The following is a 70,946-nucleotide window of genomic DNA, read 5'->3' as shown; positions in this document are numbered from 1 at the left end:
CTCTGTTTCCCAGAGCTTGCTCAAACTCATGTCCATTGAGTTGGTGATGCTATCTAACCATTTCATTCTCTGTTGCCTCCTCCTCCTCCTGCCCTCGATCTTTCCCAGCATCAGGGTATCTTCCCATGAGTTGACTCTTTACATCAGGTGCCCAAAGTATTGGAGCTTTGGCTTCAACATCAGTCCTTCCAATGAATATTCAGGCTTGATTTCCTCTAGAATGGACTGGTTTGATGTCCTTGCAGTCCAGGGGGCTCTCAAGAGTCTTCTACAGCATTCCAATTTGAAAGCATCAATTCTTCAGAGCTCAACCTTCTCTATGGTCCAACCTGGCACATCCCTACATGACTACTGGAAAAACCATAGGTTTGACTACACAGACCTTTGTTGGCAAAGTAATGTCTCTGCTTTTTAACATACTGTCTAGGTCTGTTAATAGCTTTTCTTTTAAGGAACAAGCGTCTTTTAATTTCGTGGCTGCAGTAACCATCCGTGGTGATTTTGGAGTGATTTTAGCCTCCCACGTGGTATTAAGGTGTACCTAAAAGGAGCTATTGGCCACTACACATATCTCCTTTTTCTGCTAATGTTACCAGAGGAGACCTTGAGGTCATAAGGTTGCACCTCCCATCTGCCAGCAGATACTGCTTTGAGAATAGTTGGTAGCATCCCAAGCATGACATAACTCGGGAAATTCAAGTTCTCAGCAATATGGGCATGAGTCTAAAATCACATCCACTATGGCTCCGCAGTTGTACCTTGGATGTTTGAACCACAGCTATTCCATTTTTGACTTTCAAATGTACTCCCCTCCTCGATGGCCAAGGCAGATGTACAATGCATGTCTGAAAGACCATAAACAGGCTGCTCTGGTCAGTAAAGTTCAAGTTAGATCATGTATCAGCCAGAATGACTTTCCATACCTCAAAATACATGCAGATTTCTCCATCATTTCCCTATATCTTTTTTTTTTTTTTTTTTGGCCATGCCACATGGCTTGTGGGACTTTAGTTCTCCCACTAGGGATTAAATCTGGACCCTGGCAAAGAAAGGGTCAAGTCCTAACCACTGGACTACCAGGAAATTCCCTGTCATCTCCATTTTTAATTGCAAATTCTTCAATAGACCAAAACATGTCCCTTGATGTTGGGGTGACTTAGCTGCTTGCCCAGCTAAGGGTCTAGATCGTGTCCCCTGGTGCTAGGCCTCCTTTATATTGATATTTGCCTAGATATTCACATTGGGGAAAACTGATCAGATATTGTGAACAGGCTCAGAGCTATGCTAATGGGGAAACATTTGTATGTCATACATTTTGTCACTTATTCCCAACTGTAACACAAGCATGTGCTTTTAGCAAGAGAGTTAAAGCAGGACATATTTTCCACATATCGGAGAAGGCAATGGCACCCCACTCCAGTACTCTTGCCTAGAAAATCCCATAGACGGAGGAGCCTGGTGGGCTGTAGTCCATGGGGTCGCAAAGAATAGGACAGGACTGAGCGACTTCACTCTCACTTTTCATTTTCATGCATTGGAGAAGGAAATGGCAGCCCACTCCAATGTTCTTGCCTGGAGAATGCCAGGGACAGGGGAGCCTGGTGGGCTATCATCTATGGGGTCACACAGAGTCGAACACGACTGAAGTGACTTAGAAGCAGCAGTTCTCCACATATACACCAAATAAAGACTGATTTGCTTGTAAAGTAAGCCTGGTCAATTGATTGCTAGACCCCTCCAAAGTGGTTTCAGTGGAACACCTCAGGAGTCTCAGATAATTCCCCAAAGGCCTCTTAAGGCCAGGAAATCCATGCCAAAGGCCTGCCGTCAGATTCTGTCTTAGTGGAATTCTTGCTCCCCAAAAATCAAGATTCCTGCACATGCTAGGAAACGATCTCTCCAATTCCCCTGATAAACCTGCTCAGAACCCAGGAGTCTCCAGTTTCTGGAGGGGCCAGCAGAGAGAAAAGAAAAATATCTTCATTTTACTCACAAAGGTATAATTTACCAAATTGTTGTAAGTCATGGGTAACTTGAGGGGAAGGGCTTTCCTATATCTGGAGAACATAGATCAAAATCAGTGACACACCAGACAAAACCCATAAACATTATAACCATATTCAACAGTTTACTCAGCAACCAATTCTTTCGTCAACATTTTATTGAAGCCATTAGGTTTTCCATTAGGAATTTAAATTTCTTACCCAGTTCAATGGTATAGTCTGCAATTTATTAGAGACCTGTACTTGACAAAAAGTCCTTCCTATGAAACTTCTTAAAGATGAAGTATTTTTGCAAAGCATCAGACTAACTGTCTATTAAAGACTTAAAAGGGCTTCCCAGGTGGTAAAGAAACCACCTGCCAACGCAGGAGACTAACAGACATGGATTCCATCCGTGGGTTGGGAAGAAACCCTGGAGAAGGGAATGGCAACCCTCTGCAGTAATTCTTGCCTGGAGAATCCCATGGACAGAGGAGCCTGGCAGGCTACAGTCCATAGGTTTGCAGAGTCGGATACGACTAAAGCAACTTAGCATGCACGCACGCACAAAGACTTCAAAAGGCAAATTAAAGATCACAATGTTGACAAAGAAGCTTAATCAAGAACCTGTGATTTAACCAGAATTATGGCTGACAGATTATACCATGACATATCCGTATTTCAGAAACTTTATGTAATTTCTAGAATATCTATAGTAGAATTTATCCATGGCATATAATCTGAGATTTATCATTCATTTGACAATGTTTCCCTATGTAATTCACCATGCCAAATAATACAAGTTAAATATTCCTCTCTGAGATGCCTCAGGGGTCCTCTAAAGCATCCCAAAGTCAGCTGGAAGTTAAAAGAAATATAATTAAACTTTGATATTTGGAACAGTTGTCCAAAAGTTTCAAAATACTTGGTCAAATAAGATCATCAGTTCAGTTCAGTCGCTCAGTCGTGTCTGACTCTTTGGGACCCCGTGAATTGCAACACACCAGGCCTCCCTGTCCATCACCAACTCCTGGAGTTCACTCAAACTCACATCCGTCGAATCGGTGATGCCATCCAGCCATCTCACCCTCTGTCGTCCCCTTATCCTCCTGCCCCCAATCCCTCCCAGCATCAGAGTCTTTTCCAATGAGTCAACTCTTCGAATGAGGTGGCCAAAGTATTGGAGTTTCAGTTTTAGCATCATTCCTTCCAAAGAACACCCAGGACTGATCTTTAGAATGGATTGGTTGGATCTCCTTGCAGTCCAAGGGACTCTCAAGAGTCTTCTCCAACACCACAGTTCAAAAGCATCAATTCTTCAGCGCTCATAGGTCACTGTAAGACAATATTTATTTCTTATCCAAAGTGAGAAGAGATCTCAAAAGCAAATACAGATTACTTAAAGGTAAGGAAGTTCATATAATCTGTTATCAAATGTAGCATTCTAAGTAAACTTGTTCTTTTAGCAGAGAGGAACCAAATCTAGCCTTGTGCTACCTAGTTTTAATAACAAAATCCATTTACCTAAATTTAATCTAATCTCAGCCTGAGCATATATAAAACTCCTTTTTTAACGAAAACATAAATAACTGTTTGTCATACCAGCATTTTCTGCTTGGAAACTTATGCTTTAGTTTTTCTTTCCTCAAAATGCAAAGGTAGGTAAACTTAGATTTGCCTAGCAACCAATGTTCCAATATTTTATCCTATTTGATTTTTTTTTTGGCTGTGCCATGCAACATGAAGGATCATAGTTTTTTGAGCAGAGATCAAACTTGTGCTCCCTGCCCTGGAAGAGCAGAGTCCTAACCACTGGACTGTCAGGGAATTCCCTTATTCTATTTGAAATGACCCAGATAGTCACTGAATTCCTGCCATTTAACTTAGTTCAGTTTCAAGTTACCAAAATCTGGACAGGCTATTTTAAGTAGATATAAAGTTTTATCATATCAAGTTATTTTTCCTTGCTGACTAATTTGCAACACAAATAAAGTCTGAGTTGATCTCTAATATACAAGACTGCTGGGAGAAATATCAATACCCTCAGATATGCAAATGACGCCACCCTTATGACAGAAAGCAAAGAGGAACTAAAGAGCCTCTTGATGAAGGTGAAAGAGGAGAGTGAAAAAACTGGCTTAAAACTCATCATTCAAAAAACTAAGATCATGGCATCCAGTCCCATCACTTCACGGCAAATAGATGAGGAAACAATGGAAACAGTGACAGACTCTATTTTCTTGAGCTTTAAAATCATTGCAGATGGTGACTGCAGCTATGAAATTAAAAGACGCTTGCTCCTTGGAAGAAAATCTATGACCACCCTAGATAGCATATTAAAAAGCAGAGACATTACTTTGCTGACAAAAGTCCGTCTAGTCGAAACTATGGTTTTTCCAGTAGTCACATATGGATGTGAGAATTGAACTATAAAGAAAGCTGAGTGCCAAAGAATTGATGCTTTTGAACTGTGGTGTTGGAGAAGACTCTTGAAAGTCCCTTGGACAGTAAGGAAATCCAACCAGTCAATCCTAAAGGAAATCAGTCCTGAATATTCATTGGAAGGACTGATGCTGAAGCTGAAACTCCAATACTTTGGCCACCTGATGGGAAGAGCTGACTCATTTGAAAAGACCCTGATACTGGGAAAGATTGAAGGGAGGAGGAAAAGGCAGCGACAGAGGATGAGATGGTTGGATGGCATCACCTACTCGATGGACATGAGTCTGAGTAAGCTCCGGGAGTTGGTGATGGACAGGGAGGCCTGACGTGTTGCAGACCATGGGGTCACAAAGAGTCAGACACGACTGAGCGACTGAACTGATACCTAGGTACAGCAGAAGTATGACACTTAACAAACCAACAAGCTTAAGCTACCTCCGAAAGCAGATATCAATTCAGTACTGAATAGTTCCAGAATCATGAGGGCCTGAAATTCATTTTGGCCCATTTTGTAAATATTAGGAAGCCTTTAATTTGTATGTGCGTACTTTTAAGTCAATCAAATAGAGCTCATTGACAAGTTAACTCAGCAATATTGCAACTGAAAGTGGTCCAGTTTGAAGAAAGGACCTCAAGGGGCTGCACTCAGGAAACAAATGTGAGTTTCCCATAGCCAGCACACTTGCAGATAAGACAAATGCAGGTCAGATCAGGTCAGTCGCTCAGTCGTGTCCGACTCTTTGCGACCCCATGAATCGCAGCACGCCAGGCCTCCCTGTCCATCACCAACTCCCGGAGTTCACTGAGACACACGTCCATCGAGTCAGCGATGCCATCCAGCCATCTCATCCTCTGTCATCCCCTTCTCTTCCTGCCCCCAATCCCTCCCAGCATCAGAGTCTTTTCCAATGAGTCAACTCTTCGCATGAGGTGGCCAAAGTACTGGAGTTTCAGCTTTAGCATCATTCCTTCCAAAGAAATCCCAGGGCTGATCTCCTTCAGAATGGACTGGTTGGATCTCCTTGCAGTCCAAGGGACTCTCAAGAGTCTTCTCCAACACCACAGTTCAAAAGCATCAATTCTTCGGTGCTCAGCCTTCTTCACAGTCCAACCCTCACATCCATACATGACCACTGTAAAAACCATAGCCTTGACTAGATGAACCTTTTTTGGCAAAGTAATGTCTCTGCTTTTCAATATGCTATCTAGGTTGGTCATAACTTTCCTTCCAAGGAGTAAGCGTCTTTTAATTTTATGGCTGCAGTCACCATCTGTAGTGATTCTAGAGCCCAGAAAAATAAAGTCTGACACTGTTTCCACTGTTTCCCCATCTATTTCCCATGAAGTGGTGGGATCGGATGCCATGATCTTTGTTTTCTGAATGTTGAGCTTTAAGCCAACGTTTTCACTCTCCACTTTCACTTTCATCAAGAGGTTTTTTAGTTCCTCTTCACTTTCTGCCATAATGGTGGTGTCATCTGCATATCTGAGGTTATTGATATTTCTCCTGGCAATCTTGATTCCAGCTTGTGTTTCTTCCAGTCCAGCGTTTCTCATGATGTTCTCTGCATATAAGTTAAATAAGCACGGTGACAATATACAGCCTTGACGAACTCCTTTTCCTATTTGGAACCAGTCTGTTGTTCCATGTCCAGTTCTAACTGTTGCTTCCTGACCTGCATACAAATTTCTCAAGAGGCAGATCAGGTGGTCTGGTATTCCCATCTCTTTCAGAATTTTCCACTGTTTATTGTGATCCACACAGTCAAAGGCTTTGGCATAGTCAATAAAGCAGAAATAGATGTTTTTCTGGAACTCTCTTGCTTTTTCCATGATCCAGCAGATGTTGGCAATTTGATCTCTGGTTCCTCTGCCTTTTCTAAAACCAGCTTGAAATTGAAGAAAGTAGGGAAAACCACTAGACCATTCAGGTATGACCTAAATCAAATCCCTGATGATTATACAGTGGAAGTGAGAAATAGATTTAAGGGCCTAGATCTGATAGATAGAGTGCCTGATGAACTATGGAATGAGGTTCGTGACATTGTACAGGAGACAGGGATCAAGACCATCCCGGTGGAAAAGAAATGCAAAAAAGCAAAATGGCTGTCTGGGGAGGCCTTACAAATAGCTGTGAAAAGAAGAGAAGCGAAAAGCAAAGGAGAAAAGGAAAGATCTAAGCATCTGAATGCAGAGTTCCAAAGAACAGCAAGAAGAGATAAGAAAGCCTTCTTCAGAGATCAATGCAAAGAAATAGAGGAAAACAACAGAGTGGGAAAGACTAGAGATCTCTTCAAGAAAATTAGAGATACCAAGGGAACATTTCATGCAAAGATGGGCTTGATAAACGACAGAAATGGTATGGACCTAACAGAAGCAGAAGATATTAAGAAGAGATGGCAAGAATACACAGAAGAACTGTACAAAAAAGTCTTCACGACCCAGATAATCACAATGGTGTGATCACTGACCTAGAGCCAGACATCCTGGAATGTGAAGTCAAGTGGGCCTTAGAAAGCATCACTATGAACAAAGCTAGTGGAGGTGATGGAATTCCAGTTGAACTATTCCAAATCCTGAAAGATGATGCTGTGAAAGTGCTGCCCTCAATATGCCAGCAAATTTGGAAAACTCAGCAGTGGCCACAGGACTGGAAAAGGTCAGTTTTCATTCCAATCCCAAAGAAAGGCAATTCCAAAGAATGCTCAAACTACTGCACAATTGCACTCATCTCACACACTAGTAAAGTAATGCTCAAAATTCTCCAAGCCGTGCTTCAGCAATATGTGAACCGTGAACTTCCTGATGTTCAAGACAAATGCAGACCTACCCACAAAGAACAGAGTCTAATTCCTGCAGGACAAAAAAGAAAAAGGTGAAGTCTAACAACTTTGTCAACTTTTTCAGACAAGTATCCTTCCTTTTAAACAACAAATGAGACGCAAATGGAAAGATAGGGAATCATGACCGCATGTGTCATGGCCATTCACCTGGCAAACGCAAAACCAAAAATAACAGTTGAAATAAGTTAAATTTACTTAGCTAACTTCAAGATTTCTCCTAGAAATATTTCTAGTTTCTCAGGGTCAGAATTCTGAAAAAAGTATTCCGTCAAGCCAGCTTTCTCTAACTGTGTATGCGAAAAGAACCAGTTTTGGAATTTCGAAGGAGTTTCATCTTAACTAATTTTCCTCCAGAGTCTAAAGAATATAGCAACCAGGCAGTATTTCAACAAATTTTCCCGGGGACTCCCCTGGTGGTCCAGTGGTTGGGACATCACCTTCCAGAGCAGAGGGTATGAGTTCAATCCCTGGTTGGGGAGCTGAGATCCCACAGGCCTCACTGCTGAAAAACCAAAACATAAAATGGAAGCAATATTGTAACAAATTCAGTAAAGACCTTAAAAAAAAAAATGATCCACATTAAACACACACACACACACACACCTTCTTTCTCTCTCCATTAAAAAAAAAAAAACAACCTTTCTCTCTCTAGGATCATACTAAAGATCTAGTTTTGCAAAATACACACTAGAAGAACTATCAGATGGAAAGAGGTCTGATTATCACGGCAGGTGTCATCAAATATCAACCAAGCAAATGCACAAAAAGTGTCTCGAAGGATTACATTTCCTTAGCACCAAAAAGGGAGCTTTGCAAAGGGAACCATTGCAAAGGGAAAATCCCAACCAGTGCTCCACCACATGTGAAAACTGACACAGATAGGGAAGGTGTCATTACACGCGAGCTCAAGCTCCATTTTTCACCAAAGATGTCTCAGCTAGCCAATACAAGTACTGATCCACACACATACAACATACAGCTAACTAGCATAGTCCCACAGACAGAAGCACAAACCTGTGGGGTCACAAGCTCACCCCAGGGACTTCCCTGATGGTCCCATGGTTAAGAATCCACCTTTCAATGCAGGGGATGTGGATTTGATCCTTGGTTAGGGAACCAGGATCCCACATGGTGCGGGGCACCTAAGCCTGCAACTACTGAGCCCAAGAGCTGGTGGAGAGATCCTTCATGCTCCAAGGAAGACCCTGCATGCTGCAACTAAGACCCAACACAGTCAAATAAATAAACATTTAAAAAAAATTTATTTAAAAAAGCTTACCCCCAAATGATACACTCAAAAACACAGATACTACAGGCTGCACTGACAGACAATCAGGAAGTATAGTCTGCAATTCGACTTTCATTCGAAGACAGAGACCTCCACGCCGAGTGGCCCAGCTTTCAGAAGAGAACGGGCCCAAAGTGGGCTACTGCCCACAAGGGAAGCAAGTGGAGAGAATTCCCAGCCCAAGCAAGCTAGAGTGACTCACCCCGAGTGACACCGGATGTGGCCACAGCTCTGGACGTTTCTCTGCTCCACACAGCCTCGTGCTGTGGGTGAGAAGAAAGGCTCACTGCTGCTTCAGGGCCTAGGCCGGGCCAGCGGACGGCCATGGCGAGGGCCCTGGAGCTCAGCAGGATGCAGCCTGCAGCCCGTGCCCAGGCCCCTGGCTCACCAGCCAGCCTGAGGACGGCGCGCCTGGAGGGCCCTGGGGAGAAGGTCACCGTCCACCTTTTACTGCACTCTATGCCCAGAGGACCACCTTGAGGCTGACCACCGACCGAGCAGGACCCCTAACCGCCATGCTAATGGTCACGAACTAATGTTCACTTGTGCTAACAGTCGTCCGCTAAGTTTCGCGCTAACGGTCTCTCACTAACGGCTCGCTTGTTTCTTGTCCCTTTATCTAGCCCTTGGAGAAGTTTAACAAAATCCACTAGTTCTCAAGTGTTTTTTTTCCCCCACTAACTACATGTGCCTAGCACTTGGCTTAATCTACCTGGCAAGTCAAGAAGTGGAAGATGCGTCGGGCTCCTCACCAAGGACCTTGTGCTCAGTTTGGGGCAATGGAATGCTGAATGTTAGAAGTTTGCTTTCTTTCTGTCAATGACTGGGAGCTTGAATAAGGAGAACAGCCAGGGAGATGAGGGCAAGGGCAAGACCCCCAATTTGGAGGAAGACGAGTCTGACTGCAGACGGGGGCTCCTGCCCTCCCTGAGCTCCCTGAGACTGTGGGTGAGTCAATTTCTTTCACTGGGCATCAATTTCCCAGTCTGTAAACAAGGAATAGTGATGTCTACCCCAGTTAAGTTGTGGTAAGAGCGAGAGAAGACGATATGCATAAAGCGCTTATCTTGATCAATGTTACAAATCCCTCCAAAGTGAGGAAATCAACAAGGTCCCCCCTCCTTTTATTTGTTTATTTGACTGCGCTGTGAAGTTTGTGGAATCTCAGTTCCCCGACCAGGGACTGAACCGTGAAAGCATGGAGTCCTAACCACTGGACTGCTGAGGAATTCCACCCCTTCCTTTTAAAATTTGTTTTTAATTATTGTAAAAAGGCACATATCATCTTAACCATTTTTAATCCTACAGTTCAATAGGGATAAGTATATTCACATTGCCGTGTGTGCAAGTTTGAGAACTTTTTAACCTTGCAAAACTGAAACTCCAAACCTATTAAACAACAATTCCTCATTTCCCCCTTTGCCTTGTGCCTGGTAATCACCCTTCTACTTTCTGTTTCTGTAAACTTGACCACTTTAAATGCCTCCCATAAGTGGAATAACGGACTTTTTGTCCTTTTGTGTCTGGTTCGTTTTATTTCTCATAATGTCTTTGAGTGTCATCTTTGTGGCATGTGACAGGAGTTCCTACCTTTTGAAAGCTGAGTAATATTCCGTGGTAAGTATATACCACGTTTTGTTTATCCATTTATTCTCAAGGGACATTGGGTTGCTTCCACCCCTTGGTGGGATTGTGGACAACACTACAATGAACAAGCGTGTGCAAATATCTCTTTGAGACCCTGCATTCAATTCTTTTGGATGTGTATACACCCAAAGTGGGATTGCTGGATCATAAGGTAATTTTATTTTTTGAGGACGTTACATACTCCTTTCCATAGCAGATGTATTATTTCAAAATCCCAACAATGGTATACAATGCTTCCAATTTCTCCACATCCTTGCCAACACCTGTTGTTATATATATATATATATATATATTTTTTTTTTTTTTTTTTAAGTAGCCATCCTAATGGGTCTGAAGTAAACAGGGTCTCTCTTTGCAAAATTATCATTTCTTCTCATCAGTCCAGCAATTCTGCAAATGAGTCTGATTGCAGGATTGACCCAGCGCTTGGTGAAAGGAGTGTGGTTTCTCTTGGAGAAGCAAGCCAGGTGGGGCAGGAATGCCAGAACTTTCAACCTACCGAGAGCTGTCCACCATAGCCTGTGACTGGGGTGGTGGGGTTGGGGTGTGTGTGCACACACACGCTGCAAAGGCTGGCTGAGTCTACTACTGTGTTTGTTTTGGCTCCAAAGATGCCATCAAGGAAACAAGTGACCCTCCCGGGGGGCCATCCCTTTGTGCGGCCCTTGTCATCCTTCTCAGTGACCTCTCACCACTGTTAATCTTGCTCTTGACATGTCTCCCGAGATTCCCTTTAGTGGAGAAATTCTTGTTGAGAAGTTCAAAGCCAGGGCTTTCTGGCTCTATCTGATGAGCTTCGGGGGCAGGGCCTTGAGTTACTTACAGAGACAAGTAGAGAGGTAGCTTACGTAGGGAGCTGCACAGATCAAAGAGGTGCCCACACTTGGGAAGCTTCATCAGAAGCCCAGGTGATGCCCAGGAGAGGGAGATGACCAAGAGGAGATTCCAGCCACGGTTCCCTGCAGAGAGAGAACCTCAGTCTATGAGGGGCGCAGCTAAGCAAGGATGCTGTTCCTCCCCCAAGAGACAGTGAGTGCACTGGCTAGACCGTGGCTTGTGAAGTCAGAGGAGCCTGGGGTTCAAACTCAACCTGGCTCCACCACATTCTGTGTGGTCTTGAGCAAGTTATGAAGCCTCTCTGAGCCTCAGATTCATCTGTAAAATGGGAAAAGAAAGGATCTCAGTGAGTTACTATGAGATCAGTATTATTTGTCACAGTAGCTACTGTTTATGAAGCCCCCCACCCCAACACCACCCTTTGTGCCAGGGGCTTTGTCAAGCACCTTCTAAGCATGTAGTGTGATACAGAGGTCAAGGGTGAAGGCTCTTGGGAACTGATAGAGCTTGGTTAAAAGCCCAGACCTGCTACTTGCTAACTGCGGGAACCCAGGCAAGACTGTTAACCTCCCAGGGCCTCACCCTGCTTATCTTTAAAATGGGGATGATAAATAGGAATGACAACGCCTGTCTCCCCAGGTATCACACAGTGCCTTTATTCAACAACATGCCTTTGTCAGTTCCATCCTCCCCGTGCAAATGGGAGGGGTGGGATGGGGTGTCCTGAGGCTTTGAAACCATCCTGGTGTTTACTCCAGCCCAGAGAAGAGACTCGGTGGAACTCGTGATTGGAAAGATCTGCAGGAGATTGCATGTTCTGGAATGAAGATGCCATCAGACTGTGACACTGGAAGAATGCTGACCTGATGTCCGGGGGCCAGGAGCAAGGACAGTTGTCTTGTTTAAAGGGGCGGGTCTCCCAACGGACCCACAGCTGACTGCTCAGTCCCTCATTCCCCCTGGTAGAGCGTCCCGGCCACCTTTGTCCTCGCCTGCCTACCGGCTGAGAGCTGGCCCTGGCTGTGGGCTGCAGAGCTTCCTCCACCCAGCACCCCCTCGCCGTCTAGCGCGTGCACACCGCCTGCCTGTGGTCAGATTCCTGAGTTTTCATGCCCACTGCTTCCCAACCCCAGGTGCAAACCAGTCCCTGTCCCTGGGGACTTTTGACTGAGCCTCACACGGGGGAAGGGGGCTGAGATGGTCTCTTGCCCTTACAGACAGAGCAGGAGAGGATAAGAGCTCGGGTGGGTGGGGGCCCTGGCTGAGCCCGAGGGGGCGCGGGACCGTCCCTGGGAACGCTGCTGACCTGAGCAGCTGGGCCTCAGGGCGCCGGCCTGGGCCAACTCTTCTGCCCGCTTTCCCCGCCTCATCGAGGGGGAGGCTCCGCGAACCCGCCGCCCAGTGTCTCCTCCTCCTCCTCCGGGCCTGTCACCATTTCCACACACAGCAGGGTCTGTGGGGGCGGAGGCTTTTTCCAGACATGTATTTAAGTGAGGAGAGAAAACAAGGCGAGTCGCCCAGGATTTGCCAAGTCAGTAGGCAGGAACACAACTCGAGAGGCCAAAAATAAGACGGCGGCGAGGGTCACCCTGCTCTTCTGAGCCGGGCTCTGGTGACGGCCCATGCTGAGCATTCCACAATCACACTTCTGTCTGAGGGTGCCCCTTCATCCCGGGGCATCGGCCTCCTGGTCAGAAGGTGGCAGAGCCCTGACTGTGGGCAGTGAGCAATGGTGACTCAGGAAAATTCGAAAGGACACAGGGAACACCCCCAAAGTCATCTGGGGACAGGCCCTGGTTCCCCCTGCCGGTCAGGGAGCCAGGAGTTCTGGTCTCCCATTGTAAAGGAGGAATTTCTGAAGTTCTCTCTGGAACTTTGGCAGAATTCTGTGGGATCTTTCAGAGGAAGCATTACGCTTTGGGTGTTTTTCTGGAGGGGAAATTACTAAGATTTCTTTCACCTTTATAGCTATTTGTGAATTAGCTCCTTTTCCCTTTTAGCTCCAGATTATATTTGTCTCTTTATTCTGATGCAGCATCTGTTACCTTGTATGACGAACAGTACTCCTGAAAGCAAGTAATGACAGTAATAATAGCTAACATTTATTCAGCCCTTATGGCACACCAGGTACTGGTCTCTCTGTGTGATTTTTGTGGTTCATCAAATCTGAGGCTCCATCAGTCTTCAGATATGCCATGTATGATGTACCACTAAAGAATACTGCCAATTAATCCACGACATGCCATTGATTTTAAGATTCACTTGACGCTCAGAAATGTTAAAACGGGAACGTTAGAATCAATGAAATGCAGTAACCGATTCTCAGTTGTCATCCTTGCCTTACAGCCTTACCAAGGAACAGAGAAGTTGGGTAAACCTGCCTGATGCCACAGAGCGACTATGTGGTGGAAATGGGATATGAACCCAGGTTCAGGCTTCAAAACCTGGGCTCCTAACTGCCACGCTGTATTGTGGCTGAGAAGTGGTTTCTGTCTATCCACCCGCGGGACAGAAGGCGGGACACATAAGACAAGAGGGAGAGCTGGACCCCACCCTCTGCTCCCTCTTCCTCATTGCCCCCAGGGCCAGTGTTGATGCCCCGTCTAAAAACTGCTCCTCCTCTCACTCCCAGCAGCTGGCACCCTGGTTCTGTCCTTCCTTGCCTCCCTCTTGCCCCTGCTTGGACTGCTGCAGTAGCCTCTTAGCTGTCACCCTCCTCCGATCTTTCCCCCACACCTCCACACACACAGACACACACACTGAGACAGTCATCTTCTTAAAATGTGAATCTGGTCTTGTCGCTGTTCCAAAACCTTGAAGAGATCCAAATCCTAGCAAGTGATTTCTCACTCGTTTAGCTGTTTCAGCACCTACTCTGTGCCCAGCTCAGAGGATGGAAAGGTGAGCAACCCCCAGCGTGGTCCGCAGCCATGGTCTCACGGAGAAGCGAGACTCCTCAGTGGGCAGGTATGACTCAGTGTGAAAATGCTTCCAGGGGTGGGAGTGAAATGCTGGGCTGGTGGGAGGAGCACCTGCTCTGGGGGCTCAGCGACCCCTTCGTGGAGGTTGAGTGGGAGTTCACCAGGCAAAGAACAGCGAGGATTCCCAAGCAGAGGGAACAGCAGGTACAGCGGGCCAGAGCTGACAGAGAAGTTGGAGCAGAGTATCAGTGGGGTGTGTCCCAGGTGAGTCTAGAGGGTTAGGCTTGGAGTGGCTGGGCAAGGCTGTCTCTAACTGCCGACACCTTTCCTCTTCAGCCTCTGCTCCCTTCGCCTCCTCTCCCCACGGTGTCTCTCTGCAGTAGGTACTTGATTCTCAGACAGGCATCTTCCTCTTCCCCCATCCTCCACAGGCAGTGACATTCTCATCAGCAAACTTGTCCTTCCAGACCCTCCCTGGTGAAAATAACCCTGACCCTTGACTTAGCTCTCTGGCCTCTTGAGCCAGGCAAAAGCCTGGAAAACTTGTCTTGGGCTCAAAATAGGGGGGGAAGGGGGGATTTTGGAGAATTTTTAACAGAATTCAGCTGAGTAAAAGCCAAAGTTCTTACAAAGGCCTGTGAGACCCTGCACAGACTGGGTGACCTGCCCCCGCAGCCTTGACCCCCATCTTCCACTGTCTTCTCTTTGCCAGCTCTGTTTCGGCTACCCCCGTCTCCTTGCCGGTCCTCAAACACGGCCCCCACCCTGCATCCCTGCCCCACGTCCTTTGCACTTGCTGTTTCTAGTACACCTCTCCCCTTCCTTATTTGTACATCTTCATCAGATTTTGTTCAGATATCACCTCTCAGAGCGGTACATCCTAATACACTATTTAAAATTGCAACTCGTATCATACTCTTCCCTCCTTTTTCTCCGCAGCACTCACCATCTTCAAGAGCTTGTATGATTCACTTATTTGTTTACTGTCTGTCTTTTCCCCTGAGAGCTGAGCTCCAGGAGGGCAAGGATTTGGATCTGCCTGGTTCACTCGGTGTCCTCAGCACTAGCAGTAGCGCCTGGCATACAGTAGGTGTGCAAATAAGTAAATATTTGTTGGTTGAACAAATGAATTCTGAGTAGTGACTATGTGCCAGGGAGGCTTGGCTCCGGCTGCTGTGGAGGCTGGACTGCCGCAGGAATGGGGTCTGGGTTTCTACAAGGGTGCCGGCCAGGCTGGTTCTGGCGGGCAGTGGGACAGGTCCCTGACAGCAGGTGAGTCCTGGGTGAATCACGGCTAATGAGATGGTGAGGGCCACGCCAAGCTGCTTCCCACACGGGCGGCCGACAGGTCACTACCTGTTGCCAGGAAACTCCTCAGTAAGGATTGAACAAGACCCTGGGCTGGGGCGGGAGGAAGTGCCTGCTCAGCCCCGCCCCCCCCCTCGAGACCCCACCCATTCCTGAGGACTGAGTCGGCTCACCTGGGCTCTCCCCCGCCCCCCCCCCAGGCCTTGGCGAGACACTGGTTTCTCAACTTTGGCTTTGAGATTTCCTTCCTAAATGGAGTTTCGCTCACTGCATCCCACGCCCCTCCCGGGTAGGGCCTGTTTGTCAGCTAAGTCTGTCTGGGTCATCCAGTCTGCAGAGGGAAGGCGGCAGGGCCTGGAAAACCCCAGGACCCTCCCTGGGCAGCCCTAGGGAGAGTCATTTGGCCAGAGTTTATTGAGTAGGGGCATAGGATCACTGGGGCTTTTAAAACCCGACTGAATAGTGTGGCGTGGTCTCCCTGACCAAATTCCACCAGGGTGCCTGCCTGAACCCAGGTGAGATGACTCCCTGTCTCAGGTCGGGGCATTGAGTTCCATGAGCTCAGAGTGGGGCAAAGCCTTCTAGCCTGTGGGTGGCCCGCAAGGCCAGCATGAGATCCTGGGTACACAGAGCAAGGAATGCAGGTGGGTAGCCAGGCCTCTGCCCCAAAGCCCAGAAGATGCTCTCCATGTGGCGGATCTCTGGGGAAGATGCTGGCCAGGCCGTATCCCAGTGTCACTGAATCTGGTTCCCTCCCACGTTTCCTCTTCAGTCGGGGCACTTGGTCTCCCTGCGGGCCCTCTGCCCAGAACCCAGACAGCCCCTAGCTGCGTGGCCTCACCCCAGCCCTCTGTCTGGGTCTGAAATCCCCACCCTTATTTATTCATATCACAGTAACTTGTCTATCACGTTCAATGAATATATTTGTTGGCCAGTCATCAGATGTCCAAGGGGCACTGCCCAGCTGCCAGGCACAGTGCTCTGCCGATGGATGCAGAGATGGTGAGGCCTGGCCCTGTCTCAAGGGTGCACAGTCTTAGTAAATACACCAGCATGGCTCTCAGACACCCACATACCTATGCAGGGCTCCACAGGCACTCAGAACAGGGAGTGGCTGCTGGGGTGAGCGGTATTGGGCAGAGCCTCAGAGAGGAGCTGCAGCTTGAGCAGGACTGTCCTTGGGCTTTGCTGACCTACATTTGTCATTTAATCCTCACCACAGCCCTGTGATGCTGGCAGCACAGGTATCATCATACCCATTTTATGGATGACAAAACCAAGGTTCAAAGAGGTGAGGGGACTTGCCCAAGGCCTGTGTGATTAAGAGTGGCAGGGGCTCATCTCGAGTCCCAGTTTTCCAGTCTCCATGCAGCCGTCTCCTGTGCCCCACCTCAAGTTCTCCACATAAACACTACTTGGGTGCTTGGTATGGACCGGCTGCTGTCCACAAGCTGGCGACTTAGAAGTGGCAAGGTACGATCAAGGGGAGAAACCACACGCGTACCCAGCTGCTGAAATCTTTCGGTCAGTTGTCCATTCAGGATTTCTCTGGTGGTCTAGTGCTTAAGATTCCACGCTTCCATTGCAGAGACCACAGGTTCAATCCCTGGTTGGGGGAGTTTCCCATGCCTTCTCACTTAAAAAAAAAAAAGTTGTCTGTTCAACAGGTTCACAGAAAACCAGACAGAACAAAATGGGCAAAGAGGACCGTCCTCACAGAGGCCTCTCTTCGGCAGGAAGGCAGACGGTCAGGTGAGTGAGCAATGCCCTGAGGAGCGTCACACAGGGTGAGGGAACCAACACAGTGGCCAGGGAGGGGCTTTCCAGAATAGGGCATATTTGCCTGTGGTTGTCTCTGAAATGACGTTTGAGCAGAGGAGGCCTGTGGATGGCTGAGGAAGTGTGGCTAGCTGAGGCAGAGGGAACGGCAGTGCAAAGGCCCTGTGGCAGGACTATGCCGGGTTGTTCTGAGGAGCATTGAGCGGCTGAGCAGGTAAGGGAGGGGGTAGTGGGAAGCAAGGTCAGAGAGCTAATGGCAGTAGGGGAGGCACGGATCCTAAAGACCTTGGAGGTCACAGTGAGGTCTTTGCTTTTAACCCTGAGTGAGATGGGAGCCATTGGAGGGTTTTGAGCTGAAGAGTGGCCCAACTTGACTTAGGTTTGAAAAGGATCTCTCTGGCTGCTACGGAGACAGACTAACGTGGCAAGGGACGGATGGGGACAGGGAGACAATGAAGGGCTACCGAGACCATCCTGGTGGAGATGGGTCAGGTTGGTGGTGGTGAAGTGGGAAGAAGTGGTCATTTGTTTTTAGGTCAAGCTGTGCGGCATGTGGGATCTAGTTCCCTGACCAGTGATTGAACCTGGACCCCATGCACTCGGAGCACAGAGTCTTAACTACCGGACCGCCAAGGAAGTCCCAGAAGTGGTCATTTCTGATGTTCTGACACTAGTCCCACACTGGCTCCAGGACAGGAGGGCATCTCTGCCCCGGCCAGGTCCCATCAGAGGTGCCACACCCTCCACCGGAAGCATGGCATGGGGCATGGCACTGCCCAAGCAGCTGTGGAGGCTGGACAGTGCCAGGCCCTTCTTCCATCCCACCGTGTGGCCGCATAGGCCTCCTCATTTCATTTCAAACATTGTGAATTTGGCCCAGCAGCTATCATTCCCCTCCCACCCTGAGCCGGGCCACCAACCTACACAATGTTTCTGGGAAGCACGTGGTTCATATGTATTAAGAGTCTTAAAATTTTCATGCCTTTCGCCCCAGCGAGTCCCTTTCTGGGAGGTTCCCCTGGAGAAGTCACCTGACACTTCTGGTCAGGTGGTCACGGTTTCTACATCAAGAGCGGCACCTGTGCACTTGTGCCGCCCTTAAATTCATGTTTCCTAAGGATGTTCATGTCAAAGGGCAACACTCACGCTACAATATCAAGCGGATAGAATATTGTGCAGGAGACACCTGTACAAGGAAGGAAGTAGACGATGATTACCTCTGAGTGACTGGAACTTCCACTGAAGAAGAAACTTTGCTTTCTCCATTACACTTTTCTGCTTTGTATGGATGTTCTAAGATGGACATGCTTTGCCTTCATGATAATTGGATTTGAAAGCAGTATTAAAAAAAGAAACAGAAAGGAAATGCGAGTTCCCAGAAGCTGAGGAAGCACAGCAGAGGCCAGGCCCGGAGCAGAGAACTGACCCATCCCTTTCGGGGAAAGGCAGCAGCCACGTGGAGTGGAGCAAGCCTGGTGCCCCGCCAACCGGACAGCCGGCCGCTGGGCTCACTTCCTCCAGTGCGACTGCCCAGGGGCAGAGCTGAGAACGGTGGTGGGAGTGAGCACAGCCGGGTCCACTCCCCTTCCTACTGCCCAGGTCACGGGGGTCTGTCCCCTCTCCTTGGCCCTGCAGCGCCTGGAGTTTGCCCCTCCGTCACCTCTGCTTCCATCACATCTCACCAGAAGCCTGCTGCATTTGTAACCTTGTGTCTCCCCTAAGTATGTACCCAGGGGTTCTCAAAATGTGGTCCCCATACCAGCAGCATCAGCACCCACTCAGGAACTTGTTAGAAATACAGATTCACAGGCCCCACCCCAGACCCTCTGAATCTGAGACTCTGGCAGGTGAAGCCCAGGAATCCATGTTTTAACAAGCCCTCCAGGGCTACAGTTTGAGAGTGATACAGCCCCCCCATGGTCCTTGGTTTACCTCAATTATATCATCTTACACATTGCCATGATTTCCACTTAAGAGCTGGGACTCTGAGACCATACTTTATTATTTTTTTTTGAGCTCATACTTTTATTTCAAGCTTTGTGCTCCACAGCTGCCTGGACTTCAGGCTGTCCTGTGGAGGTCCGGGTTGGCGCTCGGTGTTCATCGTGCCACGGACATGGGTTGAACCGGAGTTCGCACACTGTGGCATCAGAGCCCTGGCTGCTCTATTGGAAGACCAAGACTGATTCCCCAGGAGACCCTGCGGGCCTGGCCCCCTGTAGGATGAGGGAGGCAGGCTCCCTCCGGTGATGACAGCCAGTGGCAGTCAGGATGGACACACGCTGCCGTGGAGGGGCGCAGCGCCACCTGCTGGCCAGAAGGACGCCAGCAGTGATGCTGGCTGATTAATGCAGGGACCCACACACACGCACGCACACACACACTCAGCAGGAACACCATGACAAGCAAGCACGTGTCCCCTCCCACTGCATGGGGGCGGACGCATCCACACGTGGATGTCTGGGCCCGTGGGCATGTGGGGCTCTCTGCCACACGGCCTGGCAGATAGCACTGAATTCACTCACGTACTCATTTCTTCCTTTACCGAACGTTCTTTCAGATACGCCAAGCCCACAGTTGCTATCCCTGGCTGGGTGATGATCAAGAGACCAGGCAGTAACCAGGCGATGTAGGTAAGGGTCCCAGGAGAGATGCGCCTGGTGAGCTCGCAGAGGCAGCCCCTAACCCATCTAGACTGGAGTTGGGGGCAGGGACAAGTTGCCCAAGAGATCCAGCCCCAGCTGGGTCAAAGCCTGTGAGCGGGAGATGGCTGGGTGAAGGAGGCAGAGGTCAAATAGAGGGAAGCACAGAGGAGGAGCTGGAGGGGACAGTTGAGACCCTGGGCAGAGGGCCTTACACACGGGCCACAGAGTCTGGACTTTGTCCCCGCAGGCAGTGGGGAGCCATGGAAAGCTTCCAGCCGGGAAACAGCCCGGCCAGATTCCGGTGCCATAGCTAGTGACACGTCTGTACCAAAGCATAGGCCCTGAGGGTCTCTCAGCCCCTCCTAGGGCTGGGGGCCTTGCACGTGGTTTGTCCCTGGGTACTGCCTCTTCTTTCTGCAGCAGCAGTCCTCGGACGTGTCTGCGAAGGGGAGAGGTGCACCCCCGCCCCAGTCTCCAGAGAGAAGCCTGTGTCCACTCTAGAAATGAAGCAAACAACAGCCACTGTTAAGGCAGGCAGCCCTATGTGCCCAGAAGATGCCCATTTTCCACTCACCAGGCTGCCCAGACAGCTCAGAGGGTGAGAGGTCTTCTACAACATAGCTCCCTGTGCCCCCCCAGCTCCCCCTACTAGAGGGTCGGTGCCTCTCTGCACAGATGGTAACTGGATGGCTGCATCGTGCCGGGTGGAAACGCATTTACAGTATGGGACGCTGGCGCTCTGACACAAGCAGGGGTCTAGGGTAGAGAGCCCGAGGGCAGCCGGAAGGGGACCCCGGGGCGGCCGAGGGGAGGGGAGCAGCGTGAGGACTCCCCAGAGAGGAGGTGGCAGGTGGAGCTGAAGAGAAAAGCTTGGCGGCTTCCCAATTCAGCTGGGCCACAGCTTTGTCAATGGCCAGCTCTCTACCCGCCGGGCCCCTGGCCTGGCCCTGGGCCTGCGGTTTTCCTCAGTAGAACAGCGGGCGGCAGCTTCCGAGAAACCCCACCAAGACTTTCCTGTCAGGGCAACTCCAAGTTCCTCTTCAGGAAGGGGAAGTGGGGGAGTTTCTCCTAAGGGCTTTCAGTTTCTTTCTAAGAAGCCGGAGTGTCCCAACCCCGCAGTGCAGAGCCAGGTGTTAAGGGAAGAGACGTCCCACGGCAGGGGCTTTCCTATCTCGGGTTCACAGGTGGACATTCCAAAAGAGGAAAACTGGACCCGAGTTTTGCAGGCCCTTTCCCATGCCCCTCTCCTTTCTTACCCCTCCGGTCACACGTCCCCTGCGCCCCTCCCTGCCTCCACCAACACGTGCAGTGCGTGCACAGAATGTGGTCTGCCCTCCCTCGGGGACCTGCCAGGTGGAAATTTATTTCCTCAGCCCTCCCAGCCGACGTCCTTGGAGCTCAGCTTCCTCGGGGCTCTGCTGGGCGACTCAACATCTGACCCAGATCAAGACCCAACAGGTGACTCCAGCTTCTTGCCGATGCTGGGCCATGGAAGACCTCCAAACTTCTTTGAGGACACACTGTGGGAGCCCCAAGAACTGAGAGCCTGCCTTTTTTTTAAGAAGGCTTGGCTTGGTGGCAAAGCAGAAGTCCTGATGTGATTATAAACAAGAGCCACCACGGAGGCTAAGCACTTACCGTGTGCTAGCATTTTACATGAATATCCTCCTGTAACCCACCCCCGCAACCAAGGGGGCAATCCCATGACAAAGACACCATTGTTACTCCTGAAGTCAAGCAACCTGCCCATTCACCCAGCCCGCAAGCCTGTTCTTCCCAGTAGACTGCTTCTCAGAAAGGCGGGGAAGAAAGACTATCAGGCCCTCAAAGGAGCTGGCTGGGAAGGTGTGATCTCCAATATCGCCGATCCTCAAAGCAAGCTCTGAGTGGTGAAGAGCCAGCGATCTAGTTACCGCCGGCTTTGCAGCACGGCCACGGCTGGGGGTCTCCCCAGGACATCCACACTCCTGTCGCCTCTTCTGTTCTCCTCTTACAGGCATCGTGTTAGGGTTTCTGCTTTGCCAACACATGCGTTATGGGGACAGTGTGGGGATTTCCCCAAACCATGATGCTGTTCTGCTCAAAAACATTTGCCTAGAAGTCCACAACTGTGTGACTCACGCTGTTGAGGTGTCAAGAAAACTCACAGCTGCAGGGTGGAGGGGCCGGACCCACACGGAAGGGGGCACTCGGAGGGTGAGCAGTTCGGTACATAAAAATACAGGACACCCAGTTACATTTGAGTTTCAGATCAACTACAACATTTGGGATACCCTGATACTAAAAAAAAAAAAAAAAAAGTATTTATCTGAAGTGAAAGTGTGTGTTAGTTGCTCAGTTGAGTCTGACTGTTTGCGACCCCATGGATTGTAACCCAAATCAGGGACTGAACCAGTGTCTCTTACATCTCCTGCATTGGCACACGGGTTTTTTTGTTTGTTTGTTTATTTTTTTTTTTAACACTGGCACCACCTTGGAAACCCCAAGGACCTCCTAGCCCTTGGTTTCTGGCCTCGTTGAAAATCTGCTAGAAGCAAGAAGAGGTGGGAAGTAGCCAAAGAGCAGGTTTAGGGACAAGCAAGACAGCTCTGCTGGGAAAAGTGCTGTCCCTCCTATGCTCCAGCACCCAAGGAGATTGGGGCCTGGGTGCCTGGAGGGCTCCTCTGGGGTCAGCCCACCCAGCTTTTCAAACACTCATGGCAACACCTGAGCCACAGCTGGGATCATTGCTAGCTCCCAAATTAGAGAAGTATGTTGTAAGGATGAAATGGCTAAATGGTCTACAAAATGTTAACTACGCAATTGTAACTCAGCTCCTGCACTTTATGTAAATTATATGCGCTGTGGCACGTGGGTCCATTTGAATACATTTAGGGATGTTGTTTTTTTCCAGTGGCTCAGCTCAGTCGGGTCGACTCCTTGCGACTCCGTGGACTGCAGCACTCCAGGCTCCTCTGCCCTTCACTATCTCCCAGAATTTGCTCAAATTCATATGCATTCAGCCAGTAGAGCTATCTAACCATCTCATCCTCTGTCGCCCCCTTCTCCTCCTGCCCTTAATCCTTCCCAGCATCGGGGTCTTTTCCAATGAGTCAGTTCTTCGTATCAGGTGGCCAAAGGATTGGAGTTTCAGCTTCCGCATCAGTCCTTCCAATGAGTATTCAGGGCTGATTTCCTTTAGGGTGGATTGGTTGGATGTCCTTGCAGTCCAAGGGACTCTCAAGAGTCTGCCAGGGATGTAGCCTCTGAGAATAAGATGCCCAGGGCTTGGAAGCTCCACATAGAGCCGTTCTAGAGATGTGGAGACAGCGAATTCCTCCAGACCACCAGCCGTATTCCAGGGTCTGATGGCAGTGTAAAGGTGAATCTCTGGAGACAGAGATGAGGGAAGAGCAGGTCTGGGAGTTTGTGAAGCCCCTTCAGAGAGGGTCCCACTGGTCCCTGATAGGGGACCGCTGAGACCCAGCAGGGGCCTCGGGGCCAGACTGGAGCTCCTAGTAGGGCTACAGTCTTGACAGGGAACTGGAGGTCACATCTTGGGGCAAGCCCTGGGTGCTTCCCAGTGGGAATGAGCGCTGTGATTACTTCCTGACCTTTGTCTGCCTGAAAGGCCAGGGATGCTCACATGTAGCCGGCAGGGGCGACACCTAAGGGCTGGGGTTACCCAAGGTCCCCTGGTCACCATCAGCTCCATCTCTCAGAGCCACCACCAGAAGGTAATAGTCTTTGCTGTGGACAATGCACGTTTTCTCAGTCTTACGTAAAAGTATATCTTTAGGAAAATTGGTGAATTATAGTTTGTTCAGGCTGCTGAAGCACAGGACTCCTGCTGCGGAGACTTCAACAACAGAAATTAATTTTCTCACAATCCTGGAGGTTAGACATCTGAAATCTAAGTGTCAGCAGGGTTGATTTGTTTTAAGGTCCCTCTTTTTCTCTTTGTCTTCTGTGGCCTTCCCCCTGCCTAGGTCCTAATCTCCTCTTCTTTCTTTCTTTTGGCTTTTTATTTTTTTGACCACAGCTTTTGGGATCTTAGTTCCCCAACCAGGAATTGAACCTGCGCCCTCAGCAGTGAAAGCATGGAGTTCTAACCACTGGACTGCCAGGGAATTCCTTAGACAAGGGGCTTTCTCTCTCTTTCTAATCTCTTCTTCTGATAAGGACACCAATCATATAAAGGTAGGGCTCACCTGTTGACTTCATTTTATCTTGTGTTTTGCTGAGTTGCTCAGTCGTGTCCGATTCTTTGAGGCCCCCCTGGACTGTAGCCCACCAGGCTCCTCTGCCCGTGGAATTTTCCAGGCAAGAATGCTGGAGTGGATCGCCATTTCCTCCTCTGGGGATCTTCCCAAACCAGGAGTCGAACTCCCATCCATCTCTTGTGTCTCCTTCATTGGCAGGTGGGTTCTTTACCACTAGCGCCACCTGGGAAGTCCCCATTTTACACTAATTATCCCTTTACAGACTCAATGTCCAAATACAGTCAATCTGAGGAACTGGGGATTAGAACTTCAACATACAAGTTTGGGGGAGGACACAATTCAACCAACAACACTTGCTGATTTTTAACTAAAATTGAAAGTGAAGACAGTGTGCTGGCTTTGGAAATGCAGGTTGGAGATTGGTCCCAAGACCACTCCTCAGAGATGACCAGCTTTCCTTAGACATTCTGGAGCCTCCCCTGCCTACCCAGTTGTTTTGTTGTTGTTGTTTTTTACAAGCCTACCCAGTTATGATCCTGGTAGTTTGGGGACACAGCTTCTGGATGTGGCCCCCACTGGCCAGTGGACTGGGAGGGGTCAGTGTTGCAACCAAAATGCTGGGACTTAGAATAGGGTGAGCAGCTCCCTACTCTATGATAAAGGTCTGGTAATCATTGTGCTTGAACAGATGTGGTCTTTAAAAACAAAGTTTCAAACTCTCTACCCTGAGCTGCTATTTATAGGATCATTCAAGAGTCTCTTTAAAAAAGAGATGAACTCTTAGTGCTTGTGTTTTCACAAAAGTTGTTTTTTAATCGCTAAATCGTATCTGAGCCTTTGTGACCCCATGGACTGTAGCCGGCCAGGCTCCTCTGTCCGTGGGATTTCCCAGGCAAGAATACAGAAGTAGGTTGCCATTTCTTTCTCCAGGGAAGGAATGAACCCAAGTCTCCTGCTTGGCAGGTGGATTCTTTACCACTGAGCCACCTGGGAAGCCCTTTTAATAAGTAGTATATGTTTATCATTAAAAACAGACAAAAAAGAAGGAAAAATTAACGATAATCAGTAATCGGGCCTTCCAGAGATAATCACCGTTAACATTTGGGTTTCTATATCTATCTGTATCTATTGATGTGTCTTATTAATCTCCATCTTTATCTACATTTATATAGCTGAGTTTACTTTAAAGATAAGAGTAAGCTGTGCCATTTCATAATTTCTTATCCATTACTGTATCATGATCACCTCACTAGGCACTGAATTGTTTTCTAAAATGCTATTTTATATGGTGGCAGATACACGCCATAGCTACTGAACAAATTTCCTATTATTGAATAATTGGGTTATTTTACCATTTTTATGATATTGAATGAAGCTGCAACAACATCTTCATAGTTAAATATTTGCCATGATTATCTACTATGAATAAATTCCAAGAGGTGAAATTTTTGAGTCAAAGAGAGAGCACTGTTTAAAATTTTCAACTTTATTTTTTAATAGATAGTATACTCACAAGGATGCAGTATTATATCCAAATTCAAAAGGTATATCCCCATCTCTGTTCCAAAGTCAACCAGTTTCCCTACTCAGAGGCAATTGCTGTTACCGATGTCTTATGTTCTTTCCAGAGATATTTTACATACATATATATATATACACACATATACACATGTAGGTAGTATGCGTTTATGTGTATACACACATAAAATAATATGCATATGTATCAAACCCAGGTCTCCTGCATTGCAGGCAGACCTCTTTACTGTCTGAGCCACCAGGGAAGCCCTCTCTACATATACATATATGTCTATGCGTAATTTTTTTCAGAAATGGCAATGGCACCCCACTCCAGTACTCTTGCCTGGAAAATCCCATGGACGGAGGAGCCTGGTGGGCTGCAGTCCATGGGGTCACTAAGAGTCGGACACGACTGAGCAACTTCACTTTCACTTTTCACTTTTCACTTTCATGCATTGGAGAAGGAAATGGCAACCCACTCCAGTGTTCTTGCCTGGAGAATCCCAGGGACGGGGGAGCCTGGTGGGCTGCCGTCTATGGGGTCGCACAGAGTGGGACGCGACTGACGCAACTTAGCAGCAGCAGCAGCAGTGTCCTCTATATACTATTTTGCACTTTGAGTTTCTCACTTGAATCATCTTGGAGGGCTGTCCCATATCAGAACATAAACAACTTCCTCATTGTTTTGAGCAGCTGCATGGTTGCCGTTATATGTATGTACTGTAATATATTTAAATAATTCCCTATTGATGGCCATATAGATTGTTTACTAATTATATATGACTATATAACAAATTACCCCCAAAATATATTAACATAAAACTACAACAAAAATTTATTTTCTCTTATGGTTTCTTTCAGTCAGAAATTTGTGAAGGACTCAGTTGGGCACTTCGCACTTGGGGTCTCCCACGAGGCTTTAGTCAGGTGTTGACTGAGGCCGAAGTCATCAGATGACAGCTGGGACTGGAGGATCATTGCTAAGGTTACTCACTTGTACAGCTGGCCAGTTAGTGCCACCTGTAGGCGGGGTGCCTCGGTGCCTCTCCACGTGGACATCTCCACAAAGATATCAGAACATCACTGCTGCTGTGTCTTGTTGGTTGAAGCAAGTCACCAGGTCAACCTAGATTCAAGAGGAGGTGAAATTGGAAATTCCATCCAGTGATTAGGACTCTACATGTTCATTGTAAGGGGCACAGGTTCAATCCCTGGTTGGGGAATTAAATCCTGAAAGCCAAAAAAAAAAAAAGAGAGAGAAAGAAGAGGTGAAATAGATTCCATCTTGTGGTAGCAGAAGCAGCAAAGTCCAGTTGCAAAGAGGCATGAACAAAGAGGTGGGGGTAATTCTCTGGGGGGCCATTATTGTAACAGTACTCCCTAGGGATGGTGCACAAAGTTCATTCACTGGGTCAGCACGCCCCACGCATGCACTCAGAGATCTGTGAACTTTGGTCTCACTCTTGGAACAACCTGCTGCCGCCCAGCTTGCTCCTCACTCCCTTCTCAGCCAGTCCAGCTCAGATCTGCCTGGACATAGGCTGTGTCTCTGGTCTGGGGCCCTGTTTATGCCCTTTGGCCTTGCTGATGTATGTGTGGACTTTGATTCAGGTTACCTGCCAGCGTTCCCGCTCAGCCTGGCCTCCACTCTGCTTCCTGGAACTCACAGCCCCACCCCGTCAGCTGTCCTCTGGCAGGGTCTGGTCTGCCTCCCCACTGGGAAAGTTCATACACCTCCAGTGGATTCTTCTTGACCAATTTCCCGAGAAAACTGCTTAATACATCTGAAAGTACAGTATGTGTCTTTCATTCACCCTTTCATTCGCCCCAGCCGAATAAACTCCAGTAATTCAGACCATTAAGAAATTCCATGGTTTATGCTCCAAATTTTAGTCTTTTTTTTGTACTTTAGAACTCATGAGTTACTGAGAATACAAACCCATGATGTTATTTGATAACAGCTATAAAAGGAAAAGATAATACTAATAAGATAGAATCTCACAAAATGGTTTATTGGTTGGATCAAGAAGTTAACATGAATCACATTTTCCTAATTGAATCATACTTTTTGATGTAGTAGCTGGACTTGTTGCCTAAGGACCCTCAGAGGGCTGTAAGACAGAGAATAGAATTATTTAGTAGTCAAAGTTTAGATTTTTTATAAGGGGAAGCCTTTTGGTAAAGATATTAATTTGCTGGTTGTTAAAATGATTTTAGTGTTTCAAAGAAACAAGGTGTACAACAATTTCAACTTTAGTGAAAAAAGATACATTTATTGTAAAAAGGGGGAAAATCTATACAACAAAACATAAAACATAATATAATGTGTGTGTATCTCCTTTCTTTGGAAATATCTATAGTTTCTTATAGAAACTGGTTTCTCAGTAATATCAACTCTTAGGAGAAAAAAAATGTGTGTGTGACAGCAGGGCGGGAGGAAGATGTTTAGATTTATCCTTGTTCCTTTTGAATTTTGTACCAAAATTAAACCAAAACTGTGGGAGCAGATATCACCTGGGAGGGGACATAAGGGAGTTCTCCAGGGTGCTGGAAATATTCTGGTTCTTGACGTGAGTGGTGGCTATGTGGATGAACACCCATGAAAAGTTGTCAATCTGTACACTTAAAATCAATGCACTTTATTATGTTATACTTTCAAGAAAGCAATGTCTATCAATGAAAAATATATATATATTACAAATAATTTTTTACTGTGTGTCTTATCGGCAGGGCACACAACATGGCATGTAGGATCTTAGTTCTCCAACCAAGGGTCAAACCCACGCCCCCGGCAATGGAGGCACAGAGTCTTAACCACTGGACCACCAGGGAAGTCCCCAAAATAATTTTTTAAGAAGAAAAATAAAGCCAGACCAGGCAGGCTGCCAAAAAATAAAGTCAGACCTTGCCTTGCTCCGCAAAAGTAAGTATGTTTCTGAAAATTTACTTAAGCCGGTTTCTATAAAGTGCAGCATAAATTCCAATCGGCTTCCGTGATAATGTCTGAGATGCGTTTGTGGACTTACTCTGGTGCTGGTCTTGATCTGAACATTGCAATCCTGCCGTGGTAAACTCCCCACCCTCTTGAGTCTGGGCTTGATGATTTTGAGAGAGGGAAAGGTGATGAGTCTCCCTGAAAGGCCTGAGAAACAGGAGCCCAGCAGAGAACAGAGGAAAAGGTTATTAACCAAGCGCCTCTGGTTCTGGGCCCTGCACGCAGTGGCACAACCAAAGCAGACAAAGACCTCTTCTGAGAGGCAGGAGAGAAAATAAAAACTGGAAAACAAAACCACGTATGAATAATCCACTCATACGCTCAGCATGTCAACTTTTTAAAAGTCCTTTGACACTCATTATTTCATTTGACCCCGAAACAGCTCTATGAATGGACAGAGCACATGTTGGTCACCCTGTTTTATGAAGGAGGAAGGAAGCCAAGGCACAGAGAGTGAAGTCACATGGAGGCAGCAGAGTCAGAACTCAAACCCGTGTTTTACAATTCTAAGTCCAATGTGATAACTGCCGCTTCCCAGAAAGGTTACAGAGCATCCGGAGTCAGTTCCGGCTTCCCCCACTTACGGGCAGTGTGATTTGGGGTGAACTGCTGAATCTGCACCTCCCTATTCCCATCTGTACAATGGAGCAGGTTTGCAGATTAAATGCACTGGCACCCTGAAAGCATATAATAAGTGTTCATTAAAATTTATCCCTTGTTTTTGTTTCCAGAGATAAAGAGAGACACAATTAAAATGCCAAAAATGACAAATAAGAGAATCACGGAGAGAAGAGGGTGAGGAGAAAAAAATCAGAGGCAGAAATGGCTTCAGAATGACAGTGACAAATGGCTCCAGCGTGTCAGTGACTCAGGCAGTAAGAACAGGAAGGGCGAGACCAGGTGGAGGCCGGGGTCAGGCCAGGAGCACCAGTAGCTAGGTGCCCTCACCTCTGCCTTGGCCTTCGACTTGCAGAAGCTCATTGTTTGCATAGGCTAAGGCCTGCTAGCAACTGGCCCAGGACAGAGCGTGAGGCCAGAGGAGAGAAGAGATGCCACCTTGAGGCTTGGGCAGGTGAGCAAGGTGGCTTCGTTCAGCTACTTCAGGATGCCAGACCCTGTGGACAGTGGTGTGCTGGCAAAAAGCAGCAACCAAATCTTTGTTGAGAGGTGAGGAGTAAGAGAGGGACTGATTTGCCAATTTCCATGGTGGGAACCCTCCCACCATGGCCGGACTGTATGAAGAAGTGGGCCTTGGGGTCCGGTCATGGGGGAGGGACAGGCAGCCAGGAAGAAAAGGCAAAGGTGGGAGGCCACGGTCAGGGTGAGGGCACCTTGTCCTGGGCCCTAGGAGAGTCAGTGGAAGTGCCGCACAACCTTGCACACACCCATTACACCTCTCTGACCTCCACTCACCTCAGTGGAAGCGGAATCACACCTCTAAATGGCTAAATAAACCATGTTGGTGACCTGACAGCGCTGGTGAATCCAGGCCAGAAGGTATTTCTTGGGCACTTACTATGTGCTAAGTTCTGGGATACAGAGATGCATAAATGAGCGCTGAGAGGTAGCCAGGGCCCAGATCACAAAAGGCCTGGTGGACTGTAGGAGGGAGGCATCACATGGACTTCTGGGTCGGGACCAGGACCCTGGATTGGAGTTTCAGGTGGGAAAGAATTCCTATGTCTGATGTTTGGAGCACGACCCCCAGGGCACTTCCCAGGTGGCACTAGTAATAAAGAATCCGCCTGCCAATGCTGGAGACGGAACACACGCAGGTTCGACCCCTGGGTTGGGACGATCCCCTGGGGGAGGAAACAGCAACCCACTCCAGTATTCTTGCTGGGAAAATCCCGGGGACAGAGGAGCGTGGTGGGCTACAGTCCATGGGGTCGAAAAGAGTTGGACACAACTGAGTGACTAATACTAACACTGAAGGCAGAAGTAACTAGACTCGCTAATGGAACAAATTCTCCCAGGAGTGTAGCTACTGAGCAGGCATGTTTACTGAGCTGTGTCTGACTCTTTTCGACCCCATGAACTGCAGGCCGGTAGGCTCCTCTGTCCATGGGATTTTCCCAGCAAAAATACTGGAGTGGGTCGCCATTTCTTCCTCTAGGGGATCTTCCCGGCCCAGGGATCAAACCCATGTCTTGTGCATTGGCAGGTGGATTCTTTGCCGCCCTGCTACCTGGGAAGGCTCCACAAAGAGCATAGTTAATCACAACTCCCAGCTATTGAGCTCCTTCTGTGGACCAGGAGCTTTGCCTGCACCATCTTTGGTTTTCACACCAAACCTGCAAGGGGGCATTGCTCAACCTATTTACATAAATAATGGAAGCTCAGAGAGTGATGTGCCCAAAGTCCCACAGCAAACCCACCACAGAGCTGGGATCTGAGCCTTTTAGACCGTCATGGTGCCCTTCCCAACATACCAGCTGCCCCTAGGACTTTGGAAGGATTAGGATTCTGTCTGGCACATAATAGACACTTAAAATTATTATGTTTACAAAATATTAATTATTACAGTCCCTTATTTCATTACATTTATAAACTTCCGCCAGCTTTATTGAAGTATAACTGACAACAAATTGTATAGATTAAGGATGTACAACATGATGTTTTTGATACATTTGTAAACTTAAAAAAAGAGTTGTAAATACTACACACTCACCAGAATGATTAAAATTATAAACAAGCAAAAACAAAAACCCTGACTGTGCCAAGAACTGGTGAAGATGTGAGCAATGGAAGTCTCGTTGTTGATGATGGGAGTGCAAAATGGTACAGCCACCCTGGAGGACAGCTTGGCGGTTTCTTTTTTCTTCTTTTTAATACTCCTTTAAAAAAAAATATTTTTAAAACTAATTCATTTTTTGGCCGTGCTGGATCTTTGCTGCTATGTGTGGGCTTTCTCTAGCTGCGGCGTTTGGAGGCTCTTCTTCATTGCAGCGCATGGGCTCCTTATTGCGGTGGCATCTCTTGTTGCCGTGCACAGGCCCCAGGCACCCAGGCTTTAGTAGTTGCTGCTTAGCTGCTCTGCAGCATGTGGAATCTTCCCAGAGCAGGGCTCGAACCTGGGTCCCCAGCCGTGGCAGGTGGATTCTTAATCGCTGGACCACAAGGGGAGTCCCAGCTTGGCAGTTTCTGAGAGTTAATCATACACTTACCGTATGACCCCGTGATCCAATTCTAGGTATTTACCCTAGAGAAATGAAAATGTATGGTCACAAAAAAAGAACATGAATGTTCATAGTTCATAGCAACACTATTCATAATTGCCCCAAATTGAAAATAACCCAACTTCCTTCAGCTGGTAAAGGTAAACAAACCATATATATCCACACGGGGGATTCTACTCAGCAGTGGAAGGGAACAAAGTCCTGGTCCATGAACATCGTGGGTGAGTCTCAGATGCCTGAGGCTGAGCAAAAGAAGCCAGACTCAAACGTCTCCATACTGCGTGACTCCATCTAGATGACTTTCTGGAAAAGACAAAACCATAGGTCAGGGGACGGAGCAGGGGTTGCCAGGGGCCAGGGGGTGAGGGGAGGGGCGCAGCCAGGGAACCTTCTCAGGGGGACAGAGTTGTTCTATGCCATTGTTTTAAAGGCCATGTCGTGTGGCAAGAAGGATCTTAGTTCCCCGACCAGGGATCGAACCCACACTCCCTGCACTGGAAGTGTGGCATCTTAACCACTGAACTGTCAGGAAAGTCCCTACCCTATTAATAAGTCTTGATTGTGGTAATGGTTTCGTGACTGTACCTTTTGCCAAAACTCATAGAACTATTTTATACAGGGTGGGTTTTACTGTATGTAAATTACAGTTCAATATATCCTAACTCACGTAGTGCCCTAGTAAGGCCACTTTCCACACACCCCACTCAGATTCACCATTACTGGGAACACCTGGGGACCAGAATCAGGGCTCCCGAGCTCAGGAACCGGCCCTGCCCTTTCTGAAGGGACTCTTCATCAGAACCACTGATGAACTTTAAAATCTGATGTCACAGCCCATTCTGAATCAGGGGAGTCTCATTTAACAGCCTCGGGGTGCAGCCTGGGCACTGGGAGTTTTTCAAAAGCTTCCCAAGTGATTTAAATGACCTAGACACTGAGCTCCCTAAGAGTAGGGATTACAAGTTATTCAACTTTGTATTCCCAGATTCTCCATGAATATGTGCATTGCAGCACATAGAAGCAGACAGCGCAGTGTGACACGGTGAAAGCCTGTAATAAGCACGTGTGGCCACCACTGCTCTGAGTGTTGGATACATAGTCATTCAGCTGACTTCCCCGAGCTCCCCAGGGAGGTAGGATTATGGTCACCCCGCTTTACCCAGCCCAGAGTAATGAAGTCTCACCCAAGACAACACAGCCAATAAGCGGCAGAGCTGTGTGGAGGCCTGGGCCCACTAACCACGGGGCATACTGCCCCCCAGTGTTGGCTAGGAGGAGACTTTGAGTCTGAGTTCATTACTTACAGGCTGGGTGACCATGGACAAGTTACTGAGCCTTGACTGGTTTCCCTGCCCTCATCTGTAAAATGTGGACAGCTGAACTGATGCCAAAAGGCTGTTCCTGAATGAATGAAATGACGTGTGCCAAGGGCTCACTGTAGTGTAAATACTCAGCAAGTTGAGCAATAATGATTGTGAGAAGCAATGAGTGAATGAATGAGTGGATGCCGTTCCCAGGGCCCTGGAGTCAGCCCTGGGTACTGGAGGAAGGAGGGTTCCCCAGGAGGGAAGGCAGGGAGAGACAACATCTTCCATTGACTTGGGGCCCCCGAGGCCCCCCAGAGATGCCTCCGTCCTGGCCTCTGCCAGCCTTCCCTCCCCTTCCACCCTAGATCCTCTTCCACGACCAGGGCACATGGGTACTTTGAGCCAGCAGACTGCTAGGCAAGCCTCCAGCCTTTTAGAAGCAGGGAGCTTCAAGGTGAAAATCGGAATCCCTTAGAGTCATCCCTACCTGACGCAGCCCGTGAGCCTGGGACAAATAGGGTCGACGGGTGAGGGAAGCCAGAGTGAGGTCAGCCTGGGAAGGTCAGGGGCTCCCCCTGCGTCATAAGGGCCTCTCTGAGCTCTCAGGAGATGAGCCATGGTGTTCCTGGCTTTCTGGTGGGACCCAGCTCTCTTCTACTCCCTGGTCAATGCACATTTTCACATCTTCACACTCATTCACGGAATAATAAGCAACTCCATTCCGGCCGGGTACTTCCAGCTTGCACTTCCTAGTGGCTGCGGGGGCCAGTGGAGCACACAGCAGGGCACACAGCCTCTGGGTTCTGGCATTTCTGCCAAGTAACCCCAAGTGGTGGCAGATCAGGTAACCTCCCAGCGAGGAGGGCAGAGTGGGTGAGTCTTCTTTTGGGCCTTCCTTTATTTTCCCCTTAACACAGGAAAGTCACTTTTGTTCTTGTGATCATGGAATAATATCTCATGTTGAAAAAAAAAATTCAAACACCACAGATGCAGCTAAAGAAGACAGCAGAACGATCACCTGTAAAGGGCGTTGTGTACCCTTCAGTCGGGGCAGATGTAAAATATCTTCACCCAAGCAGGACCGGAACATTCCACAGCCAGTGATTTGGAAAGTTGCCGCTTCCCCACTGTTATGTGACCACAAGCAAGTTCTACTCAACCACTGACGCTTCAGTTTCCTCATCTGTAAAATGAGGATTTGGATATAGTATCTACTTCTAATGTTATTAAGGATTAAGTGGGACTTCCCTAGTGGTACACTGGATAAGAATCTGCCTGCCTTTGCATGGACCTTGGTTTTATCCCTGACCCAGGAAGATCCCACACCTGAGGAACAACTAAACCCGTGCACCACAACTATTGAGCCTGTGCTCTAGAGCCCGAGCCTCAGCTACGAGCCCGTGTACCCTGGAGCCTTGCTCAGCACCAAGAGAAGCCACCTCATGCAATGAGAATCCCGAGCACCGGGACGAAGAATAGTCCTCACTTGCCAAAACTGGAGAAAGAACGCACACAGCAATGAAGACCCAGCAGAGCCAAAAAATAGTAATGATAATTTTTTAATTGGAGAAGGAAATGGCAACCCACTCCAGTATTCTTGCCTGGGAAATCCCATGGATAGAGGAACCTAGTGGGCTACAGTCCATGGGGTCACAAAGAGTCGGACACGACTGAGCGATTGACACCTTAACTTTCCTTTCACTTAATAAACTATTACCTTTGACATTTTTACAGCAAATATCTTCAAAGGCCTTTTATATACTCATAAAACTACCTTCACAATAGAAGCTGCAGGACTTCCCTGGTGGCACAATGGACAGGAATCCGCCTGACAATGCAGGGGACACGGGTTTGATCCCTGGTCCGGGAAGATCCCTTATGCCGCGTGGCAACAAAGCCTGTGGGCTACAGGTACTGAGCCCACACCTAGAGCCCGTGCTCTGCAGGAGAAGCCACCGCAGTGAGAAGCCCGCACATCACAACTCAAGAGTACACCCCACCCTCTGCAACTAGAGAAAGCGCGTGCAGTGAAGACCCAGTGAAAGCAAGAAATAAATTTATTTTAAAAATCCAGATAAAAAATAAATAAATAATTAAAAAAAAAAAGAATTAAGAGCAATAATCTCCACCAAGGCCTTAACTCAGTGCCTGACATACAGTGAGTGTTTTAAAATGTTAGAGCCTTCTGTAGCTATTGTCCACTTAACACCTCGCGGGCATCTTCCCAGGTGAGCTTGTTAAGATGGAAGCTTCTCACTGCAGAGCCTCACGGTTCTCCACTGTGTGGACACAGCACTTTGCCAGGAGTTCCCTCTCCATGGGCATGAGTTTATTTGCTGAGTCTCCTTTGGGTGGATATTTACATAGTTTCCCGTTTGGGGGACCACCATACACAACATGCATGAGTCTTGTCTCACTGATCTGCCTCCTTGGAGTAAATTCTCAGAATTGTCACTGCAGGTAAAAGGTGTGTGCAGTCAATGGCACCCCACTCCAGTACTCTTGCCTGGAAAATCCCATGGATGGAGGAGCCTAGTAGGCTGTAGTCCATGGGGTCGCTAAGAGTCGGACACGACTGAGTGACTTCCCTTTCACTTTTCACTTTCATGCATTGGAGAAGAAAATGGCAATGCACTCCAGTGTTTTTGCCTGGAGATTCCCAAGCACGGGGGAGCCTGGTGGGCTTCCGTCTATGGGGTCGCACAGAGTCAGACACGACTGAAGCGACTTAGCAGCAGCAGTAGCAGCAGCAGCAGTCAGGACGTCAGGGTGCTAACACCCGGGGCTCAGTCCGTGGACCCCTTCCTTCTGTTTCACACACTCTTTAAATCCCATCTGTGGATGACCGCTCTCATGTTATACTCCCAGCTCAGACCCAGTGCCTGGGTTCAGATACCTGACCGCTGGCCGAGGCTGTGAGCGGTCACCTCAGCTGTAACTCGTGCACGTCCCAACCTGCCCCTCCCGAGGCCACCTCATCTCAGCTAGTGGCCACTCCACCCCAGCCCCCTGTTCTCAGGTCAGAGGCCATAGAGTCACCTCTGGTTCCCTCTCTCTCCCACCGTAGTCACTGTGTAGGGGGGTTTCCACTCTACCTTCAAAATGAACCCAGAATTCGATCCCTTCTCACCACTTTCACTGCTCCAACCCTAATATAAGCCACCTCCCCCTCACTGATACAGCTGTGACTGCCTCTCAGCTGCTTCTGCCTTCATCCCTTTCAGTCTATTTCAGCAAAAGCAGCAGGACAGAGTCTGTTAAAACAAATCAGATTCCCCTCAAGACTCCTCATCTCATTCAGCCCTGCTCCCTGACCCCACCCTCAGTTTAGTGGTCTTCTGCCCTGATCTCCTTCCTGCCCACTCTGCTCGGGCCACACTGACCTCCTCGCTGTTCTTTGCACGCGCCAGGCAGGCTCCCACCGCAGGACCGTTGCACTTGCTGTTCCCTCTGCCTGGAATGCGCTCCCCGCTGCTACCTGTGTGCTGCTCTCCCTTTCTTCTTTCCTTGAGCTTGTTTTTCAGACACTGACTTCTCAGTGAAGTCCTCCTTGATTTTCCTTTAAACACGGACGCACACACATCCCAGTCCGCCCTGCTCCCTTTCTTACTCCTTTTGTTCTCCTACCAGAATGACAAGGGGTTTCCTGAGACTTAAGGTTTTCAGTTTTAAAACTAGGCAAGTCTGGATGGTTTGTCACTCGTTACATCTAATATGTTCTACATTTTATTAATATGTACTTACTTTGTTGAATAAGAACATAAACTCCATGAAGGCAGAGATTTTGTCTCCTTCATTGCTGTACCCCTGGTATGGGAACTGCGTTTGGCTCAAAAAGATGTTAAACAAATACTTGTTGAATGAAGGAATAAACTTACGGCCAGGCCAGGCTGGTCCCCAGAGAGATGGTGCCAAGTAGGTTTTCTTGGGCTTTAAAAAATACCCTAAAGGGGCTTCCCTGATAGTCCAGGAGTTAAGATTCCATTCTTCCACAACAGGGGCTGTGAGTTTGAATCCTGGTTGGGGAACTAAGATCCCACGTGCCGTGTGACTCAACCAAGAAAATTTAAAAATACCCTACAGAAGGGAGGGGGCCTCAGACTGCGGAGGGAGGCAGGAGCAAATCGCTGGGCAAAGATCTGTGACTTGTCTGCTTCACGTGTCAGGGCCCAGGCTGGGGCCCCTGGATGCGGGCTGCTGGTCACTGCCACCCCCTGGTGGTCTCTTATGAAAAAGCAGCCTAACCCACCCTCTAGAGGGCGGGAGATGCTCCCCTGACTTTCCCTCCAGCTCCTATTGCTGTCTCCCCCCTATTTTCTTCACTCTTTTCCCCCTTCTCTGCTCAGCCTACTGCTCTGCTACCTGATGGATGGAGCTTTCACCTTAGTGCACTGTGTTAAAACCTGGTTCCTACATCCAGCAGCTGGGGGGACCTTGGGCAATGACTAACCCTCTCTAAGAGTCAGTGTCCTCATCTGGAAAATGGGGATTATAAGTCCTGAGAGTAAAACAACAAGAACGGTACCTGCCTCAGTAGATGTTTGATATGCATTAGTATTATTACTCTCATGATGGGCACTTGGCAGTTCGCTTGCTTTCTCCTTTATCCAGGTAACCCAGGCTGCACGTCGGACTCATGGGGGAACTCCTAAAACATCCACATGCCTCCCCATCCCAGACCAGTCACATCAGAAATCTTTGGTGAAGGATACCGGCACTGGTATTTTTTTGAATTTTTAACTTATTTTTATCTTTATTTTTCTGTCAGTTCATGCACAGCGGGGACTGAGAATCACCTTGGTGACCAACATTCATGGGTTACTTGGGACTTTCCTAGTTTTGGAGCTGAAAATCCCCCGTCCCAGGAACCCCCTCGGCCCTGGGTAAGCCGAGATATGCTGATTCGCCCCCTCCCCAGAGGAACGGACCCATGCTTTCTGAATCTCAAATCCAGACACACGGGCTGAACACAGAAGACTGAAGAGGATTCTTTGAAAGCTCAGCTGGGGGTGGCGGGTCAGCCGCAGCCTCAGCCCGTGGGCAAGCGTGGGGCTCTGCGGAGGAGGGGGGCTGCCAGTGGCTCAGTCCGACAGGTCCTTGTCATTGGGCCCCCCAGGGATCCAGCCGCTGGCCGCCCGCTCCATGGCCTTCACCCAGCGGCCCTTCAGCTCCTCGCTTTCCGCTTTGAAGGTGTAGAGCTGGCCTGACTGCTGCAGCTGGAAGACCCGGGGGTCCGCCTGGGGCCCAGCGGTCACCTGGTAGCCCAGCAGGGGGATGGAGGTGTGGGCCCGCATGTCCTGGGGTGGAAGGGAGGGAGGGGAGTTGTGGCCGCTGCCTCAGACAGCCCTTTGGAGGGTTCCAGCCACAGGCCCGCCTCTTGCCCCCCCAAACACCCACGCAGTGGGGTGGGCTGGCAGGAGACGCCTCAAAGAAGACTGGTCGTCCCCCTGAGGCAAAACCGTCACGGCTTGGAGTCTGGGCCCAGCTCTGAAAGCTGCTAACCCTGTGACTCGAGGGAACCAGGGCCTCACCGAGCCTCGGTCTCCTCATCTGACTCATGGGGCCAGCGGGACTCACCCCACCCCTCTGCCGACAGACACGCGTACCGCGAGGGGGGGCAGGGAGCGGCGTTACCTGAGGGGCAGCATAGACGTAGAGCACGAGGGGGTCATCCCGGGGGATGACACACCAGCCCCGGGGCCCGCTCTTGCCCCATTTGTCCCCCAGAAGCTGCAGAAAGCTGCATATCAGGCTCTGCTCGGACCCCGCCACGGCTCCTTTCTGAAACCAGAGAGAGGGACCGTCAGGGAGCACAGCTCCCACTACCCGATGTTGGCCATCAGAAAGCACTCTTTCTAAACCTCAACGGCAACCCCGCAAAAGGAGAGGCTATTTGTCCCTGAGGCCCTGAGAGGTCCCATCAGGGACTTGTAGTCACACAGCTGGCCAGTGGCAGAGCTGCACTCAAACCCCAGCCAGCCTGAGCTTGGGGCAGGGGCTGGGAGGGCGTATCCCCTGCAAGTCGCCCGCAGGGAGCAGAATGGGAGCCTGAAAAGGGGCGGAGACCATTCCTCTTTCCAGGAGCAGACTGTGGACCAGCAGCCAGGGAAGGTGTGGGCAGGGTCTGGGCCTAAAAGAATGGGGGAGGGTTGGAAAGTGGGCAGATGTGGTGGAAAGGATCAACTTGAACCTGGGAGCTGAATTCAGGTAGAATAGGCTGGGATCTTCTCCCACCTCCCAAGGACAGTGGAATGTCAACCTGGCTTTAATGAGGGGTGGCGGGGGGGCTTGCAGAGGGCAGTGGTGGTACCCAGTGGCTGGGCCGGGTACCACTGAGTGTGTAGCACGAAGCTGAATACAGCTAGTGCCCCAGAGGCGGGAGCAGCCTGGGGAGCCCCAAAGGCAGCAGAAACTACCCGTGGCACAGATCAGAGAGCTGGCTCCTAAGTCGCCGTGTGACCTTGGGTGAGTCACTTCTCTGGGTCTGGGTGTCCCTGGGATAGAACCAGCCAGTCCCTGAAGTCCCTTCCAACTAGAATGGATTATCAGTCTGCCTCTTCCCTGCAGTGGGACCCTGAGCCTCAGTCTCCCCATCTGCAAAATGGAATCAGCGGCGCCAGCTCTCTTCACCTCCTGAGACTGCTGGGGCATGGGGACGTGAACAGGAGTGCTCCAGGGGGGTTGTGGGATCCCTAGATGGGGAGGCAGGGGAGGGGCAGGGAGCCCAAGTGACAGCCTGGAGCCAGAAGTTGCTTCCATTGGGTGACAGGCCCAGCTGTATTTGGTGGGGGTAGGGGATGTTAGCGGGGGTGTCCATGGGCAGAGAGAAGGGGGATGTGTGACCACAGCGGGCTAGCTCTTCAGTGCCAAGGACAGCACCAGCACTTGGGAGGCTCTGCACACGTTTGCCGAGCGGAGGCAGCTGACCCTCACCTCCAGGATGCCCCGTCTCTTGTCCTCCTTTTCCTCAGGGAGCACGTTTCCGGTGAGGAAAGTGTAGCAGTCCAGGCAGACTCGGTTGGGCCTGTTGGCATCGTACTTGAGCTCCGCCCGGTAGTCCGAGCACCTGGCACACACCACCTGGGAGTACAGGCAGGTGGGGCTTAGACTCGGTTCCTGCCTTGGCCCGGAGCTGGGGACGTGAGAGCCACCAGGGACCAGAGGAAGAACAGGCTTCAGGAGAGAGGTGGAGACAGAGCGGGGCCTCCCCTGTCCTGACTGCCGCCTGTGGGGGTTGGTGCTCAGGCTCCAGGGCCCCCAGCTGGGGGGCTTGAGACGTGGGCCCCTCTGAAGGAGCTTAGCCTCTCTCCCTGCACGGTCCCCTTTGTGGGGGCTTGACCGGTACTCACCCCTTGCATCTCATCTTTTCTCTGAATAATCTCTGTCTTTACTTCTGCCATCTCACCTGCCTTCCTGTGGCCCCAGCAAGGGACCAGCCTTGGGACTTTTACCCTCACTTTGCAATGAGGGGGCAGTGACTTGGTGAGGGCCACACCGCTCACGGGTAGCAGCCAGTCCTCCTCACTCGGAACGTGCCTTTACAGTCCTACGGTTGAGCGTTAAGTCATCCAGGTTTTGCAATCCACTCAATCTTAGAGTCAAGCATGTTCTGATACAGAAATGGTGGGCTGGCAGTTTTCACCAGGAAGACCTGCCATGTGTAGTCTGTGGAGGGGGGGGCCCGTCCCCCAGCCCACCACGGCTGCAAGAAGGCTGCAGCAGAGCAGGCTGGGGTGACCGGGTGAAAGAGGCATGAGAAAACCTGGGGAGAAACACAGGCACGGCAGGATGCAGCTTCCAGGAAGACTGGGGTGTCATAGTGAGTCCAGTAAGTGGGACTGGAAATGGGGGCAAGAGAGCGAGCCTAGGAGGAAGGGTAACTCATCAGGGAGCCAGCCTGTGTGCCCAGTGCAGCACGTGGCCTGGGAGGGACTGGTAGGCGAGGGCCTGGGCTTGCCCCACCCTCACCAGGATTCCCGTCTGGCAGGCGGGGAGGCAGAAACTGGGCACCCAACCACCGAAAGGATGACTCACAGAGTACAAAGGTTTGCACGGGCACGAGAAACCCCAGAATCGGGCCAAGGGTGTCTCACAAAGCCCTTACACACAGGGCTTCAGCCTTGGGAATATTTAACTTGAATTTTTTTTTTTTTTGAGATTTAATTTTTTAAAACATTATTAGAAACTTTTTATTTTCTTCTCTCTCCTCTACCAACTTATTTTCAAAACTTTCAAACCTGAAGACAAGTTGAAAGAATAATACAGTGATACCCCTACCACCAAATTCAGGGATTATGAACATGTATTGCCACGTATGATGTCTCCTTCTCTCCCTTTCTGTCTCTCTCCCTCGCTCTATATTTTTTTCTGAACCATTTAAGTTACAATCATCGTGTGTCTTGTTACTCTTAAATATGTAGCTTGTAGCTCCTAAGAACAAGGACATTCTTCTCCCTACCCACAATGTCATGATCACACTCAGGAAATTTAACATCAACACAGTCTTATTAACTACATATGCCTCATAAGCAAATATCACTCAATGGTCCCAGCAATGACTTCTGTATCTGGTTCTGTCTTTTCCCAACCAGGATTTGATCAAGGATCATCTATTTCATTCAGTTCTCAGAATACTTTATTTCTTCCTCATACCCAGAAGGCAGGTACACAGGTGTCGCTCTATTGTTCTTTGGGCCTCTCTGTATTTCTTAACTATTGTAAATAGTTTTTTAGAAACGACTTACAAAGTTACAAGTGTGAGTGGACTCGACTCTTATTTACTGACGTGACTCACTGAGAAGGGAAGTTCATCCCCCAGATCCTGTCTGTTTGGCTCTGGGATGGAACTCACATCTGAACACAGGTGTGTCCCAGTCCTGGAAATTTACTTTTGTCATTGCAGTTTAACACATTTTGGGGACACCTCCCTGACTGGCCCCAACCTGCCCAGCTGGTCTCCTCCTGTTTCCCCCCCGAGGTCATTAAAGACTGAGGTCATTAAAGGGCTCCCTGTGTTTGCGGAGTGAATGGAGAGGGTTGTAGTGTCAACAGAGAACAGCTCAAGTGCAGCAGGTGCTTAAAAAGCAAAGCAAGATCTGCCTCTGATAACTGGGCCTGAGCCGATAAGACGGAGGAGTGGCCTGGTTCCTTCCTCCGTCAGCTGGCGGCTGCTCCTCTGAGTGGTGCTGTCCCCGTGACAGAGGAAGGGGAAGAAAAGGAGGCCAAGGAGAGGGAAGGGGTGAGCCTTCCTTTGCTGAGGTCTCACTACCGCCCCGGTGTTATTGATTCCCATTGTACAGGTGAGGAAACAGGCCTGAACGTGGCAGGCAGAGTTAGCCCCAGAATGAGTAGGTGCTGCAGTGAGCACTGAGGATCCACCAAGAAGAGAAGGGGATGTAGCTGAGGTCGGTCAAGAAGAGCGGACGGAGTGGGGGGGTGTGTAACAGGCCTGGGGCTGATGAGGAGGTGGGTTCAAGACCTTCAAGGGGCGAAGGGTCTGATACTAGAGGCTGTTCCCTGGTCCTGGGCCCTGGGGTCTTGGGAAATGGTGGTAAGGAAGCAGGGGAATGAATAGGGTTGGCTCTGGGGAATGTCTTGAGCTGGTGGCTTTAACCTGCCTGGGCCTCAGGTTGCATCTGCAGAAAGGGGATTAAGGGTTGGGGGAGACCTGCTTCACAAGTGGACACCGTGAGGTCCGAACGAGGTAACACACACATCTGGCCAGGTTAGCGCCCAGCGCTTCTGCACCAGCTGAAGCAGGCAGGGTGGGCAGGGCCCGGGCTGGCAGATGGGGGCCAGGGTGGTGGTGTACTCACGTAGCCGCAGGCCCGGCAGTGGTGGCGGCGGCGCGTCAGGGCGTTGAAGGGCTCCTGGCAGCGCATGCACATGGTCACCATCTTGTCCCGCACCCACTGGGGTGCCCGGAGGCCCAGCTCCATGGACTGCAGCTGTGGGGCAGCGGGGTAGGCACTTCAGGACTCCCCTGCCCTCTCCCCGAGGCCCTGGGCCCTCTGCCCACCAGCTTGTGTCAGAGAGTCTGCGGGCTGTGCTTCCCAGTGGCTCCCACATGAAGGGGACCGGATGGATAAAGACCACACTTGGGGGACGTCAATCTCTCCACATCCTGTGTTACAAGTGAGGAAACTGAGGCCCAGAGAGGTCAAGGGACTCAGCAAAGACACCCAGCAGGCCACAGTTCAGAGCTCAGAGCTGAAATAGTCACAGACACTCTCCGAAACTGCCACCCCACCTGCCTTCCACTTGCCCTTGGTCTAGCATTTTTCAGGCACTTTCAAAACCCCAGCCTGCACACACAGCCCCCCTCACCCCCCAACAGCCAGTTATACTCATAGCCCTGAAATCCTTCCTGGGAGCAGCTGCACAAAGAGGCTCCCAAAGGACTTTTTTGCTAATGAGGGAGTCTTTGGCACTGAGTTTCTATGAGTAGGGTGATGTTGGGGCGTGGGGCTTCCCCTGATCCCTCCGAATCATTCGTGATGGGTGACATTCCCCATCCCTCCAAGCTACCTAGATAGAGCCAAGAGAGGGAGTAATTTCTGTGTGAAGCTGGAGGCTCCGAGCGGGGTTGGGGGGCTAGAAATACAGAGCCTGCATTTACCTCCTGCTCCTGGGGGTCTCCCTCAGGGCTCTGGACTGCAGCCTTGAAGGTTTCATTCCGCTTCTCAATTTGGTCAATGGCGGCTTGGCAGGCCTGGTGCAGGGTGGGGGTCGGGGGTGCAGGGCAAAAGGAGGTGGTTGAGGGGGAGGCAGGAGGGGCTTGCTCATCTGTGAATCCATCTACACATTCAACAGTCACCGCTAAAAGCCTACTGGGTACCGGGCACAACATTCCAAGCGTACAGTGTCTGATTAAAGGCAGGAGAAACTATTTGGCCACCTGACGCGAAGAGCCAACTCTTGGAAAAGACCCTGATGCTGGGAAAGATTGAAGCCAGAAGGGGAAGAGGGCGACAGGAGGTGAGATGGTGGGATGGCATCATGAACTTGGGCAAACTACAGAAGATAGTGAGGGACAGGGAGGCCTGGCGTGTAGCAGTCCATGGGGTTGCAAAGAGTCAGACACAACTGAGCAACTGAACATACAACAGATGTGAAAACTGAGGCTCAGAGATGATAAACGACTTGTCCCAGGCCATTCAGCGGCAAGATCTGAACCTGTCTGACACCTACAGAGCTGAGGAAGAGCAGGTGGGTGCATGTGTGCTCACACGTACACACACACACGCGCACACGCACTCAGCACCCCTCCCTGCCCCGCAGTCACAACCCTAGGGGCCCTGGAGCTTTCGTTCTGATACCTGCAACCAGGAGATCATTTCCTCCTGGGACCTGCTCAGAAAGAGAACACAGGTGTTGAGGGGAGCGGCCCCTCCCAGTTTTCCCGTCTCTCCCCGCCCCGGCACCCCCTGCCTACCGGGCTCGCAGCTCCAGGGTTCGCTGCTTCCCGGACACCAGGAAGGAGTGGGGAAACTCTGCGTCAGTCAGCTCCCGCACCTGCTCGGAATGGGAGGGAGAGATGGCTCAGGCTCCCGCCTGCCCCCCCAGGCACTGTGGTGGGGAGGGAGGAGGATCGTGCCCCAGGGACAATTCAGACAGAGAGACAAGGATGGGGAGCTTGTTCAGTGCTCCCCGTTCCGTCCAGCCCAGTAAAGGCGCCCTGAGCTGGCCTCGATCTACAGAGCAGACGGGACCTGGGGCTCCCGGAACTTCAGCAGATAAGCCTGCCCAGGGTGAGGTGCAGACTCCCAACAAAGGGGTCACCAAGATGGAAACTGGCTCACATGCTGGGTTTGGGGACACGGCTTTTCCTAGAGCAGACATAGAGCCTAGGATGAGACCCTCTGCCCCATATCGTGAATGAAGGAATTGATCAACCAACTCGACAGATCCGACAGATCCCCACCTCCTATCCTCCACCATCCTCATCCCAGAACTCCGCAGGTTCCGAGGCTGCTGTGAAGGCTGCCGGTCACAGAACGCTTCGCTGAGCACCCACACGTGTTCTCATTTAATGGGCACAACTGCTGAACCCACTGATCAGTTCTAACACTTAGCGGCCACCACGTGTCCCTGTGGGTACTGCCTGTCACCGGCCGCAGTCCTCTGGCACAGCTGAGCCCGTGGTCATCTACCAGTTTACAGGGAATATGGGGGACTGTGGGATGCAGTGAATGACACCACTGGGGTGCAGTTAGCAAAATCCAGACTGACAGCGACTCTGCCAGAGAAACGATCTGATTTTCAATTAATAAATGAGAGAAAAGTAGGAGAGGGAAGTATGATAGATAAAAGGGCATGTAAGAAGCATATCAGAAATGATTCACACAGATGAGCTGTGAGAAGGCAACTGTGAGACAGCCAAGGAAAACCAAGGGATCTCACTGTTATTAAATAAGTATCATTAGTTTGTTAGATGTAATCATGGTATTGTTGGCATCTTTTAGGGCAAAAAAAAAAAAGAAAAAGAAAAGAGAATCCTTGGGCCTTCACTGGCGGTACAGTCTGAGTTTCCACTGCAGGGGGCAAGGGTTTGATCCTTGGCTGGAGAACTAATATCCCACATGCAGCATGGAATGGCCAAAAAATAAAATAAAATATCTTTTTAAAAAAAGAGTTCCTGTCTCTTACAGAGACATACCCAAGTATTTATAGGTGAAATTATTATGTATCTGAGATTTCCTCTTAAATAATCCATTGGAAAAGGGGACTAGAAGAGGGGTTGCTGAAGAAACCAGTTTTGAGTTGACAATCATCATAACCAGGTGATGAATACATGAGGTACCATTTTCTCCCCTTACAAGTGTCCATAATAAACAGTGAAAGAAAATCTTTACAACAATCTTGAGAGGCAGATATTATGACCCTCATTTGGGAGATGAGGAAATGGAGATCAGAGAGAGCAAGAGACCTGCTTGAGGTCACACAGCATCTAAAGAGCAGAATGAAGATTCAAACTCAGGGTTTTGGTCTTCACGGGAAGGTAGAAGCACATCTCTTTCTACTCTACCCCAGAGCCCGGTAAACACAGATGTCTCCCAGGCTGTGTGAAGACAGGGTCCTGAAAGGAAGTGAAGACACAGGCCTGGAGCCCAGGGGCCTAGCACGGAGGCACGGGAACCACCTTGGACCACCTGGCACTTGGCCCCTCTGCCAGCTCCCTGCTGCAGGGTGAGTAGGCCTTGGCACACTTTCAGGCGGCCCACCACTCCCGCAAGAGCATGACTTGCTCACGTGAGGCCTGGTCTACTCGTAGGGCCCACAAAACCTGTCCATTCCCTCTAGAAGGGGCCGGATGTAATCTGCTCTTGATACTCTTGACAATGCGGAGGCTCAAAGGGTCTATATCAGGAATCTGGCAAGACTCCATGACTGATGGGGGGAGGGAGAGGGACAAGAAGGGAGAAATCTAAGGTTTGGAGGCCAGAGCTAGGAAGAAACATGACACTTTTCATAGAAGAGGGGACTGGGGAGACCCCTGACCTGAGGGACCACCTCTGCAGGGGTGCAGGATGCAGGTTTCTGGAGGACAGTTCCCCGAGCTGGGCTGTGCCCAGGCTCAACCACCAGACTTGGCTGTCAGGTCCCTGCCAGCCCATGCAGCGCCTTTGTGCTAATTAGAAAAAGACACCCCTTCCTCAAAACACTTTACTGACATCTGTTGGCAAACTGGTGTAATAGTCAAGAGTCTGGTTTGTTGAACCAGAGACTTGACTGCCATCTGCCGGACAAAGAGAACTGTCCATATGCAACCTGTGCTGTCTGCTGTGGCTGCAGAGCTCTCATCTCAGCTGGGGGTGCTCGTGCAGTGCCCAACCTGCACAGCAGTCCATGGAGACGCAGTTGTCTTGGGTCCATGAGTACCCAAGGGCCCACACCCCTTCCTTCTTCCCAGGCTGGCCCTGTGCAGAATGGCGCAAAGATAGGACCCAGGCAGACTGGGAGGAGAAGGGGACGACAGAGGATGAGGATGGCATCACAGACTCAATGGACATGGGTCTGAGTAAACTCTGGGAGTTGGTGATGGACAGGGAGGCCTGGCGTGCTGCAGTCCATGGGGTCCCAAAGAGTTGGACACACAACTGAGTGAGCTGAACTGAAACCCTGGGGGGTGGGAATCAGCTGCTGAGATCCAGGGCTCCCTGACACTCAGGAAGGAGGGAGACCAGGAGGGTATGGGCCAGTGGGAGCCATCATGGTGGTCAAAGACCAGACCTGTCTCCAAACCTCAGACTCAGAAAATGATTCCTGTACAAACGCGGCTGGGTGGACAGCTCTGCACCCGCCAGGCCCATGCCATCCAGGAGACGGCGCTGTGTGACCACCAGAGCACCAGACACGCCCTGCAGTGATTGTATCGCCGAGACCGGCAGACGCCGGGAACCCGGTGCACACATCCTGAGCGTCAGACACTCTAGGGAACATATTTATGGATTTCCTCTTTATGACTCTGTTTTGGTCTCTATATTTCTTGGCTTTTCTGTCAATCTTTGCCTCTCTTTTTCTACGCCTGGGTCTCTGCCAGTCCTAAGATAGGGCTGCCAGTCTCCAATTTCTGTCTGTAGCTCTCCATAACCTGCCTTTCTCAGTCTCACCCACCACGGCTCCCAGATGTACAAGCGCATGCCTGCTCTGGCCTCTGGGACATTCTGGCCACATTCAGTAAGAAAAGCTGGATGAGACAGAGTAGGGGGCTGCGTTCCCAAAAGACCTCAGTCTGCTGAGGCATGGGGGGTGGGCTGGGAACCCCCAGAAGCTGCCCATGTCCTGCCATCAGCTCTCATCACCCTCAGGCTACACCCCACCCCCAGGCCCTTGTTTCAGCCCCAAATGCCAGCTAATCCAAGTCGGGAGCAGGGGCAAGGCCCTCCTGCAGGGGCTCTCAGAGCTCAGGAGGTCTCCAGGGGCAGAACTGTCCTGCCCTCAGCTCCCTCCTGAGGCAAATCCTGGGAGATGTCATGTGGGATAAGGAAAGGGAAAGGGGAGATGGAAAGGTACTAAGATGGGCCAGATCTGACCTCTGTTTCTTCCAGCCCCGGCCACCGGGACCTAGGAACCATCAGAGAGGGGTGGCCAAGAGGGTTTTCTTCCCATTTCCTCCACTTATGCCTGCAATTCCACCCTATGCTTTATCCCTCTGGGTTGAAGCCTTAATAGGAGACAGTATAGTATACTGGTTAGATACAGAGGCTCTGGACTCTGTTATATCTGGGTTTTTGCTGTGTGACCCCCAAGCAAGTTACTTAATCTTTCTGAAAGTCGCTCAGTCGTGTCCAACTCTTTGCGACCCTATGGACTATACAGTCCATGGGATTCTCCAGGCCAGAATACTGGAGTGGGTAAGCCTTTACCACTGAGCCAGCTCTTTACCAGCTGAGCCACAAGGAAGCCCAAGAATACTAGAGTGGGTAGCCTATCCTGTCTCCAGTGGAACTTCCCGACCCAGGGATCGAACCAGGGTCTCCTGCATTGCAGGTGGATTGTTTACCAACTGAGCTATCAGGGAAGCCCTAACCTTTCTGGGCCTTGTGTTTTTTGTTTTGTTTTTTTTAAATCAGTGTTTAGGTTCACAGCAAAACTGAGAGGAAGGTACAGAGATTTCCCATATACCCCCTGTGCCCATACATGCACAGCCTCCTCCATTAATAACACTTCCCCACCAGAAGTGTTATTAGAATCAATGAACCTGTCATTATTACCCAAGGTTCATAGTTCACATCACGCTTCACTCTTGGTGGTGTACATTCTGTGGGTTTGGATAAATGTATAATAACTGATATCTACCATTATATAGACAAAGGAGTCCATGGGGTCACAAAGAGTTGGACACGACTTAGCAACTAAACAACGACAACCATTATAGCACCATACAAAGCAGTCTCACCGCCCTTAAATTCCTCTGTGTTCATCCCTCCCTTTCCCCTAACCCCTCGTAACCACTGATCCTCTCACTGTCTCCATCCAGAGACAGAATGCGTTTTCCAGGATGTCATAGTATTGGAATCATACAGTAGATGTACACCGTATGTATACATGTAGCCTTTTTAGATTGGCTTCTTCCACTTAGTAATACGAATTTAAGTTTCCTCCATGTCTTTTCATGGCTTTATAGCTCACTCCTTCTTATCACTGAATAATATTTCACTGTCTGGATGTATCACTTTATTTCCTTATTTTTGAAAATGGGATTAACTACAGATATCCTCAGACTGTACACAGTTATTTACTGCAGTCTCATTTGCAGACACTGACAACTGAGAACAGTCTAGATGTCCATCAGCAGTGGACCGGTTGAACGAATTACGGTCCATCCACACACCAGGACACTGTGCATCTATGCAAAAGGATGAGGAAGCTCCAAACGAACTGAGTTCTAATCATCTCCAGAATAAGTAGCTAGTTTAAAAAGTCCAACACAGAATAGTGTATGTGAAAAACACTGTTTATGTGAAACAAAAGTAAGGATGCCATAATGAGTACCCTACCTCTGGAAGGCCTCACTAGGAGCAAAGGCGGCCTCTAGGAAAGGGGGTTAGGGGATGGAGTGCCTATATGTGCAATACATGTCACATATATTTTTTACATAGTTTGATTTTGGAATGTGTATTATTTACACTTTTAGGTAATAAAATTTTTTTTAAGATTTTTTTAAAACTAAAGAAATGCAGGGGATAATAACAGCCCCTACATCCCAGGGCTGTAATGAGGGTCCAGGGGGATGATGCAGGGCCTAACCCATGGGGACCACTCAGTCAACAGGCACTATTACGGGCCGCTGTCCCTGCTCATTCGTGGCCATCTCTGGATGTGGACACATCCAAGTCGGCAACTGAGCTGACAGTGGACACCCTTCCTACTCAAAGCTGCAGTACTGGCATCCGCCAGGAGCTGGTCAGAAATGCAGAATCTCTGACCCCACACCAGACCTACTGAATCAGAACCCATTATTTTAACAAGACTCCCAGGGGATTCATGCAGTCATAAAGTTTTCAAAGCCCTGGTGTAGATGGTAGGGAAAGCAAAGTGAAGCTGGGTGCTGGGAAGGACCCTGGACAGGAAGGCTGGGAGCGCAGGTGGGAGAGATCTAAGCCTCATCTTTTCCGCCTTCACACTGCCCCAAACCCTCCACACCTGGGCTCCTGGACTGAGTCGCCGGTTGGCCCCTCCTGCTGCTCCCCATCCTGGGTCCCACCCTGGGGGTGACGCCCTCCTACCTTCATGCCGGCCACGTCGATGCGGGTCCTGACCTGGAAGTGGGCGCCCACCTGGATGACCCTGGGCACACAGTAGAGCAGCATGTTGTTGAACTGCAGGAGACACGAGCGGGTGTGTGTGCACAGTGGCGCAGACAGGCGGGCACACCTCGCTGGACGTGGGCTGAGCCCACTGGGCCTTCCTCCACTCTCGCCGTGCGCTGGGCCAGCTCACAGGACAGCCCAAGTGTGACGAGGAAGCGGCGATCTAGCCCCACTCCACCTGGGGTGCTCACCGAGGGGCTGCCCGACCTGTGGACTTCAGGGGACCACGGCAGACTTTGGAGACCCACGAGTCCTTTCTCACGGTGGGTCAAGGGTGAGAGATTGTAGCTCCCGCCCCCAAACTTCCAGGTGGGACCAGTTTCCAGATCTCCAGGAGACCCCTTGGCTTCCTCACTGCAAACTGGGGCTGTTCTTCCTAGCAGCCAACCTAATTCCCTCCTGACTTGCACCCTCTAGGGCTTCCCTGGTGGCACAGTGGTAAAGAATCTGCCTGCCAATGCAGGAGACTCGGGTTCAATCACTGGGTCAGGAAGATCCCCTGGAGAAGGACATGACAACCCACTGCATTCTTGCCTGAAAAATCCCATAGACAGAGGAGCCTGGCAGGCTACACAGTCCACGGGGTCACAAAACAGTCGGACGCGACTTAAACGACTCAACAGCAACAATAGCCTGCCCTCTCTAGAGCACAGATTGACACCACAGGTTTTGGAGCCAAACAGACTTGGTTCAGATTCTGACTCTGTGGCTTCCTAGGACATGTCTGGGAACCCCCTTAGCTGGAAATCCCTGAGGCTTGGAGGCAGCATGTGATTTGTCCCAAGTCAAGGCTATGGTTTTTCCAGTGGTCGTGTGTGGATGTGAGAATTGGACTATGAAGAAAGCTGAGCACCGAAGAATTGATGCTTTTGAACTGTGGTGTTGGAGAAGACTCTTGAGAGTCCCTTGGACTGCAAGGAGATCCAACCAGTCCATCCTAAAGGAAATCAGTCCTGAATATTCGTTGGAAGGACTGATGCTGAAGCTGAAACTCCAATGCTTTGGCCACCTGATGTGAAGAGCTGACTCATTTGAAAAGACCCTAATGCTGGGAAAGATTGAAGGCGGGAGAAGAAGGGGACGACAGAGGATGAGATATTTGGATGGCATCACCGACTCAATGGACATGAGTTTGAGTGAACTCCAGGAGTTGGTGATGGACAGGGAGGCCTGGTGTGCTGCAGTCCATGGGGTCGCAAAGAGTCAGACACGACTGAGGGACTGAACTGAACTGAACTGACCAGTGTGCCAGAGCCATAAAGATAGAGAAGCTGGTTTGCCCCTGCTCTCCTGCAGTGCCGGCCAGGTAGATGCCAGGCGGGCAGGACCTGGGGCAGAGGGCCCATGCCTATGGACTCCCCTCCCCAGTGTGGAGCGAGTGGGCTCCCCAAGCATCCCCTTACCAAGAAAAGGTAGCGCTCCATGGGGCCGCTGCGGCGGAAGGAGATCTTGAGGACGGGGCCCTCGCGGAGCAGGGTGTTGGAGGGGTCGACTATATCGTCCTCCAGGCCCAGGCGCTGGTACACGTCCCACAGTTCCTGCAGCCGCTCCTGGGGGCGGGAGGGCCACCCTCAGCCAAGGCCAGGCAAGACCCTGCCTGCTCCTGGAAGGCTGGCCTCGCGTGGGCGGAGATGGGATGTGGGGAGGAGGGCAGCAGGGGGCAGGGTCAGAGGAGGGGCAGACACAGAGACCTGGCTGGGCTGGCGGGGGCTGAGAGCGGCAGGAGGAGGTCACAGGGCCCTGGGATGCCCACAGCTCCTTCTCAGAGGACTGGGGTGCTCACCATTTCAGTGATGGCTGCATTGGAGTGCTGAGCGGCCGAGAAGATCATGTCAAGGGCTTCTGAAAAGGGGGCAGGGTCAGAGTCATCCCCTGAAAGGGTAGCTGAGGCAGGAGGTCCCTGAGGCTTAACCCAGTGGCCTCAGAGCCTGCCCTGAGCACCCCAGGGGCAGGCCCTCCCCTGTAGCCTGGTGCATTCAGTGTCTAGATAATGGGGTTCATTTCTCACCCAGGGTGAAGGGACTAGAGGTCCCTGAAAGACAGGGCCGAGGTGGCTAGCCTCTATGACTTTCACTGCCCGCCATATCCAGGGGTGAAGGCATGGTTTCAAATCCTAGTTCTGCTTCTTTTTGGCTGTGTGACTTTGAGCAAGTCACTTAACCTCTCTGGGCCTTAGTGTCTGTAGAAAAAAAAATGACTAATGCTATAGACAATGTCTATGACGTACAACAATGTTGATGGTTGATGGTCATCAAAACCATCTTTAGCTGGTGCTCCATAAATTAGGGGAGTGGCCTGAGCCTTCCCAGTGCTGCCCCCTGCCCCCCGCCCCCCGATTCACTGGGGGTGTCCTCACTCTGGGCATCAGCCAGGTCTGGGGCCTGGCCTGGCAGCTTCTGGACGTACTCCTTGAGCAGCAGCTCGTAGCGTGGGATTCTCTGCACAGGTTCCAGCATGTGGTGCTGCAGGGTCAGGCTAGCTGAGGCCTCGCTGCTCTTGGGGAGGGAGAGGGGGAGAAGAGGAGGAGGAGTCAAAGGGGGAAGGGGTGGGTCAGGCTGCCCCTGAGGGTTGGGGGAGCCGGCAGGGCTGTGGAAGCCGCTGAGCCGGCAAGGTGTGCCAAATCACTTGGGGAACAGGAGCCACCACAGGCTGGGGGCGGCCGTGCAGGGCTCTGCCCCGTGCCCACCCCAGCCTCACCTGGATGCGGGTGATAACCTCCTGGAAAGGTGGGGATTTGTCTGTCCAGGTGGCCAGCAGCTCGATGGCTCGCTCGAAGTTCTTGACATACTCACTGTACATCTTCAGGAAGGGCGCCAGCTTCTGGATCACATCACCGATGCGGGGGGTGGTAGTCCTGCCGGAGGGGCACCAGGTACTGCCCTCAGTCTGGGGACCTCTTCTCTTGCCTCCACACGGGGTCAGGAGAGGCAAGGTTCCCCTCAGACCACCCCCCCACCTCTGCAACACAGCCTTTCTGCAGCACTCCTGGGCACAGGTATTGGGGGGGGTGTGTTATCTCGGCACAGGTGTGGTTCACCCCTCCTTAGACTGTGAGCCCCCGGAGGGCAGATGCTGACTTCTCCCATGGACAGAAGCTCCCTAAAGGCCCAGCACAGGGTCAGGCCCACAGCAGGTGTTCAATAACCACCTGATGCTTGTTCTCGTAACAATAACAAGGGTCACATGCCCAGCACTGCCCAAGACATGCTGCATGTCTCATCTCATTTAATTCGTCTCATCTCATTTAATTCTTACAACCCTGTGCAGGGGAGGAAGGACAGTCAGTCAGTGGCCCCTCTTAGAGAGGAGGAAGTCCAGGCTAAGAGAGGTAAGAAAAAGTCATTTAACCTTTTTGTTGAATTGTTACAGCAGAGCATCAGTGATCTGGAGCTGGCCTGCCTGAGTCTGATTTCCAACCACACCATTTACTCCAGCTGTGTGTTCTTGGGCCAATCACCTAGCCTCTCTATACCTCAACTTTCCCATCTGAAAAAATTGGGCATGATGATAGGTTACCTTACAGGGTTGTCCTTTTTGAAAAAAATTATGGAAAAAAATTTTGATCGATCATAAAGTAAAAAAAATATAATAAGGAACCCTTATGGATCCATCAGGTTCCCTGGTGGCTCAGATGGTAAAGAATCTGCCTGTAGTTAGAGAGACCTGGGTTCTATCCCTGGGTCGGGAAGATCCCCTAAAGAAGGGGATGGCTGCCCACTCCAGTATTCTTGCCTGGAGAATTCCAAAGACAGAAGAGTCTGGTAGACTACAGTCCATGGGGTTGCAAAGAGTCAGACACGACTGAGCATCTAACACTAACTATAGATACATCGCAGGATTTAACAATTACTAAGATTCTGAAGCTGAAATTCCCATACTTTGGCCACCTGATGTGAAGGACTAACTCATTTGAAAAGACCCTGATGTTGGGAAAGATTGAAGGTGGGAGGAGAAGGGGACGACAGAGGATGAGATGGTTGGATGGTATCACCGACTCAATGGACATGAGTTTGAGTAAACTCCGGGAGTTGGTGATGGACAGGGAAGCCTGGTGTGCTGCAGTCCATGGGGTCGCAAAGAGTCAGACATGACTGAACGACTGGACTGAACTGAACTGAAAAATTCTTTTTGGCCAAGAAATTTTAAAGGACATGCCAGACATCATGGCATTTCCTTGGCAAGATACTAATTTCACCACTAAATACTTTCGTGGGTAACTCTGAAAGCAGAGAGGGTTTCTGGCCTAACCACAAGGCCATCATCACACAGTGAGCTGATCTGAAGACTAAGCAAGTTAATAGGTGTGAAACCCAAAGCAAGGCAAGTAGGAAATCTTCACTTACTGCTGGTGGTTTCCACTACCTCCTAAGTCACTCAGCCTAGTGAGGACCTGATCCATCCCCTTCTCCAGAACACACACACACACACACACACACACGACTTATTCAAGCCCTTCACTGTGCAGACAGACAAAGCCCAGAGGAGTCGAGTCATGGCCACATAGCAAGCGCAGAGACCTAACAGGCCAAGCCCAGTGTCCTGGAGGCTGCACCTCGACTTGGCCAGGGCTGCAGTTGGGGGGCCTCAGGGGCTCCTGCTGGACCTCACCAGTCGTCCAGCCGCCGCTGCAGCTCTGGGAGGAAGAACTGTGAGTGGAACTGGTAGATGGAGGAGATGTTGGAGAAGATGAGCCTGACCACGTCCTCAGGGAAGGCCTTGCTGCTGCGGGCCTCCTTCAGCAGCTCCTGGAAGAAGACCTGCAGCCACCGCTGGGTCACTGAGCCTGTGGCAGAGCAGGAGCCCCCCACCCCTGGCCCCAGCCCGGGGGAGACGAGCAGAGTCCCGGGGGCTTTGGGGTCCCTCCCCACCCAGCTTTCAGAACATTTGCACCTCCTTAATCTCCCATCATCCACAAAAAACCCTGGGAAGAGAGACAGTAATTATTCTGGCCATTTTACAGATGGGCAAACCAAGGGACTTGGCCAGAGGCTGGGAGCTGATGAATGTCAGGAGCAGGCCCATCTTGTATCTGTCAAGGCCTCGGACTTCGCCAGGCTCAAGACCCCAGTTCAGTGATTTAACCTTCTTGCCTTAGGGTTCCTGAAGACAGTGTGAAGGGCTAAGAATGGTGAGGATGCTGGGAGGCAGGGTGACAGATGAGGATGCTGTGTGGGCCCTGGAAGGACTGGCTGGTGTGGTCTCTGCTCCTAGGAGACCAGCCTAGGTACCAAGGGTGGAATCAGGAGTGGTGCTAATGAGCTGTATCCCGATTTCTGCCCAAACTCCAGTCATCAGTTAAAGGACTGAGGCTTCCTAGAATCAGACCTGAGGTCCTAACTCTCAGCTCTTATAAGGTGGGCCAGAAAGGAGAGCAGGGTTAAGGTGAGGACGCCCAGGTGCCAAGGAATGGGGCGGGGGGCGCCCTGGCCACTGGCCTGGTCCAGCAGGTGGAGGCGGGCCACGTAGGCCTGCTCAGTCTCCAGCAGCTCCCGGACAATCTTCTTCTCCTCAGGCTCCTGCAAGGAAGTTGGGGGGAGAAGGAGAAGGAGAGCTTTGGTCTCCTTTGATGGAAGCAGTATCCAAAGATGCCCCAGTGAGTGGAGCTCCCAGGACTCAGGCCATGGTGCAGGCGCATCTGGGTTCATGCTGGGATTGAGAGAATGGGGCAGAGTGAGGCTGTGCCTAAGCCTTAAGAGGCCTGGAAGCTTCCACCTGTGCTCTCTTGGGAGCCATGAACTACCATATCTAGAGGTCTAGCTGCCCTGAGGGAGAGGCCACCGGGAGAGGAGAGGCCCAGGGACCTCACGGACAGGAAGCCAGGGGCCCAGCTGTGCCAGCATCCCAGATGAGCAAGCTTTCCAGCTGTCACTGCCCAGGCACTAGGCTTGGGAGATGAGCTATCATGGGCACTCCTGCCTCAGCCAAGAGCTGACTGAAGACACGTGGGAACTCTTGTTATGGACTAAATTGTGTCCCCAAGTTAATATATTGAAGCCCTAACCTCCCATGTGACTATACTTAGTAATTAAGTTAACTGATGCGAAGGGTGGGGCCCTAACCCATCAGGACTGATGCCCTTATAAGAAGAGGAAGGGACACAAGGTGTAGGAGAAAAGGTCGTGTGAGGACGCAGTGAGAAGATGGCCATCCACAGGCCAGGAAGGGAGCCTTGCCAGAAACCAACCCTGCCAGCCCTTTGACCTTGACGTCCAGTCTTCAGAGCTGTGGGAAAATGTATTTCTGTTGTTTAAGTCACCTGTGCGTGCTAAGTTGCTTCAGTCATGCCCAACTCTTTGTGACCCCGTGAACTGTAGCCCACCAGGCTCCTCTGTCCGTGGGATTCTCCAGGCAAGAATATTGGAGAAGGGTTGCCATTTCCTTCTCAGGGGATCTTCCTGACCTTAGGAATCAAACTCACATCTCTTACGTCTCCTGAATTGGCAGGTGGGTTCTTTACCACCAGCACCACCTGGGAAGCTCTTTAAGTCACCTATACTGTGCTGTGCTGTGCTGTGCTTAGTTGCTAAGTCGTGTCCGATTCTGTGACCGCCATAGCCCGCCAGGCTCCTCTGTCCATGAGAATTCTCCAGGCAAGAATACTAGAGTGGGTTGCCATGCCCTCCTCTGGGGATCTTCCTAACCCAGGGATTGAACCCAGGTCTCCCACATTGCAGGTGCATTCTTTACCATTTGAGCCACCAAGGAAGCCCAAGAATACTGGAGTGGGTGGCCTATCCCTTCTTCAGGGGATCTTCACAACCCAGGAATCAAACCAGGGTCTTTTGCATTACAGGTGGATTCTTTACCAACTGAGCTACCGGGGAAGCCCTTAAGTCACCTAGGCTGTTCTAGTTTGTTATGGCAGCCTGAGCTAAGTGAAACCAACCCCAAGTGAGACCAACAGAAAAACTATCCAATATCATTCCAATCAACCCACAAAACTGTCAGAAGCAGTAAGCTGCGTGGCCACTACATCTGGGGGTAGTTTGTTACATAGCAAACGATAGCCAGTAGACACAGCATGTACCAGTATGACCGCATCTCCATTCTCTAAATGAGGAAACAAGGGTTACAGAGACTTGCCCAAGGTCACACAGGGAGCCGAAGAGCTGTGAGCCCTGGTGGTCTGGCTTCAACCCCATAGACAAGAAAACTGAAACCCAGAGAAGGGAGGTGACCTCCCCGGAACCAGCCTCAGGGCAGGGATCAGCACTGACCTCTATTTCTAGTGGGCAGTGTTGCCTCCTTCAGTAGGTAACCTGAGGCCACATCTGGGAGGGGTACCAGGTCCCACGTTGAGTGGTCTCAGACAAGTTCCTTAAGCTGTCTGAATTTCAACTCCATGCCTTAAAGACTCCTACAAGGCTTCCCAGGCGGTTAAGGATCCGCCCGCCAATGCAGGGGACATAGGTTCAATCCGTGATCCGGGAAGATTCCACATGTGTGGAGCAACTAAGCTTGTGCGCCTCAACTACTGAAGCCCATGTGCCTGGAGCCTGTGCTCCACAAGAGAAGCCCCCACGACGAGAGGCCTGTGCACCACGGCAGAGTGCTAATTTCTCCGCAGCTAGAGAAAGCCGGTGCACGGCAACAAAAGCCCAGCACAGTCAAAAGTAAACAAATGCGTAATAAAAATCAATACATAAATAATTAAAAATTTAAAAAGACTCCTTCAGCGAGGGGTATGAGAAATAATGTCAGCAGCAGGTTGCATAGTAGGCACTTAATCAAAGGCCATCAAGGGTGGGAGGGGGTCGTGAATCTAGCTTTCAGCTGATTTCTGGTCACAGAAGACCCCCACCCAGGGGAGGAGTTGGCTCCGGCTGGGAGAGAATGCGTGGGGAGGAGATCAATCGATGGCCCCCCAGTACCCCACTTCTTCCCCAGCCCTCCGGCACCTGTGTCCCCGAGCCAGGGCAGGTCCCGGGCTGGTAAGACTTCCTCCAGGCTCCGCTGGACAGCTTGTTCTTCAGGGAGCTCAGGTACCTCCTGCTGACAGTCCTGGACCCAGATTCCAGGGCCTCCTCCACAGTGGGCTTCTCCCAGGGCCCTGCAGACGTAGGAGCCCTGCACCCAGGCTGCTGATGCCCGGCCTCCAGGCCGTGGACTCTGGGCACTGCTCCTGTCATCCTGAGGAGAAGAGAACAGTTAAGAGTAGGGAGAACTGCACCTCTCTGGTAGGGATTTGGGGGCAATTAAGGCAAATGCGCGGAGAAGGCAATGGCACCCCACTCCAGTACTCTCGCCTGGAAAATCCCATGGACAGAGGAGCCTGGTGTGCTGCAGTCCATGGGGTTTCTAAGAGTCGGGCACGACTGAGCGCTTCACTTTCACTTTTCACTTTCATGCATTGGAGAAGGAAATGGCAACCCACTCCATTGTTCTTGCCTGGAGAATCCCAGGGACGGGGGAGCTTGGTGGGCTGCCGTCTATGGGGTCGCACAGAGTTGGACATAACTGAAGCGACTTAGCAGCAGCAGCAGCAGCAACAAGGCAAATGCGAAGAGCCAACTCATTGGAAAAGACCCTGGTGCTGGGGAAGATTGAGGGCAGGAGGAGAAGGGGGCGACAGATGATGAGATGGTTGGATGGCATCACTGACTCAATGGACAGGAGTTTGAGCAAACTCTGGGAGATAGTGAAGGACAGGGAAGCTTGGCGTGCTGCAGTCTATGGGGTCAAAGAGTCAGAAACGACTTAGCAACTGAAAAACAACAACAACGCGAATCAGAGATGTTCACTGGCCTCTGAGTGTCTGGCACATAGAAGGAATCGACAGAGACATCTACTTCTCTCCCGAACACCGTTCTTGGAGGGAACTCCAGTCTTCAAAATGAGTCAGCGTAGACTGTTTCTTGTTTTCTGGGTAACTACACACTTCCCTGTTTAAAATGCAGTGAGGAACCCTTCCTTCTCCACATAGAGGATTTTTTTTAACTTTTTATTTTGTATTGGCGTATAGCTGATTAACAATGTGATAATTTCAGGTAGACAGCAAAGGGACTCAGCCATACATATACATGTATCCATTCTCCCCCAAACTCCCCTCCCATCCAGGCTGCCACATAACATTGAGTAGAGTTCCTTGTGCTATACAGTAGGTCTTTGTTGGTTATCTATTTAAAATATAGCAGTATGTGCATTTTGATCCCAAACTCCCTAACTCTCTCTTCACCCCATGCTTCCCCCCTGGAAAGGATAAATTCATTCTCCGTAAATCTGTTACTGTTTTGTAGATAAGTTCATTTGTATCATTTCTTTTTAGATTTTGCTCTGTGTAAGGGGTGTCATACAATATGTCTCCTTCTCTGTCTGACTTACTTAGTTGCACATAGATTTTATGTACCCTCCCAGATCACCCTGCCTGTGAGCCTCACCCCAGATTTTAGTCTCTCTATAGCAGGAAATCCCCTAAAACCCTAGAAACTGATACATTGAGGGAAGGTAGGAGCCATAGAACACTCTAAAGGGAGGGTAGAGCTGATAAAGCTGGGACTTTTCAGCGGGATCGTAAAAGATGATGCCATGAAAGTTCTGCACTCAATATGCCAGAAAATTTGGAAAACTCAGCAGTGGCTACAGGACTGGAAAAGGTCAGTTTTCATTCCAATCCCAAAGAAAGGCAATGCCACAGAATGATCAAACTACCGCACAATTGCACTCATCTCACATGCTAGCAAAGTAATGCTCAAAATTCTCCAAGCCAGGCTTCAACAATACGTGAACCATGAACTTCCAGATGTTCAAGCTGGTTTTAGAAAAGGCAGAGGAACCAGAGATCAAATTGCCAACATCCGCTGGATCATCAAAAAAGCAAGAGAGTTCCAGAAAAACATCTACTTCTGCTTTATTGACTATGCCAAAGCCTTTGACTGTGTGGACCACAATAAACTGTGGAAAATTCTGAAAGAGATGGGAATACCTGACCTGCCTCTTGAGAAATCTGTATGCAGGTCAGGAAGCAACAGTTAGAACTGGACATGGAACAACAAACTGGTTCCAAAGAGGAAAAAGAGTACATCAAGGCTGTATATTGTCATCCTGCTTATTTAACTTATATGCAGAGTACATCATGAGAAATGCTGGGCTGGAAGAAGCACAAGCTGGAATCAAGATTGCTGGGAGAAATATCAATAACCTCAGATATGCAGATTATACCACCCTTATGGTAGAAAGTGAAGAAGAACTAAAGAGTCTCTTGATGAAAGTGAAAGAGGAGAGTGAAAAAGTTGGCTCAAAGCTCAACATTCAGAAAACAAGGATCATGGCATCCGGTCCCATCACTTCATGGAAAATAGACTGAGAAACAGTGGAAACAGTGTCAGACTTTATTTTTTGGGGCTCCAAAATAACTGCAGATGGTGATCGCAGCCATGAAATTAAAAGACGCTTACTCCTTGGAATAAAAGTTATGACCAACCTAGACAGCATATTAAAAAGCAGAGATATTACTTTGTCAACAAAGGTCCGTCTAGTCAAGGCTATGGTTTTTCCAGTAGTCATGTATGGATATGAGAGTTGGACTATAAAGAAAGACAATCGCTGAAGAATTGATGCTTTTGAACTGTGGTGTTGGAGAAGACTTTTGAGAGTCCCTTGGACTGCAAGGAGATCCAATCAGTCCATCCTAAAGGAAATCAGGCCTGAATGTTCATCAGAAGGACTGACGTTGAAGCTGAAACTCCAATACTTTGGTCACCTGATGCAAAGAGCTGATTCGTTTGAAAAGACCCTGATGCTGGGGAAGATTGAAGGCAGGAGAAGAAGGGGACGACAGAGGATGAGATGGTTGGATGGTATCACCGACTCAATGGACATGAGTTTGAGTAAATTCCGGGAATTGGTGATGGACAGGGAGGCCTAGTATGCTGCGGTTCATGGGGTCGCAAAGAGTCGCACACGACTGAGCGATTGAACTGAACTTTCACTGGGAACTATGCCCTCCACACCTCTCAGTTTAGTTCAGTTCAGTGGCTCAGTCATGTCCGACTCTTTGTGACCCCATGGACTGCAGCACGCCTGGCTTGCCTGTCCTTCACCAACTCCCCGAGCTTGTTCAAACTCGTGTCCATTGAGTCAGTAATAAAAAGCCAGCCTAGGGTCAGTTTCCTTCTCCCTCCAGGGATAAGCTTTCATAGTGTAGCTTTCTTATCCTACATACTGAATCTGCAGACCAGTTACATTCTTCAGATAACAGAGGCCAGCAGCAAGGAATATAGCCAACAACATATGATGTGCCCCATTCCCTTTGGTGTGGGAAGGCCTGTGGTGACGACACAGGGTGGGCAGCCTTATAAGAAAGGCAGACTGGGAAACGCAGGACCAGACAGGTACAAAATCTTCAAAACTCTGTGACGAAGTTTTTCATTACCCCCATTCTGCAACTAGAGAAAGAGGGGATCTTGCAGAAGGAGGGGGGCAGAGGTGGGATTCAGATCAGGCTGGCTGGCTCCTGAGTCTGAGCCCTAAACTGCCCTTCCCCATGTGAGTCAGGGAGAAATGGGTGCAGAGCGTCAATGTGACTTGCCCCACATCACACACTGGCTGGCGGCAGAGAGGAGATTGTGACCCAGTCCCCCGTGGTTCCTCACTGGCTCTTGCACCCCAACACCCGGTTCCTCAGCCCCTGGGTCTGCAGCTCATGGCGTTAGCTGAATCTCAGGCTTTCTGTTCTGTTTGGTTTCAGCTTCTGCATTTCTTCCCCAGGGCGCAGACCAGTTTCTGTTTCCTCTTTACTCCCTCAGTTTCAGATCAGTTAAGGCACTGAAAGACCTCACAAGAAAGCCCATGCCAAGGCACCTGGCCTTGGCCCCTCTCATAAGATTGAGGGGTGTCTCTCACCCTGCTGACAAGACCTCCTCTGATCCCACTGTGGTCAAGGGCTGCCTCCTCCTGCAAGGGATATTTCCAAGGCAGAGCACATGTGCTGAGGGTCTCCACTGGGCATGCCTGGTGTGTTGAGTGGGGTTGGTGGTATCTCTGCACACCCCAGGGGATGGTGGTCCTGGAAGGTGGCACCTAGAGCTGTCCTTGGTGCTGAACAGAACATGCCGGCTGAGGCCTCTGGGAGAGGCGGGGCCAGGTCACCTGCTGAGGAAGCTGATTGGCTCTTCTAGGTCCGCATGATGCTGCCTCCACCATGAAGCCCACACAGAAGGCTTTGTCCACTCTGAGTGCCCTCAGCAGAGTGTCTAGGCCCCTCTCAGGATATCTGTTGGTCATGACCTGGCATCACAGTCATTCCATGAGCTTAGCACCAAAGACAGAAGTCTTCTGGGCAGGGATCTTTCTTTAGGCTCCTGTGTCTGCTACAGGTCCCATGCGACGCTGTGCTGTGCCACCCACAGCCCTCAGGACGGAGGCACTCTTCCCCTAGCTGCTGGGGGCATGGTGGCTGAGAGGTTACTGACTGGATCCCTCCCTGGGAACTGCCCTCTCTGCAAGAGAGCGGCCTCATCTAAGGTCAAGTCCACATCCAATGACTAGTCCACGTGGGGGTACAAAGACCTAGCCCTTTGCCTCGAATGGAACAGCCAGAGGGGCCTCCAGCTCCAGAACTCTCTGTAACAGGCTACATCCACTGGAGAATGCATGGCAGTTCAACTTTTACCTGTGCCCAGTGCTGCCTCCCTCAACCCCAAACCCTCCCCAGTAAACCTCCTGAAGCAAACCTCTATCCCAGAGTCTATTTCCAGAGAACCCTACCTACAACAGTCACAACCTCTAACACAATCCCGGGCTTAAGAAATGCCTGCAGAGTGGATTAATGTCACACACAGACACACGCAATGACCTCCAGCCTGTTCCTTTCAGAAGGAAGCGCCTGCTTTGCTCCTTGCCCATGAACATAAAACACTTAAACCACCCCCCACCTCTCGGTGCCTCCCCTTTCTCACCTATAATATAGGAACAGAGATGGAACCTACCCCCAATAGGCTGATAGATGATTAAATGAAATAAGTAGCAAACACACTCAGAACACTGCCCCATAGATAGGCTGACCACACAGTCTGCTTTGCCTGAGATGGTCTCAACCTCTCCTCATAGGGAGTAAGCTCTTGATAAGTATTAGCTACTATTTCTGCCAGAGGGATAGTAGGTGGAGTTCTGCAGCCCAAACAAGGCATCTGGTCCACCCACACGCACACACCTAATTACACACATCTGGACTCTCCCCAACACACTGACACACACACTCTGATCTCTGCCCAGACCTGGTGCCCGAAACACTCTTCCAGGCCCTGAGGAGCCTGTGATCGAAGGATGTGGGCACTGTCCGGACAGGAGTGGGGTCCAGGACAAGGACACTGCTCATTGTCAGGGTTCAAGGCAGCCTCTGGCCTGCTCCTCAGCCAGGAGACTGGGAGGGCCTGAGCTGCCCAAGGGCCCAAGGGCAGGCAGCGGAGCTCAAGGGAGACACCAGATAGCCCTGATGACCCTCCCCACATCTACTACCCCATACCTGCTATTCTCAAACACAGTCACCAGACTGGACACAGATGTCAGAGTTTCCTCACTTGCCCCCTCCATCCTGCAGGCCTCCAGGGCAGCCCTCAGCTCCCCTGAAGCAGGGCGGGAGGTCTCCAGCCAGCACACTCAGTCACCCCCACCTGGGGTCACAGGTGGGCTCCGGCATCCTTGGAGTCCCGTCTCTCCCAAGGGCTCAGCAGACCTGCTCCCTGCTTCAGAGAGAAGAAGAAAGAGGAAGTGGTCCCAGAGCCACAGCCCTGAAGGGGAAAGGCCAGGGCTCCCTCAGGGGAGGAGCTTGCTTGGACCCCATCCCTCCCACCATGGGCGCTGACCTTTGACTCCTGTAGACCCCTGGTTCCAGAGGCCACTCCAAGGGGGCAGTGAGGGGCTAGAAGTGGCTTCCAGAACTGGGCTCTAGGCCTGAGACGCTCACCACTCTGGCCAACCACACTTTCTCTCTCACAAGTTTCCTGGGGGATTTTATTTGGTCCTTTCTCCACAACTTCTTCTCTGCATCTGACCCTGTTCACTGTTGTAAGAAAACAGCTTCTTTAATTAAAAATAAATCACAAGCCTATTAGGGGCTGGCAGAGAGAAGTAATGTGCTGTTCCTGCCTCCTCCCTCCCTGGGCTTCTCTCATTTTAATAATTGCTGTCTCCACCTTCTTGCCCCAAGGGAAGGCAACTTCCTCCCCGAAACTCTGATGTTAATAATAACGAACACACACTCTTTCTTAGTGCTGTACAAGTATTTTCTCATTTAACACCACAACAGTCCTATGAGGTGGGCCCTATTATGACCTCCATTTTACAGAAGAAAAAACTGAGGATCAGAGAGGTTAGGTAACTTGCCCAAAGTCACCCAGTAAGAAACACAAAAAAAAGAAGTCAGATTTCTAAAGCAGAAGTCAGCGTCCTACAATTCCAGCAGATTTGGTTGGAAGCCTGCATGACCAGTTTTTGCTGCTCCATCCTCGAGCTTCCCTGCTCCCAGCCCACTGGGTTGTCTCTGCCTCCCTCCTTTAAGACTTAGTCTCCCAGCCCTTCCAGAACAATGATCTCTGCTTCTCTTCCCTTTATTCAAGTCTCACAGGCCCTTCAGGGCTCTCCCACTGGGTTCTGGTCTCACTTGACCTGAGCAAGGGCCCTCCACTGAGACTGGTCTTTGTCCTGGAGGGTAGGGGCTGAGCCTCATTTGTTCTGGTACCCGAAGCGCCTGGCAGTTTCACGCTCCAGCGCCTGTGAAACGCTGGGGCCTCCCATGCCCAAGAGCTTCCCTCCCTCAGAGTTTCGCCTAAGCAATTTCTTCTAGCAGATGCCTTCTCCCCTCATGTCTTCTGCTGCTGCTAAGTCACTTCAGTTGTGTCCGACTCTGTGCGACCCCACAGACAGCAGCCCACCAGGCTCCTCTGTCCCTGGGATTCTCAAGGCAAGAACACAGGAGTGGGTTGCCATTTCCTTCTGCAATTGATGAAAGTGAAAAGTGAAAGTGAAGTTGCTCAGTCGTGTCAGACTCTTCTCGACCCCATGGACCGCAGCCTACCAGGCTCCTCCAGCCATGGGATTTTCCAGGCAAGAGTACTGGAGTGGGGTGCCATTGCCTTCTCCGCCCCTCATGTCTAAACCTCACTAACTCTCCTCACTTTCTGTTATGGAGAATTTGGAACACATGCAAAAGGAGACAGAATAATAGAATGCACCCCCATGAACTCATAACTCGGACCCAGCAACCATCAACTCATGGTCAGCCTTGTTCCATCTACAGCCACATTCACCCTGCCCCTTCCCAGACCAGGTTGAAGTCAATCAGGTGATTTCACCCACAAATATTTCGGTGTGCTTCTATGATAAAAAGTAAGGAAAAATATATACTCACACACAATATATACATTGAGAATATTATGCTATACATGCACACGCACTTACAAATATTTTATGCATGTTATACACACGTATCCCTGGAGAGGGAAATGGTAACCCACTCTAGTGTTCTTGCCTGGAGAATCCCATGGATGGAGGAGCCTGGCAGGCTATAGTCCATGGGGTCGCAAGGAGTCGGACATGACTGAGCGACTTCACTTCACTTCATGCATATGTGTATGCATATGTATATACAGGAAACACTAATACCATTATCATATCCTAAGAGATGTGTGTGTGCTAAGTCGCTTCCATCATGTCTGACTCTTTGTGACCCCATGAACTATAGCCTGCCAGGCTCCTCTGTCCATGGGATTCTCCAAGTAAGAATATTGGACTGGGCTGCCTTCCCTCCTCCAGGGGATCTTCCCGACCCAGGGATTGAACCCGTGTCTCTCATGTGTTCTGTATTGGCAGGTGAGTTCTTTACCGCTAGCGCCACCTGGGAAGCCCATCCCAGGAGACAATTTGCAGTAATTCCTCAATATCAAATGCCTAGTCAGCAAAGTGCCAATGCCTCACAAATGTCACCTGCTGTGAACTGACTTGTGTCCCCCCTAAATTCACATATTGAAGCCCTAACTTCCTGGGTGGCTGAAATTGGAAATAGGGCCTTTACCAGGTAATTAAGGTTAAACGGGGCTTCCCCAGTGGCTCAGCAGTAAAGAACACGCCTGCTAATGCAAGTGACACAGGAGACTCAGGTTTAATCCCTGGGTTGGGAAGCTCCCCTAGAGGAGGGCATGGCAACCCACCCCAGTATTCTTGCCTGGAGAATTCCATGGACAGAGGAGCCTGGCAGGCTATAGTCCATAGCGTCGCAGAGTCAGACATGACTGAAGCAACTTAGCACACGCCCAAGTTTTAAGGAGGTCGTAAGAGTGAGGTTGTAATTTGATGGGACTGGTGGTCTTTCAAGAAAGGGAGGAGCCCTGTCTCTCCCCACCCCACTCCCCGACTCCCCCACACACCCCTGCACACTCCGAGGCAAGGCCACCTGAGACTAAGTGGTCGTCTTCAAGCTAGGAAAACAATCCTCAGAAGAAACAGCACACTGCCAGGCCTTGATCTGGGACTTCAAGCCTCCAGAACTGTGAGGAATACATTTCTGTTGTTTTTAAGCTTCTCAGTCTGTGGTATTTTGTTATGGCGGCCTGAGCAGACTAACTGATCATCATTAAAAAAAAAAAAATCAGGATCCTAATAAGGTCCACATGTTACAATGGGCTGTTGTGTCTATTAACTCTCTTTTCATGCATAGGTTCACCTCGTTCTTTCTGTTTTCCCACACCATTTGGCTAAGAAGATGCTGGGTCGCTGAGCCTACAGCTCCCACGGTCTGCTGACTACAGAGCTGGCCCCTGAATCTCCTGTTCCCGTGGTTAGATCTAGGGGCTTGATGGGAAACATATGTAAATACCACTTCTTCCTGGATTCTTCCCACATCTGGGGAGGCCTCCCTCCTTGGTGTTCCTCTCCCCTCCACAGCAGGGCCCAGTTTCTTCCTCTGCCTCCCACCAGACTGTTTCCAGGCTCCCGACAGGCAGGGCCCCGTCCCCAGCAAAGCCCAGTGTCCTGCACGCAGTGGGGCCTCAGGAGGCATGCAGGAAGGACAAACGTCACACCCTGAGCCCAGAGGCTTATCTCACCCTTCAGCTGCCAGAGCCTTGGGCTTCCGAGCAGGGGCTGAACATCTGAACCTGCCCTTCACACCAGGGTGGGGGGAGGGGGCACAGAGTGGGCCGGGGCACCGGCAGGAGGCCACACTAAATTGGCCCAACTCCAAACAGGGCCCAGGCACCATCCGAGCTGCCGAAGAAGGAGGATCCAAGACACCTGCACACCCCTGCTTCCCCCAGATTTTCCAGGGCCCTGCTTCTCTGATCCTCCCACCTCCCTGACCTCAGCCCGTACCATCCTGCCAGCCTTTCTGCCTGACTTGCTTCTCACCCGCAGGCACCACCCGAAGCTCAGCTTCTGGTCCCCTCATTTACACGCAGCCTCTACCACCCAATTTAGAATCTATCCCAGGGATCCGTGGGCATCTCATCTTGCCTCCCACCCCAGCCCGAGTATGCCCAACACCTCCAGGATATCACTAAGGGCTCGTCCCACCTTTGCTTCCAATTCGACACACAATCTCGCAAACCAGCATGGTGATCACATGAAGAAATCCCAAACTCTTTGGCGTGCTGCCAAGACCCTCCTGGCTTGGCTCTTATTGACTTCCCAGTCATTTCTTCCTTATACACATGAGGTCTGGGTTGGGACCCTGACCTGGTAGCTCTGGGCTGTGCCAGCTTAGCTAAGCTGAACCATGATCCCAGGATTGCCTTTCCTGTAAGCTGACCATGGAGGCAGGACGGGACACAAGAACCTCGCTCACTCCTGTGGTCGGTGCAGGGCTCCAGCACTGCCGCAGCTCACGCGTGTTGATGGAGATCTGGGGGTTCTCTATGAACCTCCTTCAGCTTGTCTAGTCCTGGGCTGGGTGTGTGTTTAGCTCCAGGACAAAGGATGCCAACTTTGCCTATAGGTCACCTGTGTCCCTGAAGTTGCTGTCTTGGTGTAGCTGCCTGTTCATCCTCTAGAGTCCCAGCCTTTTCTCATTGGTTCTTCCTTCTTGTTCCCCTCAACTTCACATCCATCTTCCCTTCCCCACTGCGTGTCATGAGGATTTTAGACTCAGAAGCATCAATTCTTTTTTTTTTTTTTTTTAACTATTTATTTGGCTGAGCCGGGTCTTAGCTGTGGCATGTCGGATCTAGTTCCCTGACTAGGGATCAAACCAGAGCAACCTCTATTGGGAATACGGGGTCTTAACCACTGGACCACCAGCATCAGTGATTTAAGTACCTGGCCCCTTGTATAAAGTCAAATTCCATATTCTGTTGATCACTTCTGGTTGATCTGCTTCTCTCATCAAATATAACCTCAACACCTTGGGCCAGTAGTTAAACTTCACTTTCCTCATCTGTGAAATGGGGATATTTATAGTACTAATCTCCTGTGGTTGTTTGTAACTATTAAATAAGAGGATTTAAGAGTAAGGCCTTCCAACCAGTCCATTCTGAAGGAGATCAGCCCTGGGATTTCTTTGGAAGGAATGATGCTAAAGCTGAAACTCCAGTACTTTGGCCACCTCATGCGAAGAGTTGACTCATTGGAAAAGACTCTGATGCTGGGAGGGATTGGGGGCAGGAGGAGAAGGGGACGACAGAGGGTGAGATGGCTGGATGGCATCACTGACTCGATGGATTTGAGTCTGAGTGAACTCTGGGAGTTGGTGATGGACAGGGAGGCCTGGCGTGCTTCGATTCATGGGGTCGCAAAGAGTCGGACATGACTGAGCGACTGAACTGAACTGAACTGAACTGAAGAGTAAGGCCTGGTACAGAGGAAGCACTCAGTGAATGTTATTCCTGACAGAAGACCTCTTCTATGGCTTCCCCACTCCCCTACTCTTGATTAATCTGTTGCTTCAGCCTGGAATGTCTCCACCCAGTAAATAACTTTTTGCTTCCTCCAGGAAGTCTTCCTTAATATCCACTGCTGGAATTCCCTTCCCTCCTCAGAGACCTGGTGCTCCTCTCTGTGCACTTTGATCTCTTCTGCCCCATTCATTAAACTCATGCATTCAGTTGGCAAGTGTATCTTGAGCATTTATTACGGTAGAGGCCATGTGTGTCAGCCCGAAGGTAGAGGTTATGGATTAAACACTGTCAGCCCTGAGGCAGAGGTTATGGATTAAACTGCCCCTTAACTCATAGCCTGATGAGGAAGCTGGGCCTATTAACTACTGAAATACAATGTGGGAAATGCTTTGAACAGGGAGCTGTGAACATTCAGAGAAGGGGCACTGAAGTCTGCAGAGAGCAGAGGGTGCCATCAAGGAAGACTTTCAGCAGAGGCAGCCTGAGAGATGAGTATACTCCCCAGGTGGACAAGGTGGGGAAAGGCATTAAAAGCAGAAGAGATATGGGCTTGAGAGACCAGGGCAAGACCAGGAAAAAGAACAGGGAGTCGCGCGCAGTGCGGTGCCTAGGGCCTGGGGAATGGCAGGACCTGGGAGGAGGGGGCCACGGGAGCTTGGCCCTGGCAGGCTTTGTCTGCTGAGCTAAGGTGCTAAAGGGAAGTGGACACAGAATTTTATTTATACACAGGACACTCTGATCCAATGGTCATGAACACATCTCCCTCTGAGTAGGGGTACATCCATTTTAGGGCTTTTGGGGGTCCTTGGCATGAATAAGCCTCATGGCTTTTTTCTCTTCTTAGTTCTGCTTTCAAGCAGTAAGAAAGATGGAAGAACTTAGTTCCCTGTAGCCCACACAGTGGAAAAGAGGGAGGGAGCAGTGCCCAAGCAGGAACTGCAGGGCTGAGCAGCCACATGACAGGCAGTCTGGCTTTCTGGCAAGAAAGCTCTGCCCTGGGATGCAGAGGCGGCTTTATGTGCAGATCGGGGGCACCCAGAGGGCTCCTCATGGGCAGCCCTGGGGCCTCAGAGGGCACTTGGGGGCTGCTAGAGAGGAAATGTCAACATTTGGGACCTGGATGGTGTGTGTGTGTGAGAGAGCAAGAGGAATACCCATGAGATCTCCAGGGGTTTGTGAAGGGGTTTTTCAGGGGCGAGTGAGGACTCTCCAGAGAAGCATTTATCCTCAGTGAGCCAAGCCCCGGAGGGGACAGGCTGGCGTGTTCCCTGGGACCCCCTTGCCCCCCAACCTGGCCTGCAGCCTCAGTCAAGCACAGCACCTGCCAAGAGCTTAGTCGCCTGTGACTGTCAGACCTGGGAGGTGGGGCTGACGTGGCTCCAGAGGAGGTTCAGGCAGCTGGCTGAAACCTGCTCCTGCAGCACTGCCCTTGCCCCTCCTCCCCTCACAGCCTCCCCTTCCCCACTGCAGTCTTCTAGCCCCCTCCCCCCCGCCCTCCCCCCCCCCCAACCTGGCCCAGACAGGGGTGAGGGGGTGGGCTGTCTGGGTAGTCACGTGATGGGCAGAGGCCAACCGCTAGTGCCAGTGGAGGGGTGAGCCTTCCCCGCTAGCCTCCGGCTTTGGAGGAGGAGGGATGAAGAAAGCTCGCCTCCCTCCCAGTCTTTCCTGTCCCCTCCTCCAAATGGCCAGGATTTCCCATCCTGTCCCTCCAGTATTGATCTTCCCGTCTCCTGGGAGGGCTTGGTGCCGTCAGCTGCCCGTCAGCGTGAGTGCCAGGCTCAGGCAGCCCTGCTTCTGCCCTGCCCTGCCCCAGGACGCTCCCCACATTTCCCCTTCTCTGCGCCCGGCCCCTTTCTGCTCCCAGTGCTCCTAACTTGTCAGTCGGCGGGATGTGATTATTCCCAGAGCCGACTG

General features: G+C 50.5%; 1 protein-coding gene across 6 annotated transcripts; it reads right to left on the bottom strand.

The window, feature by feature from the left end:
- Window positions 1-37,625: 37,625 nt before the first annotated feature.
- Window positions 37,626-70,629, bottom strand: FGD2 (FYVE, RhoGEF and PH domain containing 2). Of its 6 annotated transcripts, none has more exons than XM_027524796.1 (17): window positions 64,011-64,175; window positions 63,671-63,890; window positions 58,107-58,338; window positions 55,644-55,724; window positions 54,817-54,965; window positions 52,906-53,062; window positions 52,565-52,703; window positions 51,992-52,050; window positions 51,612-51,758; window positions 50,125-50,217; window positions 44,328-44,407; window positions 44,212-44,242; window positions 43,512-43,604; window positions 42,709-42,840; window positions 39,827-39,973; window positions 38,528-38,674; window positions 37,626-38,190 (listed from the first exon to the last, which is right to left on the bottom strand). In XM_027524796.1, the coding sequence occupies exons 2-17, from the start codon at window positions 63,736-63,738 to the stop codon at window positions 37,975-37,977; spliced, it is 1,971 nt and encodes a 656-aa protein (XP_027380597.1). In that variant the 5' UTR covers window positions 63,739-63,890; window positions 64,011-64,175; the 3' UTR covers window positions 37,626-37,974. The 6 variants fall into 6 exon arrangements, with proteins under 6 accessions (XP_027380597.1, XP_027380601.1, XP_027380598.1 ...); XM_027524800.1 differs by having other exon boundaries at window positions 52,565-52,698; window positions 64,011-64,173; XM_027524797.1 differs by lacking the exons at window positions 63,671-63,890; window positions 64,011-64,175 and adding an exon at window positions 70,543-70,629.
- Between the last annotated feature and the right edge of the window lie 317 nt (window positions 70,630-70,946).

The sequence above is a fragment of the Bos indicus x Bos taurus genome, chromosome 23 (genome assembly GCF_003369695.1).
Source record: "Bos indicus x Bos taurus breed Angus x Brahman F1 hybrid chromosome 23, Bos_hybrid_MaternalHap_v2.0, whole genome shotgun sequence".
Lineage (NCBI taxonomy): Eukaryota > Metazoa > Chordata > Mammalia > Artiodactyla > Bovidae > Bos > Bos indicus x Bos taurus.
This window is presented reverse-complemented; position numbering and strand designations above follow the sequence as displayed.

Bases quoted from the DNA above. Each gene is read 5' to 3' on its own strand.
- FGD2 (XM_027524796.1), bottom strand. From the start codon at position 63,738: ATGGAGGGGGCAAGTGAGGAAACTCTGACATCTGTGTCCAGTCTGGTG. The intron at 52,704-52,905 runs GTGAGGCTGGGG...TCCCTCCCCAAG, and splicing joins AGGTTATCACCCGCATCCAG to AGCAGCGAGGCCTCAGCTAG. The intron at 42,841-43,511 runs GTAAATGCAGGC...GCTGCCCCACAG, and splicing joins GAGACCCCCAGGAGCAGGAG to CTGCAGTCCATGGAGCTGGG.